At 32.7% G+C, this 59,508-nt stretch overlaps 2 protein-coding genes across 2 annotated transcripts; both read right to left on the bottom strand.

Moving 5' to 3' along the window:
- Nucleotides 1-205: 205 nt before the first annotated feature.
- LOC149491093 (uncharacterized) lies at nt 206-35,594 on the bottom strand. The gene is made up of 6 exons (XM_089706974.1): nt 34,816-35,594; nt 23,891-24,044; nt 16,373-16,524; nt 6,490-6,720; nt 6,158-6,292; nt 206-1,682 (listed from the first exon to the last, which is right to left on the bottom strand). The coding sequence occupies exons 1-6, from the start codon at nt 35,443-35,445 to the stop codon at nt 885-887; spliced, it is 2,100 nt and encodes a 699-aa protein (XP_089563100.1). The 5' UTR covers nt 35,446-35,594; the 3' UTR covers nt 206-884.
- A 14,037-nt stretch (nt 35,595-49,631) lies between these two features.
- LOC149491094 (uncharacterized) lies at nt 49,632-51,624 on the bottom strand. The gene has a single exon (XM_089698932.1). The coding sequence runs from the start codon at nt 51,303-51,305 to the stop codon at nt 50,559-50,561; it is 747 nt and encodes a 248-aa protein (XP_089555058.1). The 5' UTR covers nt 51,306-51,624; the 3' UTR covers nt 49,632-50,558.
- Nucleotides 51,625-59,508: the final 7,884 nt, after the last annotated feature.

Consider the following 59,508-nt stretch of genomic DNA (forward strand, 5'->3'; position numbering starts at 1 on the left):
GTTACAGTCATTTTTTTATCAGAATTCATAATGTGTCATAACTATTACTGTGTACATACGATCGATTAAAATAGTACTGGTATAATATTTAATATAGTACAATATAAAATAATACATTGATATATAATTTTTTTTACATATTATAATTATTAATTATTAACGTTACATCTATGACTAGAATAAATACAGTTTCTCTAAACATTTAGTTTGATTATAGTGTAAATATATATACATTTATATTATTTTACACTTTTTTAGGAATAAAACAAAAATTGCAAAGGGATATGGCAAAGATATGTAAGTAATTAAATAACGTGGTCGCTAGAACTACAAGATATCTGATATGTAAATAATTCTTCTAGTCCACTGAAATGTTAAATTTTGTGGCCTTTCCCAGAAGAAGCTTTTTTTATGTAGACCCGCCCGGTATAGAATGGAATAAGTTATAAACTTATAAACATTAAACAAGTAGATTTTTTCTCAATATGCATAAAAGGTCTTTCCGAAAGGACGGCTCACGGCTGGCATTTTTGGAGTGCTATAAAACAAACAAAAATTAAAATAAGGGTCTGATGTCATTTGCAGCAAAGTTCAATTTTCAAGATAGCGCCCGCAAGACAAGGTCACCCCCTACATATAAAACAATTACTCAGAAACGCAACCGTCAATGTAACATTTCTATGGACTACAGGTTATAAAATATAAACAATTTGGTATAATTTTGGCATCGTTAACAAAATGAACTAACATAACTTAAAATAAACAATATTGAAAGATTAAAACAATCTTCACAAACAATAATCAACAAATTATAAATTATTATTTTCTAAAAGGTACTGGACTCAAAGTTTTCTAGATTTTCAAATTTACAAGACAGTGAACGTTTACTTGGTTGTGTGTCTTGTCCTCTGCGAGCGCAGAGCTGCCATCAGATCGCTCCGATTCGGGACCTTTTCGCTGGTTGAGCGTGTGATCGGAGCTCCCGGAGCGAGTTGACTGGGGCCTGGAACGCTGAGAGTGGCTCCGGAGGGTCCGGCCTGTGGCTCAGCAACTTCAGCAGTGCTCTCAGAGGGGCTCACGGGCACTATCAAACGGACGCGGCCGTCTTGACCGGTTGCAGTCAAGGTCCCACTGTGGGATAGCGGCCTTATGAATGGCCCCGCAATTTCCGAGCTGCTTGAATCGGAAGATGAACTAGAAGAACTAGATGTGTCGCTGGAACTGGACAGCGAACTTTGCGAGTTCCCAAGGCTCATGGCTTGAGCCATGGCTTCTATTTCATCAGCTGTCTTGTTCTTCAGCAAGCTAGAAATATCAGAGTTGCTGAGATGACTTTTCAACGGTGGGATGTTCGGAAACGCGTTGGTGTTTTGATAGAAGAGCTGACCCTTAGCTTTAGTATCTTTATCGTTGCAAACCATAATATCTTTGAATTTCGATATCAAATAAGACTGTATTTGCTCGTTGGACATTGATCCAAAGTTGGGAGCCGAGCTGGGGCCGGCACGCTTCTCAGGCGAATCTATATTCAAGCAGTATTGATTCGGATCAAACTCATCGTCGTCTGAATCCTGGCTCACTTTAGCGCTCTTCGTAAAGAAGTCGATGAGGTCATCTTCATTCCTTGCTGAATTTCCATTACACGATCCTTCCGCTTTTGACCCTTTGTGGGCTCCAGAGGTCTTGGCCTAGAGATTTTGAAATAATTACAGGATATGTATGGGTACATTGTTCGTCTTAAAAATATGTGCTTATTCAGATTGAATTAAACCTTATTCAATCACTAAACAAACCATTAAAAATAACCTATAGAGTTATATCTTATAAATGTATGTCGAATGTTTTGGTTCAGTTTGGTTTATTTCAATACTGAATTACTATATAAATTATTACAACTAACATTGACAAGAACGACGTCATTCACAACTAAACTAAATACTCCAGTCAGTCAAGACAGTCAATTCATAATAATTCCAAAAGTTTTCAAACTTCGGTCAAGTGAATGGTACATTGGGACGACAATAAATCTTCTTTTGCAACCTTGTCCGCAGTCCGGAACATTATTAAAATTTCAATTAAACTAATTTTTGCTGTATGGTCGTGAAAAAAAAATCCAAAAGTTCTACAAACTTGGGGAAGTTTTCCATATAATATTTCATATCACGTATTAAATTTGCAACCAATCTCAGTGTACGGAACATTTTTTGTTATTGAATATTAATGTTCTTTTTATTAAACTGAATGAAAACGTTCCAAAAGTTGACACAGAGTTTTGGAATTTTTTTCACGACCATACAGCAAAAAGTAATTTAATTGCAATTTTAACAATGTTCCGGACTGCGGACAAGGTTGCAAAATGAGATTTATTGTCGTCCCAATGTACCATTCACTTGACCGAAGTTTGAAAACTTTTGGAATTATTGTTAAATTTTCGATTTCGAATGTCGATACTGACTGGAGTAAAAGCTGAGCAAACGTATTTTTAGTGAAATTAAGTAATTTCAAAACAATGACATTTGCTTTGCTTTTACATGTAATCAAAATAAAATAATAATAAACATTAGATGCAATTAAAATAACACACACAGCAAACAACAAATGGATTAACAAAATAATTAATGATAAGGTTATGGCAGAAAACAAAAAAAAAACAGGCACAAAATCATTGGAAATATAAATTGCATCATACGAAGTTTTATAAAAACGTTATTCGCATCATAAAATACTTTTTTTACACCGAATAACATTAGTTAACTGAAATAAAAAAAGGAAATTTTGAAACAGGCTAAAAAGCCTGAGAAAAATCTCCAAATCATCGTTTGTCGACACCTCAAAACGGTTTTTCGAAACCATTTTAACATGGTTTGCCCAAATAAAATGTTTGATTTTTTTCACGTATCCACGAGGACATTGTTGGCATTAAGTTGTTTTAAATATCAACGTCTTAAATATCAACAATATCAACGTGTAGATTGCAGGATAGTAAAAAAAAACATTCTTTAAATAAAATAATAGTGACGAAATACAAAAGGATTTAAAGAAAATCCTCAAATAAAATAGTTACGAAATATAAAATAGTCTACTTGATAAGTTGAAAATGGCGTAAATTAGAGATAAGGCTCTTAAAAATACGTGCGATAGCTCATTTGATTCGGAATGACGTCTAGAAAAATGTATCGGAAATGTTTATTAGCACACAAAAAATTGCAAAAGTTATAGGCAAATTAAGTTTCAAAAAAATAGGTATTTCGTTTATTGTTAATAACTCCGAAATTATTAACATTTCAGAAATTTTGAAAAAAGATTCTTAAAGAGGAGGAAATTTCCAACGAAAATCTTCCGACTCCCGGAATTCTATCTCCATTATTTATAATTTTAATTTAACGCTGAAAATAGCCCTCCGCGCGGCATTTTTAGTTAGCGCGCGCGGCTTCAAAACCGAGCACGTCACACTAATTATTTTTTTTAAGGTATTAAATATTAATTTAAAAAATTAAAAAAATTATGGTGTATTCCGAACACTTCAAAGAATTTGCTCCCGTTGGAAATTTTACTTAAAGTTAATTTTTCAACAAATTAGACAAATGTTAACTAACGAAATTTTTTCGAACTTCCGTCCTTATTGCACATTAAAAAAAATGTTTAAATCATTGTCGGTAAAATTTTTCACTTCGTGGAGCCCTTCATATAAATATACTTAACAAGATCGCGCCATAAAAGTTTAAAAAATTTTATTACTTTGTTTATAATAATTTTTTCAAGTTAAGTAAATTGATCAAAAAACTAGAAATTTCTAGTTTTTTGTTAACTTGAAAAAATTATTATAAACAAAGTATTAACATTTTTTAAACTTTTATGGCGCGATCTTGTTAAGTATATTTATATGAAGGGCTCCACGAAGTGAAAAATTTTACCGACAATGATTTAAACATTTTTTTTAATGTGCAATAAGGACGGAAGTTCGAAAAAATTTCGTTAGTTAACATTTGTCTAATTTGTTGAAAAATTAACTTTAAGTAAAATTTCCAACGGGAGCAAATTCTTTGAAGTGTTCGGAATACACCATAATTTTTTTAATTTTTTAAATTAATTTAATTTAAAATAATTAGTGTGACGTGCTCGGTTTTGAAGCCGCGCGCGCTATCTAAAAATGCCGCGCGGAGGCCTATTTTCAGCGTTAAATTAAAATTATAAATAATGGAGATAGAATTCCGCGAGTCGGAAGATTTTCGTTGGAAATTTCCTCCTCTTTAAGAATCTTTTTTCAAAATTTCTGAAATGTTAATAATTTCGGAGTTATTAACAATAAACGAAATACCTATTTTTTTGAAACTTAATTTGCCTATAACTTTTGCAATTTTTTGTGTGCTAATAAACATTTCCGATACATTTTTCTAGACGTCATTCCGAATCAAATGAGCTATCGCACCTATTTTTAAGAGCCTTATCTCTAGTTTACGCCATTTTCAACTTATCAAGTAGACTAAAAAGAAGCACATGCAAATGAATTACATGAAATTTTATTAAATATCTGTCTGACCAGAAACATTTTATTATAATTTTCAATTTGAATTATGTTTCAGTAACTTTGAAATGTGGCAATTACGTTTGTTTTTTCAGTGAAACTTCTTTAGGCGCGTTGAGAGTAAAATTTCAGGTCGCGTCATGGCAATAACGTCACGTCATGGCAATACCACCTCGTTATGGCAATACCGTCACGTCATCAAGGCGATGATTTAGATATCTTTGAATCTTGCCAAAGAAGTTACACTTCTGACACGAATGCTTGGCACACACGTTCTTTTTTTAAATATCTGGTCAGGCTTTGACTTTATGTAAAGTCCACAGTCGTGATAATAAAATGTATCCACTGTAATTTTGTAGTTTAAACACGATTCACTCTTATTATTATTTTTTCAGATTTAACACACGACTGAGACCTTTCTCTATAAGCATAAGCGTAAATTAGTTAATTTTTAAACGGAATTGTTTATAAATTCAATCCTATTCATGACATTCGTGAAAGTGGTCGTAAAATAAATAAAAGACAAATTATATTTGCAACCGTATGTAAAAATGATAAACATGTTATTATTACATTACTATAAACAACAAAAATTTTCCTTGTAAAAATTGAACCTTTTATAAGGCAAACTTGACAACCCTATGTGAAGAAACTTTAACACATTTAACAACCACTTTCACTTTATTTTATATCAAAGAAAGAGATTATAAATAGGCACATCCAACCAAGCTTAAATCGATTGCTGAGGTGGGATTGTAGATGACATCTAATGTAAGCCCACTCCGACTAGTACGCTGCCGTCGTACGAGAGAAGGGCACATCTAGCATTTTGGTGAAACTGAGATAATTGGGTTTAAAGTTTTTACCATATTTTGCTTCATAGCGTAGAAACCCATTGCTTAATAGAAAATAAAATTGATGAAATATATGCGTGAAGTATTATATATTTTACTTTTTAGTTTTAATATATAATTAATTATTTAATAAATTTAAATTTTCCCTTTCAAATTAAAAAAAAATATTTATAAAATATCACTTACTACAAAGAAAAGGCATAATTGACTGTAGGCACAACTGGCGCGTTTCGACCGAACCCCCCTCCTTTCCTCACCCCTAATCGCAAATAGTTAAAAGAAAAGGCACAACTCGTTATTTGTGCCTTTTATACGTTAATTAATTGAAACATGCAAGGATCTTTTATTAAGTAGACAGGGCACATCTGGCATTTGAGCCTTTTCTTTGTGTTATGTTGTAGATGTGCCTTTTGAAAGTAGTTTTTAGTAAAAATCTGTATGAAGTAAAGTCACATCTACGTATGAAGATGCCTTTCATTGTAATGGTAAGTAAATGTGCCTTTTAAATTACATACAACGAAAATATTTGTGTCATTTGTGCCTTTTTATAAATTTTTATCTCTGGATTCCTCGGAGATAAAATTCTACAAAAAATTGAGCAGATGCGCCTTTTTTTTTCTGATTCCAAATATATAACTCAATTTTGCAAAAAATGTTAGTTGTGCCCTTTTTTCTTGCGACGGCAGTACGGTCAACCGGAAAGGTTTACTATACGCGGACGCGAATAAATCCCACCTCATGATCGAACTTATGTACTTTAAAATGTTTCAATAAATACCTGTGGCAGAAGTGTGAGCTGCTCTGCGTTGATTGGTCGAGGCGATCCCTTCTCGCTCTCCTGTAAATGATCAAGTAAGCCCGCAATGTGGTCCAAGAGCTCCCTGTTGTGGACTATCAGTTGATGGGTGCGGGTCTAGAATAAATAAATAAATATTACAGGACAATTTTGGATTGGATTTGGATGTGGATTATGGCATAAGACCTCATTTATATAAATAAAAATGAGAATGATATTTTTTTTTTTACTTTTTTGGTAAGGCACAAGGAAGGTTCTTCTGGAGACAAAATATTAATATTATTTTTGAGTTTGAGTTTATATGATAATCGTACCTGAGCCTCACACCGAGCCGCCTGTTCTGCAGCAAGCTGATCACGCAACAGCATGAGTTGCGCGACAGCTGCCTGTGTCTGCTGCGACTGCTGCTCCAGCCTCTCCTTCAGCAGCTTCAGTTGGTGCTGGGCGCTGAGCGGGGTGGTAGCGTCATCTGGCAATGGCGGCAGCTCTTTGACCTTTGTGATGCACTCTGGCAGGTCGGGCAAAGTCGGGCTTTGCGGGGGCAGCTGTGGATGTAAAGGTGATTCAGTAGTTTAGGAATACGAACAATTTTTGCGACAGTCAATTAAATCTTAATTAAATAAACGACCAAATGACCAAATTTACCCCGGCAATTGTCGGAAAATGAAAATAAATTCCGACTTTGTGGACCACCATTTTTGTACGGCATCTGTGTCATACTATTTCAATACTGCTTTTAAACCATTATTCCGCAACGTCGTACAAAAATCATGGAAACAAGGAGAATAAATCTCTACCTACACTTTCGAATTCTCATTTGCACTCAGTTGGACAGCTTACAAGTGAGGGCATAGTGCTGAATCTTATTATTTTATGCTCTTATATCATTCTAAATAGGTCACCTGGTGGTTCAAACTTCAAATGACCCATATTTTTTTCAACATGGGCCTGTAGTCCATTACTAAAAAAGTCGTCGTGTTTTGTCCTTTTCCATTGCAAGTATTATTCATCTTCACACGTTTTTACTCAGAATAAAGCTAATCAATCAGCACAACTACGTATTTAGTTACAATAAATAACGGAATGAAAATCAGACCGTTACAATTAACTCGGAGTAAACAACAGAAAACCGTAACAAGAAACTCAAAAGATCGTTAACTAAGTTATAATTGAGTCAGTCAAAATTTTATCAGAAAACTTGTTGTTTTCTTTAGTTACGGAGGGGTAATACCTTGTAATGTATATTGTTACAGACCAAGAATTTTGTAAAAAGAAGGTTACTGGCCTTTTTAGACTAATAAAAATATATGGAACGTTACGATTACGATTACGATTACTTACGATTTTGTCTGATTTTATCGATATAGTTATTTAACATAGTTTTGCATATTAATTACACGGTTGATAAAATGTATAAATTTTTTTGTATTTAACAGTATCTATCACATTATCCCATACAGTCCTTGCTAATATTGTAAACAGAAAAGATATTGTTTATTGTCTATATTTCTAATGGATAAAACCAAAATACGAAACAAAGAATATTTTGAACATCTTTAATCATTTTTAGGTATTAAACTATCCTATGACCCTTTCCCTTCTTTCACAGATTTTAAAATTATGTCCTCAATTTAGAAATAATTGTAAGTACTTAATGCTTTTATATTGTATACTTGCTATTTAACCTGAACCTAAACATTAATTAACCCTCTGTCCACAAAAGACAAACTTGTCTAGATATATTAAGCGAGCGATTACCCCTAATGGAACGGTTAGACCGACATCGATTCGATCAGCCATTGACATTGATTAACGTTGACAAGATCCGTTTACCACAAAACGTAGATTGGAACGCATTCATCAGGTAAATGGCCGACAAACAGTTTGTGAAGGCAACTGTTAAGGTATTTGAAACAGTGGTAAAATATAAATACATATAGAGACACATCGCGACCGATATTCGACAAAAGATAGATATGCGTGAATTTAATTTTAAATTGAAAGTTCCGTAGCATAAGGTTTATTTTACAAGCAGTTAATTATAATAGCAAGAGCCCAAGAAAGACAAGAGCCAAAGATTAGACCTTCGTTATTTTATAAAAGCTGGAAGTTTATCTATGTGTATGTCTCCAACATAGGTAAGAATTATAATATGATGTAATCAGAGGTAATTTTAACAATGATATACTCAGGAACGTTTGGCAAGTTATACTGGAACCATGAACGTCTTATGGCTGGCGTCCACTAGGCGGATCGGGCCGGGCCGCATCGCAACGCAAAAATACGCCGGCCTATGTTTTGTATGAAACATCGTCCATTAGCGACGGATCGGGTCGGGGCGGGCCGCAACGCATTGGCGGATATCGCTTCGCAGGCGGATTTCTGCCGGCGGTGCGCTGCGGCCCGGCCCGCCCCGACCCGTCTAGTGGACGCAGGCAGGCGGATGTGAGCGGCGAGCGTCTGTTAAATAAAATCCGCCTAGGCGGTCCGCCGCGCCCCGCTACAGGTGGACGCAGGAGCAAACAGCGCGTCCATTAGAGACGGCCCGTTGCGATGCGGCCCGGCCCGATCCGCCTCTAATGGACGCCTAGCATTAAATGTATTTCAACGGGGAAATAGCTTAACAATTAATAGCAATGTCGAATGATATAGCAATTTCTCGGTGTAATATCTGAAAGGGGATAATGCTGTGATGTATCCTCTATTACCTGACCTAGTGAAACGTGTACTACAAAGGACCAAATATCTTAAGAGGGAATATAGCTATTCATATTAGATTTATGAACAAGGAAATGGATTTTGTAACCAATTTTACTATAATATAGAAAGGTATATCGAAGCGCTTTCAATTTAAAATAGCGGTGTACTTTATAAACAAACTGCTAGGGTATAATAGATTTTTTAATACTTTGAGCTGTTACTTCTTACAGCGCAAGATATTGCACTATACTATAATAGAGTCTCTGAGTTTTGATGTTATTATACTTAATTGAAGTTCTATATCGAAGCGAAACTCTATCAAAAAAAAGTGTGTGCGTGTAACCTTTACGCGCGATTGAAGTAAAACTTCTTTGGCGTTGACGACATATATCACTGAAATGATTAAATATTAACTTAAATAAATAAATATTATATTATAATTTAATTATATTTATTATTCATGTGCTTTACAAAGATTATTTAAATGTTATATTAATATTATTCATTCGAAACAGGTAATTGAATGTCATCATAATTTCTTACGTACGAAATTATAGGTTTGTGGTAACTATAATGTGAAACATAAATTTTACTCTCTAAATTTGCTACTTTTCTTGAAAATACAGCATCTATCGTTGTACCGAAACGCGTTGTTGAATGAAGTCGAGAAGTATTCATAGATAAATCAAATTTTTCTTCTAAAAAATCAATTAACGGCTGAGATTCCTGAGAGCGAAAATTAACATTAAAATCTCCAGTTAGAATCATCGGTAATTCATGATAATTACTATTTAAAAGTCGAGAACCTTCAATTGTGAAATGAAGTAATTGCTGATGAATAAATTTTATGATATTTGTCAGGCTAGTATTTGTAGAAATATAAATAACAACGATAATCACAGGTTGGTCATTCGTATTAACACATCGAACCAAGGCGATGTCACCAATTTGTGAAACCTCATCGGAAATTTGTGATAATATAGTTGGTGAAATATTTTGAATTGGTGTTACATTGTTCAGTGTATCTGTAGATGAATGATATACAGCTACTCCACCAGCAGTTGAGTTGGGTCGTTTGTATTGGGTAACGCAATAAAAATTTTCAATAAGAATTTGTTCGTCATTTTTCATCCAAGTTTCGGAAAATAACAGCAATGTGGACCTTTTTAATACTTTATCATTCAGATCAGAAACATGAGCACGTAAACTTTGGCAGTTGAAGGAAAATAGTGTAATGTTACTCTCATTTACAAGGTTATATAATTCTTCCTGTTGTGTTATTAGGCGAGAATTTGAAAGTCTTTCAAATTCACACTGTAAATCAACTATTCCCCCTGGACGCTTTCTTCCATGATAAAATTTGTTGTCATCGGTGTTTGAGACAATGAACAATCCATTTATATCAGTTACTCGTGATAATGCTACTTAAAACAGCTGCTGACTGTGACTTTTATTGTATTCATAAACGATTTGATCAAAAGTACCACCTTGAGACTTATGTATTGTAAGCGCACAAGCAGATACTAATGGAAAGTGATTTCTCTTTGCAAATATTTCTTTTCAGATTTGTCTTATTTCTATTCATTGGTACAGATGACGATCTTCGTAAAATTGGGACTGCTGTTCTACTAATGTTTAGAGTTTGAATATGATGGGCAGCTTTTTTCCTAATTTTCTCTCCTATCTTACCAGGAAACTCAAGCCATAAGCGTATGATGTTATCACTGTCATCACGTTCAATATACACTAACTTTCCAACACAACCGTTGGCTAAGCCATCAGATACATCAATATTGGTTGTAATAATGTAAAATTTGTTAAGAACTAATATGATTTCATAAGGCGATCCTCCTGTATCAATAACTGACATTTTATGAAATTGTTGGCGTACATATGCTTCTTGTTCAACTGAATGACAACCTATATACATATCTGTTGCTATGGATACTACTTTGTCTTCAGCAATATTTAAAATAGATTGATTATAATCCGCAACATGTTTATTTTTATTTTTAATTTACTTATTTTAAAAGTAATAAATAAACAAGTAAGTATATTTAGAGATTTTCAAAAAATTTTGCAATTTAAAATAATGTTTTTAAAACTGTTGAATTTTTCATTCACTTTGCTATTCACAATTGATCCGTTTGAAAATTTGAAAATAAATAATCCTAATTGATTATGATATTTGCCACTAGCTGACGTATAAGTCAAGAAGCGTGTAGTATATATGACATATACTTACAACCAATCAGAATTATTATTTTTAAATGGCGGAAACTACGCAGACTATAGTAAGCGTTACTTCCGTCAGAAAATAAATCTGAGTTACTCCCTAGTCGCGCCTAAAGAAGTTTTACTTCAATAACGTTGGTTCTAAGAAAACATTATCCAGAAACCCTCAATAATATTATCGTCCCATTTCTACATGGGGAGTGTTACATAATAAAAATATCGAGTTTCTGGCAGGTATATTCGTGCCAAAAATATTTGTTTTATTTACCTGACATACAATATTTGCATAGCAAAGCGGATCGGACCCTATACATTCTTTGTGTGAGCTGAAACTTTGGTCTTTGCATAATGACAAACCGTCGAATGCTTGTGATTTGCATCTAGCGTCTTTTCAAATGCAAATAGTTTCTGAAAGGGTTCGTAAAATTTTAGCATAATTTGGCGGAATTGAAGGAATTTATTTTTCAATCTGTGCAACCTCCCTTTATTCCTAAAAGTTTAAAGGTTGGTACCGCAATAGGTTCTGTCTATAGTGTGAGGCTTTCTCTGATGCTTACATATTACATCCATAAAATATAAAAGTTTTATTGATACTGACTTCAACGCAAGGAAAAAAATATAGCTAATAATAATCCTACCCAATCTTTATAATATCTAGTACACCCAAAAAAATTATAAGAAGACTTGTACCCATTTTTCACAAAACACACGGAATCAGGAACTATGCGGGTTTTCCTTTGACTATACGTAAGCGGAACCGCGAGCGAATATCTCTAGTATAAAGTGCATCACACACGGTGAAGATACTATAATATATTTTTATGTTAAGATTCTCTAATATAAAATATTACAGTATCTTAAGGTCCGTCCGTAAGGTCTATCCGGTATCAGCGTTCTGACCATCATTTATCTTTTTGTCATTGCGTACTAAGACCCCTTTTTTTTTTTTTTTTTTAGTGGGGAAATCTTGCATAGATACCCACCGCCCACGGCCTCCGGGGAAGAGGCCGTGGGTTATGTCGGATTCCTACCGACCAAAACCCGTCTGTGTTCCGTCAAGCCGCATCAACAACGGGGCCACGGGTATGTGTAGAATTCATCCGTGACGTGTAGAACCGCCATCCTGTTACAAATGACCCGAAATTTTGTGTCAGTATCTCCCGCCCTATAGATGTCTTATCGCTTGGTATTTTAAGATATTGAAGGTTAAATATATATTATCTTCGTCGTGTGTTATGGCTCATAGGATTTGTATGGCGAGCGATAATCGGAAATATGCTCTATGATAATATATACAGTGAAACCTGGTTAAGTGAGACATCAAGGGACCTGCAATGTCGTTTCACTTATAGAGGTATTCCACTTACCCAGTGTCTCAGATATACAGGTATAAATAAATATCTGTCTCATTTACAGAGGGGTGATAACGATTGTAGGTTTCGTTTTGACATTTTTCAAATAAACATCTGTATGATAGTAAAGCGAAACTAAAACTGAAGGTAATTGAAGCTCAAAATTTGTACTTACGTACTTGGAATTACGTGTGGAATTTGTGGGTTGAATAAGAATGAGTAAACAAACAATGTTATCTCAGTTACAGAGGTTTATGCATATAAAATTTACTTGCTGTCTCAGTTATAGAGGTAACTATGATGATAAATCGAAAGAACAAATCCCAGATATAGAGGTTTACCTCGTCCCACTAACAGAGGTAATTCAGTGCCAAAGTGTTGGGACCTCAGCATGAGTTCCAGTTATGGAGGTTTCTCACTTATCCAGGTCCCACTTAACCAAGTTTCACTGTATTTTACATTATCTTCACCGTGTGTAATGCGCTTTAGATATACTGGTTGCACTCTTTCCTATTATATTTATTTTAAATACAACTTCAAAGAATATCCTAATCGAAGGTAGTATTTAGAAGTTGTTTATAAACAATTTATCAATTACCAAGCACTGGTTTTTATCGCTCTTGTCAATTCAATCACATTCAATTTTAAATGCGTAATTCATCGAATTAGATTATTATGAAACTATCTGATTTAACAGAGTTGGACTGTTAAAATAATTATATGTAATAATCTTATTTATAACATCAAAAAAATCGAAAATCGTATAGTATGTGTATAATTTAACATTGCTTGTAGTTAAAAGTTACAAAGAAAAATAATAAATTAAATTCATACAATTAAATATAGGTAGTTATAAATTTAAGCTGCACTTTAAAACTTTTTTGTATGATCGCCAAGATACATTATAAATAAATTAAAGGTGTTCTAGGATTGCAGCAATCCCTGTTTAATTATTATTTCAGTTACCTGTATCTTTCGGTATTTCAGCAGGAATTATAATTTATTTATGATCTTAAGGTTGGTTACATAATTTATATTTTATTGACGAATATTTTTATTTTTTAAGTCCTACCCTGTCTGTTTACTGATTAGTTCAAATCCCACTTCCTAGAGAGTGTTACGTCAAGATTGGTTGAGCCAAAAGTTCTTACTCCCAATGATATTATTATAGATTTGATTTATTATTATACTTCTCTAGATTCGATGTGGGAGAGCGTTATTATGAGTATATTCTATTTTCAGTTTTGATATTGTTTCTATTTTTATTAAGTGGAAATTGTATAAATGCCACGATCGAATATATTGTATATGATACCATCTCAATTTATTATGACGTGTGAGGTAAGACTGTATTTTTCTTTAATCAAGAAAAGAAAAATAATCTTAATAACTTTTGAAATGTAAAAATATCGATTACTCAGGTTTTAACTTCTAGAATTTAATGGACAAAAGAAGTTAGGTAATCACGTAAATACAGTGTGTCCGGACATGACATACCGATATTTGAAGGGGCTATTCTCCAGGTATTTTTATCGACAATTCAACCCCTCTACAGTCCCCTACCTCACCCCCCTCAAAATGGCTTTCGAATTTTTTAAAGTATGTTTCATCACTCTTATCAATTAAATTTGTTTAGTGGTCCCTAGAATAACTTGTTATTGTTCAAATAAAACCAAATTTAGTATTTTGTGACACTCACTTTCGAAGTTATTACAATTTTCATAAATTCACTATCCGAATTGATAGGTTTGCCATTTTGAGGGGGGTGAGGTAGGGGACTGTAGAGGGGTTGAATTGTCGATAAAAATACCTGGAGAATAGCCCCTTCAAATATCGGTATGTCATGTCCGGACACACTGTATAGTAAAATCTCCAATTGTAAGATGAATGGCAAGCATAGAATAATTATTATATATCGAAACTGTTTAATTTATTTCTCGTCAATTCTATGAACAAGTCTTTGATTTATACTGAAAAGAATATCATGGGCTTCTTTTTAATAATTAATGTCCCTTCAGTGGAGCGACAAAGTGATTTTTACGACGGCTATTAATATTCCACAATGACGTAAATTCTGTGGCTTCAATAATCCTCTTTACCGTTTATTAATTGATTTCATTTTTCAATTTTTCCAGAGGGGAAAATGATTATTCTTCACTTCCAAAAACACATAAATTACTTTAATATTCGTTTATTTTTGCGGCATCTTATTATTAGGTTTATTATTGGCGCCTCGTATTAATCTTTTTCGTGGAAGCTATATTGGGTTAAATTTATTGTACAATGGAATTATATATATCACTAGCGACCCGCCCCGGCTTCGCACGGGTGCAATGGCGGCCGGCCGGTACCGCTGCAAACGCTACGTCCCGCAATTTTTAAATCTGTAATATCTTCGAAAATATTCACTTAAATCATACGGTGTAAAGGGCCATATAGATCTATTATTAAATGAACAATGTATTCAAGGTATTTAATTGGTTAAGGATTAATGCTGTATTGGTTAAAATCGCTTCGAAAATTAACCATTATTTGTCGTAAAAAGTAAATGACAAAAAAAAATTATTGTGGGTTATCCATAAGAGATAGACATATACCATCGCGGACTTTTCTATAGACCTTTTCAATGTGTACAATACTTAGTACATTATTTTGATAAAATTCGTAGGGTTCAGCCTGCGTTTGCAATGCAAGCGGAAAAAATGTAATTATTTACGACATCACATTAGAAACCTCAAAAATAACAGTACTTCTCCACTATTTTATGGATGTTTTTATACATATAAACCTTCCTCTTGAATCACTCTATCTATTAAAAAAAACCGCATCAAAATCCGTTGCGTAGTTTCAAAGATTTAAGCGTACAAAGGGACATAGGGAAATAGGGACAGAGAAAGCGACTTTGTTTTATACTATGTAGTGATGATGATGATTATCGTACTATTCTTTATGAAAAATAATCTATATCCAACTAAGATTTACACTAACTATTGTGTCATATTTATATGCAGGATCATAATATACCTATTGTAGTACCTACATACATCAAAAACTTAGAAAAATAGCTGATATATTATGTCGAAATTTGTAAAAGGTCTTAATCACTTAGTCGGATTCAACTGAATACATATGTGTGGAAAAATATTCATAGACAAATAGTTTGTTCTAAACAAACAAACTAAAAACTGTGCCTGGTATAAGCGGCTTTTATTTTCTGACTGAAACTGAGGTTGTTTTTCATTTTAATTGCACCCAATGCGTATCACAAAGGCTTTGAAAACTGTCGTGTTTGAATAGAAGCGGATCAACCATGCTTGGTTTTAGTTTCGATAACATTTTTGAAAGCTTTTAAAATACTCTTTGTTCCCTTTTAAATGGGAGTAATGGATCAAATGTAAGCAAAAATGTAAAAGGGGAAATAGCATGTAAGTTAATAGTTTAAAAATTGATATCACATACGATAGAGCGCTTCGTTTGAACATTTTTAAATTGAATACTAGACAATATTCAATGCAAGAATACCTATCCGGTATTTCAATTTGGTCTAACCCAGCCGGGAAATAAGTTATTGCGAGAGCTTGCCAAAAATTAAGAGCAATGTTTCCACAGAATCTACGATAACTCACGACTGGTTTACGTACGGTGGACGGGCTTACGTCCAATTTGAAACACTGATCTATGACATGAATTATGAAATGTCTAAAAAATATGAATAAAATAAATAAGAAGGGTCCTTCCTGAGTTCGATTCCCGATGGAGACGAAGAAAAAAAATGTCTCCGTCTGACAGGACACAGAAGGCTGATCACCTACGTCTTGTCCCTAAAGAAAATCGATCGGTGAACCACACTAAGGGACACGGGAATTCACTTTACCAACTTATTTGCTTCCATAATACTAGTTTTACTTACGGGGGGCAATTTCCTGTATTCCCTCTTTGGCGGCGGCGGTGGTGGCTTGTGCAGGTACAGCGTCCGCGGTCGCTGTTGGACCTGGGCTCGCTCCTGGCGGTTCAGCCCTGACGTGGACGCTTCGCACTCTGACGCAACATCTGATGTACCAGCTAAAAAGTCTAGTGTAAGTACGGAGTCGAATGCATAATATAGCAAAACGGCGGAAATAAGTTGTCATTGTACGCCTACACCATTATACGCAATATACAGTGATGATAAAAAGGACAAAATAATGTTTGAAGAACGATGGTGACATCAGTTGAAAGTAAACTAGTTTTGATAAAGAACAACGCATTATATTTAGCTAAGTTTATGAGAAAAGTTTTGCGTCGAACAAGAAATAGTCGAGAGCTTTAAGCATGTATAGTTTAAAGTGGAAAAACGTTTTAAAAAGTTTTATCAATTATCAATTTATACTCAATATGTTACTAAATTAAATTTGATTTAATAATCCCATTTCATTATTAAGTCTAAATGATATTTAATAAATTCACAGCTTAAAATATGTAACGTTTTTCACATCATATTTTAAAATCAAAGTAAATATCAAAAATTTATTCATCGAAACGGATTTATTAAAAAGCGCAGCTATTAAAATCGTATGTGGATATGAAAAATTCATACGCATCATAGACAATCAAAGAGATTTCAGCTCTTTGAACGAACATGACACGGATAGACACGAAGTGGGTGTATTGTATTTCGAAACACGTTTGTTGCATTTTGCTTCTACATTCGCAAATACATTTCATACGTGTTTAGGATTTTACATCGAGTGAACTTCATTTGTATTGTAATATCCGCTTTTCAGTGGTTGAAAAGCTTCATGTAAATAATACACGTCCCGTATTAGCGCATATTGTATGCCAATAAACGTAGCAATGAGACCCATTGTTAGCTTGGTTTTAAAGTTTGTATCTGGAATACGGGATTTGATGTAAAACAGTACCTAGTTGATTAAGTATGTATATATGCTCGGATATGAATTACATAAAAGCTCGCAGAGATGTATCAGGGAAATCTTAGGATTTTTGTTGAAGTGAAACTTCTTTATGCGTGTTGAGTGTAAAAATTCAAGGTCGCGTCATGGCAATACCGTCAAGTCTTTAAGTAAGGCGACGATTTTGGTATCTTTGAATCTTGCCAAAGTAGTTTCACTTCTGACAAGTATGCTCGGCACACACGCTGTGTTGTTTACTTCTTTTTTTACAGCCTACATTGTAAAAGTTTCTGTTAACGCATTGCGGATAACTACCCTTCGGGATACATCAAAGTTAAGGCGATCATAAAGTTAGTTTCAACCTCCCAGTTTCGATACCATCGAAGCTACTAAATGTCCTTGTAAAAGATTAAATTACTGTGCACTAGAGTCTCTGGGCCTAGGAAACTTTGTATGCTAGGTTTATACATATTAGCTGTCTCCTATTGATAATATTTTTTAATGTTTGGTTTATTATAAATGTAAAATAAAAAATGTAATATTAGTCCAGCGCAATGCGACAAAGTTTACATATTATTTTTTTACTTGACTTTGCAGTTTTCTTGCTTACTTTGTTTTTGCAGTTAATATCATAACGTGATCGAAATTTGTATAACAAAGATACTTCTACTTGTATCCGTATATTATAATTGAAAAGACCATAAAATAATGTACATAAACCAATCGGGAATAAATTCATTATAAAATTTATTCTTAATTTTGAAATGTATCACGATGTTAAGATCCTACAGATAGAGAACCTACAGATATAAGAATACATCATGATGTGTATTATTATCTAAAGAACATATAGATATTACTATATCAGTCCTTTAGATGATTGAACACCTTATCATTTAGTAATAATAAAAAAAAAGTGGTAGTTGGTACGTATTAAGCAGACAGCCTGGCGATATTCTCTCATTCCACCGGAGTTGGAACAATTTCGTACAATTAGTCTCAATTGAATATCTTCATTCATTCAATGCTGTATTGGCGAAGTCTGCATTCGAAATAGTATGTAGTGTGTTAAATTGACTTTCAAGATCGGTAGAAGAACATGTTATTTTGTGAAAATCCTGCTTTCTAGATCTTATAGACGGCATAATACTGAGTCGTTATTTAAGTTTTAAATATTTCTTCGGTAGCAGACTGAACGATAATCAAAATTGGATTTTTAAATGCACGAAGCTTAGAAACAAAGATGAAAAGTTCAAACAAATATTGCTTACGACTAAATGACTACAATATACATTTAAAATTCTTGATTAAAGGATTTCAAGTGGGAAGTAATCAGCGCCAAATTAAGCTAAACCTATTTGAATGAATCAAATCAAATCGTTAGTTAATCCATTTAAAATGTGGTTTGTACTTTGACATTCAACTATTGACCATGACATGCGGTTAAAGTCGCATGACAGTAACTAAATGGAGTGCATTTAAATGAAGCTGCAACTATGGGGTACTAATGAATAAAGTTATTCAAACCGTGTAATAAAGCTCTTTTACTGCTGCTGGATTAAATGTTCATATTTTATAACGCAATTTGTAATTATATGGTTCTGTTTAACATGTACATTGTACAGGACTTTCTATCGAACAAACACGTACGATAAATTAAGAATAAGATTTTTTGTTATACGTTTTTCATGACATAGGAAATGCGTATTATTATAAAAAATACGATTAATAAGCGAATATAATTTTGATTTTGAAGTCGAAATAGCAGAATATATGTATTTTTATTAAGAGTCACATGTGAAAATGAAATATGTTAACGTGTCTGGGAGAAAACCCACGGGACACAAGCAATACTGTATGTGGGTATTAATATCTGGTTAAACGTGAAAAATTTGAAAAATTTATATAAAACAGTATTTTTATTTAATTTTTTTTAATTAAATAACTTTTTATAAACTACTTTTTTGTTAAACTTAAAAATTAAAATGTTTGTTTAGCAGGATGGATGAATGTAAAATGAAGAATGTTAAGATTTTTTTTTTAGTTGCCAGTTACACAATGGATTTGAGAAGGATATTAAACAGTAGGCTGAAAGATATTTAAGAATTCCAATGACAATAGCTTCGTGAAAAATCATATAAAAATACATAGAATCTCTGAATACTCTGAGTAGAATGAATACCAAGGTAATTTGTAATTTTATTACATAGAATATGCACAGATTACGTCAACTAATAACGTCACTTCACCTGATTTAGACTCAAGTTAGTTGAAAGATCGTTAATTTAAATCATATACGACATGTTTATTAAATTCTGAATGTATGGCAAAGTTTCATATAAAAACACAAGTTCGAAGCTGAAATGAAAATATTATGACGTCAATTTAACTACATAAGCTTTGATCGTGACTACGTGCTCTTGTATATTCTCAGTGAATATATAATGAATATCTTCAATATTTATTATTAAGAGAGGTCACTGCTAGAAAATATGAAAATATTATTAAGTATAGTGTGTACCAGTGTACACATATTATGTTTACTACCATTTCTGTGATCTGTGTTTACTACATACACTCGTAAACACGTGTAGTTTATACGACTCGTATGTATGAACCATTTTTTACTCGCTGATGTTTGAATTTGAGGTCTTATATTTATATGCAGTATATTAAGAATAGACTGATTAAATAACAATCTTTTGGAAACACAGAAAAAGTGGGGCAGAGAAATTTAGTCAGCAGTAATTGAAAAATCTTTAATTTATCCTAGCTACAATACACAGGTGTCTGTCTCGTATGTCTTTCTGTAACTCTTAACAGAAGAAAGATTGGCTTTATACAATTCACACTTTAAAATTTAATATTTTAGTTATTGCAAAGAGTAAATGCGAGGAATTGCAACATTGAAAGTTTCTGTGCAAAAATCCTGAAAATCGACCCTCCATATTGACTCTAAACTCTCCTACTATGTCCAACGTAATATATGATAATCCGTCCAAAACCCAAACGATCGTCATCGGGAGTCCGTCATTCTTGTCACGGATTGACTGGGCAACTCTTCCAGTAGTTTCGTTGGGCGGAACACAAATTAAATACAGTACTCACGTCAAAAACCTTGGTATTTTCATTGACCAAACTCTTTCGTGGGATCTCCATCTCAAGGAAGTGAGCAGGAGGATGTATGCTTCTGCTGGCTCACTTCGGCGCCTGCGCAACTTGCTACCTATCCCAACAAAAATAATGCTAGCTCACTCCCTTCTCCTGTCCCATCTTGATTACGCTGACACTTCCTTTCTTGACCTTTCGGAAGTCCAGTTGAATAGACTTGAGCGCTTGCAAAATTTTTGCATTCGTTTCATTTTTGGCTTGCGCAAGTTTGACCATGTGTCTGACTACCGCAAGAAACTCAACTGGCTTCCCATCCGCTTCCGACGTCATTCCCACATCCTTCATCTTCTTTTCTCCATCCTCTTCGATCCTAAAGCTCCTCCCTATCTCAAGGATAATTTCGCTTTCTCTGTTTCTCCGTTCCCTCGCTCATCCAAATCTCTGCTTCTACGTGTCCCAGTCGCAAACAGCAAATTCTACAGCAATTCTTTTGCAGTTCGCGCTGTTAAGCTTTGGAATGAGCTCCCTCTAGCTGTTCGACAAGCTCAAACCTTAGGCAGTTTCAAAAACCTCCTCAAGGCACACTATCTATCACTTTCTTAATCCTCACTCCATTTCATTGCTGTTGTCCTTTTCTTTTCTCCTCTACGCTATATCAGGTTATTCGTATAATTATTTATTTTTGGTATATAATATGTATTATCTGATTTATTATATTGTTACTTTATATAATTTATGCTATGTAATAATGTTTTTTTTTTCCAACGCAATAATTTTTGCTCACCCACCTCCTTTAAATGTGTTTTCCCTGTTCAAATTAATGGTAGCCTGGAAGAGATCGCTGCCTAGCGATAAGGCCGCCATTTGTACATACTTGTATCTGTTTGTTATTTTTCTGTGTTTTATGTAAATCTTGTGTGTGTGCAATAAAGTATTATCTATCTATCTATCTATGACTTTACATCCCCAATATTTCTAAAGGCTAATTATAATCCGCCCACGTTGAAAAGGTGATAATTAAGTTAGTTACGTTTTACATCATCGCATTGTGATGGGTTAGATTTATATGCCTCGACCTGGAATTATGCTGTTCGTCGTTACTGAGAATTAACGGGTTTTTATGATATGGTATAGAATGAGTATTCTTATCATTTATAACCTAATGTTATATTAGTTTTAACTATAGAATCTATTTTCATGTCATTAAGTAGGAAGGTAATGAATTTTTTCAAGAAAATATAATTTGCTAGATATAATCAACCGTTTTAGAAATATTGACTGCGAGAACAGTGATAATATGTTAAGAACTATAAACTTCATTTATTTGAAAAAAAAATTTCCACCTACCTTAGTTAGAGTCAATACAAAAAAATAATCTTTACAATAGTGTAAAAATTTATCGTTACAAACATTAAAATTGGAATCAGTTGTACTCTTCTAACACCCCAAATATATTTAGCGGAAGAGAATAAAAAATAAGTAGGACACAATAACTCGATTCAAGATATTATGGTTTTAATAACAATGCTGAAGAGTATCCCGATCGTTTCAAATTATTTCTCATTTATTCCGACGCTTTGTTATCTTTATTTTTCCTCGTAATAAAGGGAAATTTATTAAGAAACAAGAGTAGACTCTGAACGACTGACGGACTGAATGTTATTTAACAGCCAATAAACCTTGCTGTATAAGGGTTCCTACGAGCCTTATTAGACGCAGAGGAATTATGTTACTGTTACGGTTTTCTTTGCAATTAAACTGTATTTATGGATACTCGTGGAGAATAAAATAACACTGATTGGTGAGTTGAGCTGCTGTTGAGCTTTGGCAGGCAGACGATGACGTTTTGTTTGTTTTATTTTTAACGGAAATGAGGGTGAAGGAAAATTTTAATTGGATGTAAAGAGGAATAAACTTTATAAGAGTTTATAATCTTATCTTAATCTTAATATAATATATAAATCTCGTGTCACAATGTTTGTCCTCAATGGACTCCTAAACCACTTAACCGATTATAATAAAATTCGCACACCATGTGCAGTTCGATCCAACTTGAGAGATAGGATAGTTTAAACATGTAGGTACCACGGGCGAAGCCGGGGCGGACCGCTAGTTTTTATATGTAAAAAGATAATTTGAATTTGCTTACGTTTGTAATGTAACTGAAATGCTGTACATAGAGTTACTTATAAATTTAATATTTCATTTAGTACCTATATTAAAATTTTCATACTATACAGCTTTTAAACATGTTGTTACGAATTATTAATACATATTCATTACTCGAGAATATTGGGATCGTTTCATTGAAATATCACACATCGTCATGTCGTAACTGCAACGCCAACAAATATAATTTTCACGCATTTTCACGCTAATAATTTCATCAAACGTCAAAAAATGTCTCTTGAAGGCAATAAAGTACATGCGCAGTAAAACTTTAACTGCCGTCTCGTTGGATGATGTCCCTCAATAATTATGATTCAAATACTTGGCACATTTCAGTTATAGATTTACGATTGTACGCTCAATGACCTGGACGACTTCGGCGTAAAATAAAATGGAAACAAAGCCACGTTATGGCTTTATTTCTGAATCTGGATCGCCAAATGACGTGGATACTTAGATATAAGGGTTATAAAAACACATCAGGTGTGCTATTTAGGCTTTTTAGAAGGGCTGTTTTTATGGTGTAGTCCAATTTTTGAATTTATTTTATCGTTTTGTATAGAGCCAAGAATTTACCTTAGAAATTTTGGTATATAATAATAAAAGTGTCATGTAGATTTTTAGGACAAAAGGTAGTCGCACTTATCCTCGCCACTAAGAATTTAGGGTCAATGCTGATTATATCATTTGCAATTTCCAGGAGTTAGTTCCACATTATACGATTATTTTACGCTATTGTATTTAAAGCAATAATTCGACGACAACGTTTTCAGCACCTGCCTGTTTGAGAAATGCAAAGATAAATAAAAACTTGCAAATTACATGCGTTTCCATGTACAACAATACATCTGTCACCATCGTTCTGTTTAAAATGTAACATTCGCTTAATTTTTAACGTTCGCCGTGCCAAAAAGCGAGCAACATAGTGACAAATTATAAGCAATTTTTATCTTTCGCCGTGCGAAACAGTAAACGCCAGCAATACATAATACTGAGAAATGAAACTACGTGGGCGGGAAATGAACAGGATGTCAACTGCAGTTAGGGGAAACGGTTGGCATAAAGATGGAGTAAATAAACAATTGCGTGGAGCCGTGGAGCGTATACGGAATCGCAGGAGCGCAGGGGACTGGCTACTGTGCCCAGAAAAAAAATGCAACTACTAAATAATGACTGCGGTTCCGCATACGCTCTTTATGCGCACAAATATCTTGACAAGTCGTCCAGAGTACTAATTGTACTTAACAGTTAAATACCTTTGGATGTGCTGGGCTCGCTTGGGTTGTAGAAGACTGGCGCATCTACTGCCGACGACGTCGATGGCGTCTCGTTCTCTGGGCTATTTATCTGCATCTTATAGCACACCTCGAATGCCTGCCCCACTGTGCGCACGATGTCCATTGCTTGGCCCTGGGAACAAATACCGGCCGGCATGTCTGAGTTTGTGATCTTTGGTATGGTGCTTTTTGGGGTTAGCAAGAAAAATGTTAGGAAGTCTCAGGTCAACACAGAGTTAATCAGCTAGTTTGTTAAAATATTGTTAGAGTACATTCATTAATGTTTTAGTTTACAAACATTATCTATTGATAGAATGCGAATAACAGCATATTGTTAGTATCGAACTAATTATGCATTAGTAATAAAATATTATATAATACGAGCTAACTAGTTAATAAGAGTCAAGTTCGTCAGGAAGAGTGCTCATTCAACTGAATAATATGATAAAAAAGTAAGTAATTAATAGATATTAATCGAATTATGTTTAACTCCGGGGCCCATACCCCGGGATCTGGAAAAGTTAGTGCATAATATTATGTTTTAGTATTGTTAACTTATAAATACCAACGACATTCAAACATGCCAATTTGTGAATTCGCAAATATGCTATCACTCGAAGTGAACAGATTCTGAAGTAAAGCCATGTTTATTAACGAGTATACAAGTGAACGATTGACTTTAATCTGGTAATTAACAGCTTCGCTTATCTCGTATCAAACACGTAGTAAATTTAACAAATTGGATTGCTGTTAACACAGCTACCGCGGCATATGACGACGGCGAAAAGGACATTATCATGTCCTTTTAAATTCTGAACATACAACCAGGTTTATTATTATTAGTTTGATTATTAGGAATAAAATGAAATCTCATTTTATTCCTATGTAACTTCATTATAAATGTATGTGTATGTTCCATTGAAATAGATAATCAATAGCAAATAGGACAATGTGTCTATATTCCAATATAATTAGTTACAAACGCAGTAAACAATTGTTTAGGATTGCAGGCTATAATTTTAGATGCATTTAATAATTATTATCAGTAACACAGTTATTATACTCCACACAATACCACTTTGATATAGATCCCAATACAAATTGCAAATTAATTCATACTTAATATTATAAATGCGAAAGTAACTCTGTCTGTCTGTCTGTTACTCAATCACGCCTTAACTACTGAACCAATTTGCATGAAATTTGGTATAGAGATATTTTGATATCCGAGAAAGGACATAGGCTACTTTTTATCCCGGGAAATAGGATAGGTTTTATCCCGGAAATCCCACGGGAACGGGAACTATGCGGGTTTTTCTTTGACTGCGCGGGCGAAGCTGCGGGTGGAAAGCTAGTATCTAATAAATCTGCCGTAAAATAGCTCGATTAGCGACAAATAATTAATGATCATCACACAATTTACAGTAAAGTACTAATCACATCGTTCAACGTAAGTTACGACACATCAAATAATTGTATCTATATAAAATAACGATTTTAGTGCAATCGTATAATCCATCCAGAAATAATACACAGCCATCAATAGCTTGTTATAATTAGTTTTGGCACTTTTGGCATAATTCAAAACGTAGGCGGATATCCCAGTAGATAGCAGGATATATAAATCTTTGCAAAAACATGACAAAATATACATTAACTATCTTTACAGATCTTATTTGGAAATGATTTATGGCATATCATAATATATTACATTTGATGTCGATGATTAATTTTTGTGTTATTACTTGTTAGATAACGATCTTGCGAAAGCTTTTTTAATATTTTGCTTGTATTTGATTTGTTTTATTATTCTAGGCGTTACTTTGGTAACAAATGTGTCTGAACTCTTACTGAACTTTTGAATTTTGTAACAATTTTTTTTTAAACTTTTCGATGCAGTATGAAATACGATAATTTAATGAAGCAGTTAAATAAATAAAAAGTGTTACTTTCGATTTGTCGATTAAATATCGGCTATCTTGATCAGGCGTTACAGTTTCGTCTCTGCGATCTACGCGCTTACAAAAGATGTCTATCGCTGGTTAATCACAATATAGTAAGAAAAATCTCTGTTTTTTTTTAACGACCTACATACCACGCGGCATTATTTCCCGCAGAAAAAAATGTATCAAAAATATAAGAATAGACTTAATTATTCAATAATTTTGTGTCAATATCTACACGCTTTCGCTATTTTTCCGACGAGTTCGACTAACGCCCACGCGACTAAGCCGCCGATACCAGCGTTCACACCATCATTTTTCTTTTTGTCATTGCGTACTAAGACCCCTGTAGAACCGCCATCCTGTTACAAATGACTCGAAATTTTGTGTCAACATCTCCCGGTCTTAATTACTCATAATTAAGTCTTAATATTATGTTTCTCTCAGTAAAATTCAGGTGTTACCAGCCGTTTTCTTCAATGTTTATAACCGAAGACTAAATAATGTATGCGCAAAGGGTCTTAGAATTATCGGGAGTATCCATCAGTGTAATAGATATTGGGCGTAAAAGTAATTATTTACAATTGCAATGTGGTTATGAATTCGTACGGTTAAGATAAATCGTTTTATAAAAGCCTATTTTTAAATAGATAAACAGTCATGAGTAGAAAATATGAAATTGAGATTACTGAATAATTAGTGAATAGTGTTATTAAATTGTCATGTTTAATATTTTAACATTAAAAACCAATACAACGATTCTATAATATAAGAGTTGATTAAACAAAATTGAGTTTGTAATTAATATGAAGGGTATTTTTTTTTTGATAAGTAAATAAATAAATAAAATCTTTATTTGAATTCATACATTAATATGTTACAATAGATTGGGGTTCAGGCCCCCTTACTAGGTATAACCTGTATTAAGGGGACCTGTTCCTTCCCTAGGATTGATCCCTTGCATAATAGTAAATCCACGTTTTAAGCAATGTATACAGACATTTAATTTTGCAATGAATAATGAATGAATAAATAATAGAAGTAGTATAATTATGTTGTTGAAGTTCAATATCAAATGAAAATAACTTTGTTGACATTGGCCGTTGACCGCGAAATCCATTTTCAAAATAAGGAAAATAATTAAATAAACATTCGTTCTGAAACGACATACGAATGTAAACAATTGAATAATGATTTTTATTGTATAATTTATCTGGCAGTTCTTTATTATGCTAGGTATTAAACTATTTAAATTTTAATGCATGTAGATATTCATATTTTTTAATATAGATAATTATCAACGCCTTTTGGTATGTCTAATACCTATTTAAACAAAAATGTTAATTATTGTAATTCTTAACTAAAATGTTTTTATCAATAGCTTCACCATTATAGGTTTAGCCATTAGTGCATTCATATTATGTAGTTATGTACTTAAATTACATACCCGCATAGGTTTTATTACTTAATAGTTTGTGTGTAGGTTGAATTCGTGCTGATCTTTCGATAAAAGAAAGGACATCATATTGTATTGAGTTATGCCAATATGCCCTATACCTTCGACTATAAATTGTCTTTAGATGCATTAACAAGAAGGTCTCTACAATATGCAGTCCCTATGTTATTTTATATACCTACTTCGTAATGAGTATTCCTCAAGATAACACAACATTCGAATTAAAATAATGTTTAGGACGGCCTGGAGAAAGGGAAAAAATTTCAAATCGGACATGATGAATTGGAGTTTTAAAAACTTGGAGTTATCCGACTTTGAACACTGTTTTATGGAGATACTGATGATACTTTTCATAATTATTACAAATGTAGTTACTGACAATATTTTATTCGCCTGCAAGATGAATGAGACGTTACAACTTATAGTCCACCTTCATGAACGTGTAATAGTAGCAGACACTATAGGCTTAAACGGTGGTCATAACTCAAATTAAATGAAAACCTTTAGCATGAATTGTGACTCTAGTAGGACCCCTTTATAAAACTAATTCATTTGGTTAAAATTAAAAAATACGATAATACGAAGAAGACGAGGCAAACAAATGACAGGAGAAATAGAATAAATAGATTCTGTGGTAAGTACTTCTTCAAACAACAACACTCATTATTGTCAATAGTAATGGAATACGTGTCCAATCAAATAAAACGTGAATTCATTTAACACTAGAGCGAATTGAAGCGAACAAATCCAGAAGGTCAAGGACGAGCATAATTGGAGTTCAATTCGGAATCTCAACACGTGTTTATTGACCTGCAATTAATATTGATACGGAACTTATCAAAGTTATGTGTGCCTTTCTATCTCCCGTGATACACGTACAGGTCCCTACAGTGCGAAAAGCGTATGGATAACAAAATGACGTCACGCGCGATTTCCTCGGCCAAGATTTTCGTGGCGCGGCTAGTGACTAGTCGCTTAAAAAATCACCTCATCAAGCCGCATCGCTAGCCTATTTACCCAGGTGACTAAAATTGCATGCGGCTCGATCATTTCCTTCGAAAATGTTGAGAAGAATAGGTGTTCGTGCCGGTGCATTCTGAGCCGCTTCACGCAGCAATTGCTTCGCGAGGCTGCTCGCTCTGTGTGTCCGTCTTATAAAGTATGAGCTAAACAACAAAACATTGCACAAAGTATAGACAGCGTCAAAATTATTGAAGAGCAATCGTTGGCTGTTATCCAATAATCGTTGGAAAAAATCGTTTTTAACTCTATATTTGTTGAGTAAATGGGATTGTTGATATTTCAGCGTACTTCGACTGTATGAATATAAACGCATCTCTTGGGATTCGTGCGTGAGGTAAACAATCTAGTATTCGACGGTGAATATTTTATGTTCGTAAACGTATGCCCTTAATGTGAGTATTTATTGTTAAATTATACAGCCAAATGGTTTAATAAACATTGGATAATTTATAATTTTCCAAAAAAAACTACAGTATTTAACATTTAAAAAAAATTTAAAATGCCAGGATTCTTCTGTTACTTTCAATAATTTCTGTGGATTTTTTTATTCAACAGCAATAGTTCTATCTGGCCTGCCAGATGACTGATGTATGTCTGTTAGAAATACTTCTTCAAAGGAATACACTATATTATGTCAATATACGTTTTAAAATGAATATAAGTAAAGCTTACACATTCAAAATTGTCTACCCAATTGATCTTTATATCATACAAATTATATTCCCCTAGCAACCAAACCGATCCATCCATCATCTTCAACTTAACGCGCTTACCGAACATGTTCGTAAACACATCATAATATTACGAAACATTAACACTTTGTTTACTCACAAATTTATAAATTATCAACGGTTTTCTCTCGCGGGAAATGCAGTAATATGTTTTATAGTTGTTTATTGCTTTTAATATTTAACATGTAATATTTAAAAATATAATGTATACCTGACAAAGGTAAAATATTTAAAAACATGTTGAAAATGTCTGGACGAATAATCTTATATATAAAAATGAATCGCAAAATGTGTTGGTAAGCGCATAACTCGAGAACGGCTGAACCGATTTCGATAATTCTTTTTTTATTATATTCCTTGAAGTACGAGGATGGTTCTTATGTAGAGAAAACGTAAACATGTACCACGGGCGAAGCCGGGGCGGACCGCTAGTTTTAAATAATTAGGTACATCTGTTCATGTTTATGAATTCACGTATAATATTATATTATTTGTAGTTAAAAATGTTTCCGTTAAGATAATATTCATTGATAAAATACTGTAAGTGTACTTATGGAATATTTTCTTAAGAAACTTTTATAAAATTGTAGAAAGCTTACAATAAAATAACAATTGTCTATAAATACCACTAATGGTGTGAAATAGGTGGTATTTAGTTTTTGTGTTTGATCTTGAAGATTAGCTCTCTTGGCTCGTACTCCACACCTACTTCAGATGTGTGCTTTGCTTTTAAGGTGAAGAAAATTGAACTCCTATTTGCTGATAGAAATAGAGGTTATGTAAAGGTATTTTCTTAAACGTAATCCGTTATTGGAGTGTGGGGATTTGGAAAATTTTATGAGGTGTGACTCTTTTTTGAAGGTGGGCACTTCTTACGGGATAAGTAGCCTTTTATGTTCCGATCGGCCCCGTAATATTATAGCTTATAGCTACGTATTAAGAAAAATGAAAATATTCGTCTTCATCCACCAGGTGATCCAATCCATGATTTTTGTAGTAAGACGCATGCACAAGTACTTAACGGGCCAGGAAATGATATTCCTAAATATAAAAAATCTCAGTTTATTATTAATATTTATAATACTTTTTAATCCTTTGGTAGGTGTAGATTTTAGTCTTCAAATACTCGTGTGTATTTTTTTTTCCGTACGACCTAGTGTACTAATAACATTAGTTATAAATTTTTTATTGGTACCAAAAATAGTTTCTGTTTATTGGTTCACTAATGTCATTGCATTCGTAGGACATAAATCGTCAACTTGATGTACCTATTCACACTTATAGCATTTCCATTCGAAGCGTGTAAGAAACTAGATTAGGGAGACGGTTCCAGGGTGGAATACGAATGAATTGATTTTTCTTCGCATTGACAAGGGTATCTGTCAGATAGGTGTTTCTTTGTTTTGTAGGAATTCTCTCCGTATAATTATAGTGAAAAAAAGTTATAATCTTATATATAAAAATGAATCGCAAAATGTGTTGGTAAGCGCATAACTCGAGAACGGCTGAACCGATTTCGATACTTCTTTTTTTATTATATTCCTTGAAGTACGAGGATGGTTCTTATGTAGAGAAAACGTAAACATGTACCACGGGCGAAGCCGGGGCGGACCGCTAGTTTATAATATAATTGACGGGATTGATACCAAATATTTGGGACGAAGTATTTTTGTGCTTTTCATATGACTACAATATGAGATGAGAATAAAGGAAAAAGAAAATGTCTATTAGATTTAGAAAATTGTTCATATGACTAGCACAAAATGTTGAGACTTTTGTATTAACATTTCTTCTGTAAATTTAACGTGCGCTGTATGAAAACGTGTCTAGATATGAAAGACATCTGAGTTATTTCAGACTAAGCTCTGAGTAAAAAATTTCGATTCATATTTTTATTATTCAACCTAGACCTATTTTTAATCGGAAGACGCGCTCATCTATTAAAATATCAGGTGATTAAAATTAAGAATTTTTACTGCAGTATAGTTTATCTCATGTAGATAATTACATTTTGAAACTACCAATTCTAGCTTGTAAAAGTAAAACTTCTTTCTATAAGCGCGTTGATAGTAAAATTTTAAGGTCGCGTCATGGCTATACTGCACGCCATGGAGTAAGGCGACGATTTTGGTATCTTTGAATCTTGCTACAGAAGTTTCACTTCTGACAAGTGTGCTCAGCACACATGCTCTTTTTTTAAATACTTAATTTTCACACTAACAGCGCTTCAAAAGTGCAAATTTTTCCACCACAATCACCTGCACCTTTGAGAAAAGTCTCCCACTAAAATACTTCCCAGAACGTAAATTTGTCTTTCCATTACCCATGTTTACATCGCAAACGATAAAATAAAATGCTTTGTAGTTACTTCGCCTACGCTTGCGTTAGCAGTAAATGTAGGTACCTCAGAATACGAAGGATTATTATCAGTCACAGAATGAAAGGATTTTTAATTGCTGAGAATTATTCCGTTTGGTTATCCACCAGTGTAAAAGACTGGATGCGACAGATACGGCTACGGCTATGCTGAACTTTAAAGATAGTCTGCTTTTTATTGGCTCACCGTAAGATATTTTAACAATCCGAATAAAACAAAAGTTTATAAAAGTATTATTATAACCTTTGCATTAACGTTATTTTTTTTCTATTCTAGTCTATGTCTATTACCATTATGCGTTGCAGGCATTATTTAAACATCCTTAAATAATCCCATTTCAATTTGATATAGAAATCGGACCTATACTATAAGTTGAAGTTTTATTTTACAGTTAAAATTGAGATATTCGTAACCGCCAATTAAGTTTAAATGCTCCGAAATACTCAATAATCTCGACCGTGAAACAGCCTGAAACCCAATTTATTTGCAATATCCGATCCGAGTAACACTAACATTTTATTATTTTGTTATTAACTGCCTATTGATTGATGTTTGTACTTTAATACAAATAAAATACGAATCAATTTCAAACTGAATTCGAAAAACTTTACAACAATATGTTTCTTTTTTATCTTTAGAGCTAAAAAACCAAGAATGTTCCGTTATTCATTACTTCATTAGTTATAAAAAGTTTTAGAAAATTGTTTCAGTACCATCAAGCAGTTTAACTATCTGCCAATCAATCAATTTTTCTAAATAATGATTATTAGTGTTTCTTTTTCCAAGAATAATAAAGTTTTTGCCAAGATGTCGCATTGTCAATAGGCTATTACAGAGTCGAAATGTCGAAACTTTGAGACAAGGCAATTGTCAAAGAAGTCTACGCAATAAATTAACATTCCAATTGGCCTGAAGTTGGAAACTTTATAACATGAAAGCCGATGAGTTCCGAAATAAGGGACCGATATTGTTTCTTACTTTCAATTTAACATTGTCTTGGGTTTGTTCAATATTCATATCAACGTGTGAAACTGAATAACTAATTGAAATGTTAACTCGAATTCAAACAGTATAAGTTATAAGCCTTTAAGTTTCGAAAGTTTGTAAATGATGTTTCGTTTGTTTAGGAGTATCTTGACCTTGATTGCGGAAAGGACTCGAGTTTGTGTAACTGTATGTTTTGCTCATTGTGAATGGGTATTCATAGTATTTTGAAACTTGTAACATCAACATGATTGTAAAATGTAGATCTTTAAGTGCAATAGCGGATGATTTTATATTAAATTGTACGTAAATCGTAATATCGTAAGGAAATTTACCAAGCAATCTCGAAATATATAGGCTGATAAGAAAAGGAGTGATTAGAAAATTCTTAACAAGACAAAAAACTACAATATAGTGCAAGTTGAAAAGCCGAAGAAATTCGTTCTACAAACCGCAGACAATACTATATTTAAGTGGAACTATAAACGCGATTCTACTTCACGTCTGTCCATTAGCACTTACGATACAGAACGTAAATTCAAACGAATTAACGATAGCTAACCTCAAATTCAACAAGAGTGCGTATTTCGCACGTTTGTTCAAAAATATCCCGAAAACACATTGAGCTTGGTTTTCTAAATAATAAATGAATGCGACGACGGAAGTATGAGCCTTGACGCAAGTGTCTTGGGACCTTTTTAAAGTACCGTAATGCGGGTACATCAATGTTGACTAACGAGATATCTATAAAAATACACAGACTAAATATAGATGAACTGAAACGGCGGTTTCTTTTATAACAAAGTAATTGACAACGGATGTACGTGATTCTTTCATTATCGTGTAAAGCTGTAAACTATGTAATGGTTTAGGCTTTTGATCGTGAAATATTGGGAGTTCAGTATTATTATTACTTTTGTGTTCTTTATTAACAACGCTTTATATTTATAAGAAGTGTTTAATACAGGAAAGTGTAAAAATTATTTTTAAGAAAATACCTAGATACCTACTCGAAAATATTTAGCATGTTCAAGCCTCAAATTAACATACAAAAGCCGGTTAGTAATTTCATCTTTCCGTTCATTAATTTTTGCAGAGGCTTAATTTATTTTAATTGTATGCCAGTACTACCGCTAATGAAGGATCTAATAAACTTCGGAACGTTGCTCCACGACCAGATCACTAAGGAAAGTTATGAAAATATTTACGTAATTAATCTCGTGTAATGCATTGTTTAGCACTATATCAAATATCTATTTTTGTTATACAGGTAATTTTGGCCGGTACCGAAAACTTCCGTGAATACGTCAGATAACGCACAATCAAAATAAATATAGGACAATATTGAAACCGCTCTCATCATGTCTGCTCGATGCTATGATTTATTGAAGTCTATCAATAACTGTTCCGCTAGTTCTGCAGGCATTTGTATATTATGCGATTATTTTTCGTGTCATATTTTTCTTTAAAGTATAAAAAGTATCACAAGAAAATATGAACTGTAGTTTAAATAATTAGTTTAATTAATTTTTATGCATTTGTACGCATGGAAATTTAGTATTAAATAATGTGGAAGATTACAAAAATCACTTCTAAAATAAATTGACTTAAAACATCAATGTCAAAAAACAATGTCGGTACGTAACTGTCGAATATAAAATTTTAGAATCAATGAACGAAACACATAAACGTTTTAAAATTAAACCCGTGGGTGGATACTTTGGGAGTTTTGTCGACATAATTACTTCGATTTATTAGTACCATTTCTTGAAATCAATCTCAATTTAATAGTCCTCCAATGCGAAGCCAGTAAACATAAACGGCCAATCAAAGCAAAACAAATTAATAAACTTTGATCTCGGTAAACTGTTATTGTGGAGCCGGCCATTCTTCGTTTGACTGTATTCTTAGACGCGTCTAGGATAAATTTATGATATAGTTTCAATGACTTTTTCAAATCCGTCCCATTAATCAGTTTATTTTCGATCAATGTCGTTGTTGGGTAATATTTACAGAGGTATTTCCGATTTTGTCTCTTTTGCATCAGAAATACGTAAGGCCCCACACACGGATAATTATAACCTATTTGTGAATACTAGAAACCAGAGTGTCTAGTATTGAGAGCTATATATTCTAAATAAGACACTAATGCACTCGCGCTCTACTTGCATCGGTATAAAATATTTGACAGCGGCCACAAATGTTTCACACCTGAATAACGATTGCAAAATTACCTGCTTTACACACCTGTAACGCAGTTTCAAAATACACGAAACGCCTATAAAAATACCGGGCAGTGTTGCCAAAACAATAACTTTGTAATAATACATTAAACTGAAAAATTGGAGGAATCGCCAAAAAATGCACATAAATTTGTTGACTTCCCTTACCTCTAAATCAGAATCCATGCCTTCTAAACTAGGGTTGGGGTCATTTCGTATGGACGCCCTATTTCTTCGTGTGAGACTATTAACGCCCATAAGTTTACTCGAACGTCCTAGAGTAGCACTACCACTAGTTACAATTTCAGGTTCACGAAAGGAAAGTTTCTTTCTTGGTCTTTCATTTACATCTTGCATATGATTATCCTGGAACCTATCTATCACTGGAAGCACTAGTCGCGGCTGCACGTATACTTCGTCAGATGATTCAAACCTTCGGTGTAAAGGAGATGATTCCTTTGGAAGCGTATTACTATTATATTCCATGGCATCTTCATATCGCTTTGTTGCCCCAACTGACATGGGTCTCGGCCTTACCCCTAAATAATCTCTAGGCGCTTCATCGATACGACTTCTGTGTTTCACCTTTCGCATTTCACTGAACTCCGGTTCCGACCTGCTGCTTTTGAGCCTTTCATTCTTCTTATTTTTCGTTTCTTGTTTTTTCTGGCGGTCTTTGGATTTCAGAGCTCCAAGCGAGACGAGAGTGCTCCTCGCTTTCAGGAGCACCTCGGAGGGGAGGCTCTTCAAGAGGTGTTCGTTTCGGCGATGCTTTTCATGATCCTTGTGGTTGGACATTTCGCTGTTATTCCTATAGAGCACATGTGATTTATTATCTGTCGGCACGTTCCGTGTATTTAGCGTGTTCGCTTTGTGTGAAACGCGCTCTTCCGCACTGCTTCCCACGAAACAACTGACTCGCTGGCGGCATGGTCGGCGCGTGCGTCGCGTCTCTACCACCACAAATAAACACACGCTAGTATTCCCACCTCGGAAATTACGCTCACACTGAACATGACATAGACATTGCCAACACGAATATCTCAGTCGAGTGAGTACCGAATACAAGAGTCATTAATCAGCGGTTCCTATGCTGTTTATGTAATACTTGTCACGGATATTTTGGAATCTGTCGGTATATTTTATAGTACCTACATACATAATATATTTTATTATGCGTGTTTTCTAGCTTCCCGGTTTAAATTGGATTAACAGAATTCACTCGAAAAATTATAACCGTCTGATAAAACTATTTTTACATTGCAATTAGCACTTGAGTATTCGTAGGTAAACATGAATACAAATTTTTGTTGTCACTCATAAACTTTTGTTTGTTATGTTTAAATTCGTAAAACTTTGTAATATAATAAAATATACACCGCTCGTATTCCAATTACTTAGATAAAAAGTACTCAATCTCCGGTCTATCCTCAAGAGGAACTTTGAAGCCTAATTAAAGAGCGGGCTATATTTTGGTATTCGACACCCATTAACAAAATTAAAATTAAACTTTTCATTCATTTATTTGTGAATACAAAGGCGAGCAGCTAGTTAATTTTATATTTGACACTGACCTATTTACATTTGAATACGTAGGTAAAAGCACTAGCTTTTCAAACAACTATAGTAGTACAAGCTAAAGCTCTCCATATTAGTTCGTTTAAAACTGTCCCAAAATAACTATTACATTCAGCAATATACATGTAAAAAAATTTTTTTGTATGAAAAATATGTGACATGATATCAAACAAAAAAAGTAAATGCTATAACGTCAGCTTCAGATTAAGTACATTGTTAACAGTAACATTAAAAGCTCTTTTGATAAACGCTTATTAGATTATTGGACAAAGGCTGCATCAAATGAACTATTCATAGTATAATCATCGCTGTTATACTATGAATCTTTCTAGCTCAAAGAGCTTGTGCTCTTTTACATACGAAGCCAAGCATTATTGAATCCATAAATATAGGTACTGAATTTTATAAGAGACATTAATATTCTTACAATTAAGGCTTTTAAAGCAGAATTGAGGCGTAAGTTTCATCCATTGCCTTTATTAAATATTAAGGTATACAAAGGGCAAAATAATATTTAATTTATAACTACTAGTTTTGACTATAGTTTAAATTATATTAAAAACAACCCGCATAGTTCTCGTTCCCTTGGGATTTCCGTGATAAAACCTACCCTGTGTTAATATGGTGTTAATCCAAGTTACCCTCTATATGTGTGCTCAATTTCATTGTAATCGGTTCAATAGTATTTGCGTGAAAGAGTAACAAACACACATACACACACACACATCCTCACAAACTTTCTCATTTATAATATTAGTAGGATTTTTTATCGCTTTATTCGATTTCTTAGAGCTATTTTCTGTTGTTGTTTTTTGGTACTAGCGTTTGAGTCGGACTTATAGTTATGTGAACGTTTTTACTTAGTACTTAATTTTGGATGATATATTGTGAGCCAATATAAATAAACTAACATCGAATGTGGATAAATGAAACAAACGTTCGTCCTGTATTACCAAAATTAGCCGTGCGTAAAATATGAGTCCGATCATATAACATGAATAGAGGAACTTTGTCTATTAATCTAACAGATAGCTCAACTACTGCGTTAACATTTACTGCGCTATAACAAAAATCCAAACAAAAATATACAGCAATAGAATTCGAAAAAATTTATTAGTGTATCGATTCGATCGGTGATTATAAGAGATCGTTACCAATATCTTAAATGCTCTAAGACCAATATACGTCAAATGTAACCCATAAATTCCGAATTGCACTAAATTAGATAATTCTTTTTTTTAATGTCAGACAATGTTTGTACAAACTTTTAAAATAAACCGAAAACTTTAGTATACCTACGCAAAGCCTATGGCTTGTATGAAAAAAAAATAAAATTTAATAAATACCTAATTATTCTTAACATTACTTACTACTGCTTATTATATCGTAAGAAAACCCTAATAGGGAATAGGGAGCCATAAATAATTCCATAGCAGTCATCGTTATTTATGTTTCGACGGGTTATTATTTTAAAATACCCTCGTAAATATAGTTCACTTTACACATATTGATTTACATGATAGTAAAGTCTGTGTCTGAGTGAGATTAACGGGTATATAAGGATCTGGAACTGTTGAGATCCAAAACTATTGAATGATTGGAAGCAAATTTAAATAAACACAGCTCTGAGCGCAAGGGCGCCGTCAGGTAGACAAATAAATAGTTTGAAATACAACGAAATAATAGAAATAGAATTGGGCAAAATATATTTATGGACATAGATGCGGTTTCAGGTAATATACGATATTTTGAATCCGATTTAGAGCATATAAAACACGCGAAGCTTCAAATACAATGCAAAGAAAATTATAAATGTTAGTTATTTGCCAGTGGAAAATCCCATCAAAATCCATCCAGCTGTTTCATAAGTTAGTAACAAAGTCAGGGAAAATATTCTTTCGTCTTCATTCATCTGTCATTTAACGTGAATGATTAGGTACTTTCCATTAATTCGCACAAACTTTTCTGCTTACAACTTCGCACAAATAAGCCCTGAACATAGCATACCCATAAAGTTCATTAATTCACTATGTATCCACTATCGATTCCATAATACCAACATTCAGAAAGTATCACCGGGCGTGTCCATGCATTTTTACCTAGATAATGTGTGTACTTTTGCCTTCCCATAAAACGTCAAAATGCGAGCAAAGCTACCATAGAGCCGGTGTGACGTCACATTCTTCGAACGATTTGCATTTGCTGGACGGTGTTTACTTTACGATATGGGCAAAGACTGTAATGTTTTTTATGAGTTATTGTTCCATTCGTATAATTTTCTTTACAATGTATGTATGTTATTTAAGAAAGGGGTTTTTAAAAGTCTAGAAATATAACGCCTTGATTGTCAAGTAAACACCCAACACCTCATTTGCACTTCGAGGCAAATAAATAATTAATGTAAGTATAATTTTTCATATCTAGAAATATATATCACTCCAGTGTTCTAGTACACAGTACTATAGATTTCAAAGCGAATGCATTTTACGCTTGTGTGTAATGTGGTAAGATTGCTTCTAAACAGACAAATTTTTGGCAACGTGTCTAATTGTTTCGGCGAACTTCTGAGAAAGTTTCCCGGCTTTACAACTCAGTAACGTTAAGTACCACAAAACAATGTAAAGAAGGCCTAGCGTATGTTCCCTTTGATCGAATAAAGACTCTCTTCATTGTAATATTGTATTACAAGCCTTAAAGGACAGTAGTTGAATTTCACAAGGACATTAGAATAGGGCGTCAATGTTTATACGGTTCACTTGGAATTAACAAAGCCTATTTAGCTTGTACTTATTATAAATAGTTGACTTGCCAGACTGAGAGCGAGGTGGAATCAAGAAGATTCATCTCTCTAAATTGGACCGCCTCCTTGGTACAGTGGTTGTCGCGTGAGCGTAGAACCGAGGGGGTTTGATTCCCGGTAGAGACGAAGAAAAAAAATTGTCTCGGTCTGGTAGGACACAGAAGGCTGATCACCTACTTGTCCCTAAAGAAAATCAATCAGTGAAATAGATGTATGCATAATGCATCTGCCCATTACCAAACTACAGGGACACGGGACTTCACTTTTTATTATAAATTGGGCGAATTACGTTTGTATCACGTAAGTGGATATTCTTACATTTCCACTGATCTGACAAATGATATTTTACACAGCTGAAATTGAATAAAAATATCTCAATAACTTTCGAGAATATTTCACAAGTTTTTCCCTTCACTCTTCATTATTTTATTAAACACCATTATGAGTTATTTAAAAATTGTATCGAAATGAATTCAGAATTAATTATAATAATTTAGAACCAGAAAGTAACAGTTTATTAGTCTGAGTCAAAGTCAACCAACATTTAGGTCGATAAAAAAATTGAAACGTTATGTTACCTGAGGAGAGAAAAAGTCAGTGCCGTTAAAATAAAAGACATCCGTATTTGTTTATCATTACAAGTAAGGAAGTATTTCCATCACGAGCTTCGATAGAACCAAGCTATAAACGAAAACTTCTAAAAGCTGTTGGATTATTTATATGCAGATCATTATAATATAAATTAGTGATAATAATTTATCACAAGGGTTGGGTGTCTTTTCAAATTAGTGTTTTTCCTATAAATAGATAGAATGCTTCATTATTCGTATGGAACAAGTAATCAAATATAACACTTAAAAACACAATCTATGATAAAAGGGAATGTTGATTCAGTAGATAGATATGGCAACCTTATAAATATTTTCATAAATAAATTTTCATGAAAGAATAACAGGATCTCGAATCTGAAATCGCAAGCTAAGATAATCATATTACAAATTATGCTTTTTATTGGTTGCAAAAAATACATATATATTACTGACGATTATACTAATTATACGACGTTCTTTTTGGGCTCAACATTGTTAAATAGTATTGTATTTGATACGTAGCTAACGTTAATACGTATAACATTCATCGGATTCCTGATGGACTGAATTTGTTACGGACTCAACCTGCACATAAGCATATTTGCTGTTTCGCTCCGAGATGCAACGCAGGCAAGCACTCACAAAGTGTTTTTCCACAACGTCACATGGGTCTTTGATCTTGATTTGCGTTCAAATAAATATATACGGAGCGTCACAGTCGCGATTTTCGTGGACGTGGTATTACAAAAACCGTCTATTTTTATTCAGCCGAGAATAAATGATATGTCCCGTGTCTCTGACGTGCTACCTGGAACAGCGGATGGGTATTTCGGAGATTTATATGATCCTATAAGCGAGTCTTTGTAGCCTGCAAGGATTTGTTTTTAAGGGATCAAAGATTATCCTTCAGTTTAATATGAGAGGAAATAGCGTTCGGCTGCAGTGAGATATGACTTCTTAAGTTCTCGAAAGTAAGTATATGTAGTTTTGGTCCTGTGATATTAAGCTGAAAATTTAAATATCTTGTGGAAAATATGCAATAGAATATCCGTCAGAGTTGTTGGTATATTTTGATTTGATACGTGCATTATATTTTTTATTAATCATTAATGTAGTGCTATAGGATATTATGTCATAATAATTCACAGGTTCTTTGAAAATATTCACAGCAGTATACAAAATATAGACTAAAATCAAAATGTTACATATTATACAAATAATATTCTCATTAAAACTCAATGTTTTTATTACAAATCGCTATAGAGAACAGGGAAGAATGAAACCACCAATTAAATATAAAATGAAGGAGAAAAAATCAAAATTTATTCTAACTTCAAATTAATATAAATGTATTGTGGTCTGTGGTTATGTTTATGTTAACGCTGAAAGTGGTATAAAAGGTTCTTATACTGTAAGAATTATAAATAAACATAATACTTAGAAGGTATTGTTTTCATGTAATTTTGCATAAGTAATATAAATTGTTTCATATTATAAAAATCAAATTAAATAATATAGGTGATTTTTAGTGCTTATTTTGTGATCTGGAAAAGCCATATTTTCACAATAAAATACTAAAAAGAGGAATACATTTATTATTTTATTAAAATAAACAATTAAGAAATGAATCACCTATCTGGGAATAATTCCATGGTCTGCCTAATTCACAATTTACACATAATATACTTCCATAAATGAAAATTTTGCACCAAGTTACTCGGAAGTATTAACCGACATCCCTGGAGTGCTTTTTAACGACCTTCCGTATAGGCAAAGCTAGATGTTAAAATATGTTCAAGAAAAATAGACTCTATTACCTATATGTAAAGTGCAAATTGCAGAATTAACGGATGCCATAGAGTGGCATATTATTTGTGGAGATGTATTTGAAAAAATATACTCTATTACCTGCATGTAAAGTGCAAAATGTAGAATTAATAAATGCCATAGAGTACCATAATATTTTATAGTTATGTATTTAAATCGATCGATCTTTTTATGATCATTTTATTGTTGCTTCTTATTAAGAATCAATGGGATTCTCTACTGATACTCAATTATTTAATAGTCTTTTTATTCAATGTATGGATGTAATTATAATTTATGAGAGTTTTAATTTTACGAGTTAATTTAATAAATAAAAATCTATATACTTACCATTCATTTATGGACAGCCTGTATGAAATAAACATCTTTGATATTATTGTATGTACAATGTTGTTTTTAGCATTCTTGGTTAATTTCAAATGTTATGAAACTGGATGATATTTAAAATAATATTGTTTTTTATTTCTTTTAATTATTATCTATCGTCATAAGGATTATTTTAATAAATAGTCGCTCGTGTAATATGAAATATTATTTTCGAAATGAAAAGGAAAACTTATAACTGATTAATTCGTAACAGAAATGATTAAATTTCAACATTAAGAACGTATGAAAAGAAAATTCTTATGATTTATTTATACGTATTCAATTACTTCTTTTGCGAGAAATTAAATATCGATTTCTTTTCATTTACTTTAATTAAATAGCATTTTCCTCGTAATTTATAAGCAATCTATATAGTATGATTCTAAATGTAGTTCCACACTAAATGTTTCTACAATAAAACAATATTCCACCAAGAACAATCGTAACCCACAGCGTTTGAACTTTGAAAAGTGATATTTCATAAAATTTAAAATTCTAAAGGTCTCGTGTGCTACAAAAAAGGGTTAAACCCGTGTTAAATCAGAACTTTAAGCTCTTTTGGTAACAGTTGGTCGTCATTTATAAGCTGTTATTTGGCTCATGACGCGTGGATGTGTAGAATATGACTTTTATGTCCAACCTATGTTACTGACAATTTACATGCGGTTTATTTTAATTATTTAATTCTTTATTTCCTAATATTGTGAACGAAATTCGCAACGTGTTGGTTATTTCTAAATATACATATTACCATAATATGCACATTGAAAAAATGTATGTACAAGTACTCCAAAATTAATAATGCGCATGCAGATCTTCGCTAATTATCGTATTTCCAGAAACACCCGAATCACCCCGAATCATTGAATCGTAAGTGCCTTAAACAATGCACTTGCATCTTGCACCTTGTTCGAAAGAAATAGGAGTCAATTCAGAGTCATACATAATCGAAAACAATTCAGGCGACAGGTGACGGTAGCCTGTCAGTCAAAAAATTCAAAAATCCGTCAGTCGTCTTTATACATATATTGGTGGTGACCGCACGTATTATCTCTGTATGGAATTATATAGAGCTGCTGTTACATACCCTTCTTAGTTTTGTTTCAAAGTTGAATTTTCCGGTAAAATGATTATTTACACAGATAGCAGATAGCAGCGGGGAAAGTGAAAATTAATAAGAGCATAATGAAAGTTCTGATCATTCTACGATATCTGCAGAAACAGAGATAATCCCTGATTGTGTAAATCTTTTGGACTGAGATTTTAATGATTAGATTTCACAATTTAATCCAGTGTTTGAAAATGAAAAGGGGTAAGCCAATGTTTGAAAATCATTTTTTTAAATATAAACTTTGTCTTATTTTAACCTTCCATACATTCATCATTACGCCAGCATCAGTAAGACGCTTTAATAGTTCTAAGTATAGAATTTTCCAAATAAATCAATACAACAAATAGATACATATTCGCAATCGTGTGGCTTATCCTCGCTATTAACTTACATTGAATTATCGAAACAAATTTCGTTACTTATCTCTTTTACCATAAAACTCATAATTCTAATAAACTATGCATGTAGAAAATACATTTAACCACTCTATATACATATCGTCTTCGGAGGCTCGGAGAATATGACAGTTGCCGAACAGTCACGAATTTTTCTATGCGCATTATCAGTTTGGGAGTAGGTACTTATGCAATAAAAATTTAAAATATAAAGAATATTATCATACAAAATAAGAACAATGGTAAACCGTAAAATAGAGCATTTAAACTACATATAAACTATTATGACATATAAACATAAATTACAATTAAGTAAACTACTAGAAAAATTCCTACCGACGAACCTCTCAATCACTTCCAAATATCCCTCATCAATCACAAAAAGGATCATGATGAACAAAACCGAGGCTATCGTTTTACTTATACAGTTAAAGAATAGAACGATTTCGATTCTGCCCTTTTAACGAAATAATAGACATGCTTTATATTTATTCTAGTCACGATGTTATCGAGTTTAATTATTTTATACGAAGATATCGATGATTTTATTAGATTTTGCACTTATTATCTTCATTATACTGAACTTTAAAGCATGATAAGTTGATTAATGTTTCGAATTAAAACTATATATTTGGAAGTTCCAGAAGATTCTACAGATAAACTAAAACATGGAACTGATAACAAATATAGGAATTCATTCTTTGCAATTATGCCAATTCAGCCCATACCTACACTACGGTTGAAGCAATGCAAGTTAAAACTGAGCAGAGAGAGAGTTCCAAATAACTTGCCTGAAACTTGTTCCAACTAGATTCACTAAATAATTGTTATAATTTGGTTTCCAGGTTTGAGAATTTGATTATTTGCGTCTATCCCCATTTAATAATGTTGCATTCATTTGGAAATTAAATATTTTAACGAATTTAAAACGCGATTTATTCATAATATTATTTTCCCGACTTTTCGCAGACTTTGCAGCAAGCGTGGTCACATATAAATCGCGTTTAACTACTCGCGTTAAATCAAACACTACAAAATACAATGTTGGATTCAGTTTGGTATGATATCATGAATTGTATGATGGCTGAGTTAGTAAACTTTTTATTTTAGTTTTATATGAAACTAGCGGTTCGCCCCGGCTTCGCCCGTGGTACATATTTACGTTTTCTCTACATAAAAACCATCCTCGTACTTCAAGGAATATAATAAAAAAAGAATTATCGAAATCGGTTCAGCCGTTCTCGAGTTATGCGCTTACCAACACATTTTGCGATTCATTTTTATATATAAAGAAGATATGGGATTGATTGAACTTTGCAACATGCAAATTTACTGGAAGCTTAATTATAAACTTCATACCTTGCGAACTTTATTTCTTGCTAGAGACAATTTTGCGTCGTAGGTGGTACCTCCGTGCTCAAGTTTATTTTATTTTAAAATTCTTAATTATACAACTAACTTTTTTTCTCGTGAATATTTTATGCATGAATTTTAATATGTTTAAGTATTTATTCTACTCTCCGTAGCTCAGGAAAAGCTTTTGGGTGTAATTAATCCGAATTTCTACATATTGTAACGTTATTTTAAAGAGCATTTTGTTATATTTATAAAATATAACCAAAACCTAACATGTTGTAGCAATCATGTTTTTAAATACACTCATGAATTATCCGCAGCCAAAAGCAGATTCCAACTTTCATAGTTCTACATTATCCCAATTCTCCATGGCACAAAAACGATCTATGTAACAGGCATTATTATTGACTCCGAACTTTTCCCGTCCCGGCCAGAAAGTTGGCCAACAAGAGATTTCAGAAATATAGTCCTAAATCCTTTAACAACTAACTTGTAGCCCAGTAACTCTAAATTTCCCCTGGGAGACATTAAAATACCATTAGTGACAAGGAGAGAAAGGTTAGAGGGTATTTTTAAAAACAAAATGGCGGAAAATGCAGTTTGGTTAAGAAGTTTTGCACTTTCGTTGTAGAAGTGCGACAACCTTATTAAAAAAAGACTATACGGGTATTTTTATAATAATGTATACCTACATTATATTATGCTTATTTGTTACACCACGTTAGACTTATGTAAAATATTTTTCATAAAATTAAACATGAATTTGATCTTACTGAAACAAGGCTGAAGGCTAAATATATTAGTCTCTATAATCTAAGAAATATCACACCCCGGACACTCCATACAAAATTATCGTTTTGACAGTCACACTGTAGAGACTGCAAATGTGTGTGTCTTTATGGTTGGCACATTTGTGACTAGCGTAAAAAAAGTTCGCGTTTTTCTGATGAAATACATCCGTAAACAGCACAATATCTAACCATTTTCTACGAAAAACGATAATCACAAATCCAAAATAATAAAATTACTTTAAGTCAATTTGATTAATGTTGTCAATCTTCGTTGCGTATCGTCCTTGCAGAAAAATGTGGCCCATTTTAATCATGATCGTGCGGGGTGAGGTAAATGTTTAAATTTGGCGGGAGGCGGAGAGTGTCCGTTCTGTAGCGTTTAGCTACTATTATGTATTCTGTGGAAATATGCTACAATCACAAAACTCGTTTTGACGCTTCTTAGAAATCGTATTTTCAATTCATAATTATTTTGAACTGTCTTGTGTTGAAACGACAATAATTCTCCCAAAAATAATTTGACAAAGACGCTAACATAATCACGAAACATTGAGACAAAAGGTAAATATAAATCAGTTTTATTGCCGGAATAAAATGCTTTACGGACAGAGAAAGTAATTTATGAGTAACAAAAAATAAGATTAAATCTGAAAATGGAATCAAAATATCTTAATGTTGAAAATTTGAAATATAAACTGTTTCATGAAGAATTATTAAAAAATAACTGAAATATTTTAATGCAATGACAATTTAATCGTTCCTTCACAGTAATTCATTTAAATAGCTCTGGGGTCAATCTAAAAATATGCAGAATTTTACCTTCGATAATAACTATAAAGAAAAGCTATGCTTTAGTTTCTCATGTGTGTTTTTATTACGATTCTCGATAAAATGTGTGTTTTTATTTTACTGTTCCATTAGTACTCAAATATCATAAAACTAAAGGCAATAATTCATTTTAGAAGTATGATTTATAAGAAGTTAGCATCAAAATTACAATTTAATTAATCGGCATGTTTGACTTGTCGTGCTTATATAAAGCTTAAGCCTACATACTCACGCCGAAACGATATAACTCACTTCCTCACTAACCTCTCTGTTGCTCTTGAAGACACTGCACTTGAAGGCGTTTGTTCGGCAGTCTCTCGCTATGTACGAGAAAATCTTCAAGTCGCTGGTGTCGTGCGACACATAGAAGATCCGATATATCGGATGGTTCAATATCTCAACATTCTCCTTCTTCTTCTTCTTTTTGCTTTTGTTTTTGCGTGAAAACAAAAATCTCGGGCTCTGTAACAAATGTGAGTCGTAAATACTTTTTACAGCACCGGCTAATGGCGAGTCGGATGTCGTTCGTTTGAACTTGTAAAAGCATTTCAAAGGGTTTAGACTTTAGAGAGCACTGAGAGTTATGTACTCGTGTTTGTAAAGAAGTATAATTTAGTAGTATTTGATAGCATTGCGTTATACAACATGGCCTGCGCAATGTGAACGGCAAATTTGTTTGGTAATATAATTAATAATGTCGGTCCATGGTGTTATATTTAGATACGTACATGCTTAAAAACAAAACAATAGTAAGAATTAAATTGGTGAAAATGTCCAGACTTTATTTATATTTATGGGTCGACAACATTATAATGAAACAGAGTTTTTACAATTGGTATTTTCGGAAGTAAAATCGGATTTGCTTTTCTGCGTATTCGGGTGTCAAATAATGGCAGGCGCGTGTTGCGGGCCCGAATGAGACGCGCTCTGAATTACTTATGTGCGCCTGGTACATGTTTGGTACGAACATGTCCTTTACGAATATTTTATTATTTAAACGCTGTAAAATTTGTTCCCGAAAACAAAAAACAGATAAAACATCGTTTTACAGGTTTTCTGTAGATTATTTGGCTGATTTATTTTTATAAACAAATAATAATTTTACATGTAATAAAGAGGAATACGAAACTTCAATGTATGCTGCCAGTATTTTGAAAACGAATTTGCCATTTTTATTATTAAAAGATGTTCGGGGTAGTGCTGTTGGATTTTTCGAGGTTCATGATCGTTATTATATAATAAATAAATAAAATAAAAAAGCCTTTTATTCAGATCCACATTACAATTATTATAATATGATTCTAATACAAATAAAACTTAAAATCTAATGTAAACGTTAATCTAGTCTCTTATTTGAATTTTGCTTATTTTTTGTAGATCTGTTTGCCAGTCGACAAAGGCCTCCTCCAACCGTTTCCACTCATGTCTTTCTTGGGCCACTCTGTTCCATGTGACGCCAGCCACTTTTCTTATTTCTTCATCCCACCTTTTTTGCGGTCTACCTCTTTTCCTCTTACCTTCTCTAGGATACCATTGTGTTACAGTTTTGCTCCATTTATCTTTTCCTCTTACCGTGTGTCCTGCCCATCGCCATTTCATCCTTCTAATTTTGCATGTAATGTCTATGACCTTTGTTTTGCTTCTTATGGCTCGATTTCTCAGTCGGTCTGATTTTTTCACATTTAGCATGCTCCTCTCCATTGCGTATTGGCATGATGAGAGTTTGCTAGTCGCGTTTTGTGATAAGGACCAGGTTTGGCTGCCGTACATGAGAACTGGTAGTATACAAGTATTAAATATTTTACTTTTAATATTCACGTGAAGATTTTTATCTTTCATAATCTCTTTCAAACTCCAGTACCTCTTCCAGGCATTAGTTATTCTTCTTTCGACTTCTTTGCTCATCTGATTCTCGTCTGTTATTAGCTGTCCCAGGTAAATATATTCGTCTGTGTAATCAATTTGGTTGGTTCCCAAGTTTATGGTTATTCTCTCTCCATTTGTCATTACTCTTGTTTTTTCTGGGTTCAGTTTTAATCCTACTTTCATGCTTACCGTTGCCAATTCCTTTATCATTTTTGTTATATCTTCCGAAGATTTTGCAAATAGCACAATAAAAAATAACCAATTTAGACGTCTGAATATTGATTCTAGTACCGCCGAGAATATTTTCGGTGACAGGGGATCTCCTTGTCGTACGCCTTTGCCTACTCTGAAAGGTTCACCCGTCTGTTCTAATTGAATTCTCGCAGTACTCTGGCTGTAAACATTTTTAATTAAGCGGATGTATTTATGTTCGATTCCTTGTTCTTTTAATGACTCCCATATATTTTCGTGAAATAAAGAATCGAATGCTTTGCTGTAATCGATAAATGCGATGTAGTAGGTGCATTGGTATTCTTTATACTTCTCTATAACTTGGCGTACAACGTGAATGTGGTCGATCGTTGAATAGTGTTTACGGAAGCCCGCTTGTTCGATGGGTTGGTGTTCATCTAATTTTCTTTCAATCCGATTGAGTATGATCTTGGCAAATACCTTATATATGTTGGACATGAGGCTAATAGGGCGGTAGTTTCCAATTTCATATTTGTCGCCTTTTTTATATAGTAGAACAATATTTGATTCTGTCCATTGCCGTGGGATGGTTTCCGTATTTAATATCTCGTTAAACATGTCGGTGAGGATTGGTGTTATAAAATTTTTACATTCTTTTAGGATTTCGTTGTTTATACCGTCGGGTCCTGGTGCTTTGTCTCTCTTCTGACTATCTATAGCTTTTATTACCTCAGTCTGGAGGATATTAGGTACATTTGAGGTTTCCTTTAGTTCACTTATATCCCGAGCTTCGGTGTATTCATATATTTGTTTGTAGTAAGATGTGGCGATTCCTAATATATTTGTTCTGTGGTGGTTCCATTGTCCTTTTTCGTTTTTAATTTTTGCTATCCAATCTTTGGAATTTGTTAATTCTCTATGAGCTTTTTTAACACCTCCCGTTTTGACTATATGTTTTTCGATAATTTCCATTCTACTATTTTTCCTGTCCGTTCTTATACTTTCTTTGATATCTTTACTTATTTTAGCTAAATGCTTTCTTCTGTCTTTTACTTCTTTTGCGTTTATTAACTGGTTTCTTTGTTCTAGTAATTTCAAGGTATTGGTTGTTAACCATTTCTTCGGTTCAGATCTGATCTTAGCTATGTGATGTAATTGGTCTTTAATAGTGTTCTCTATCCAGTTGTATTTCTGCTGAGTTCCCAAGGTCTCTGTGTTGTCTTTGAAGTCTGTGAATTTATCTCGTAAAATGACTACTAATTGCTCTATTTGATGTTTGCTAAGCTTACCAATTGTTAGTTCTTGTCTCGGTCTAGGTTTCCTTGGTTGTAATGATTTTATTTCAGCTCTGATCAGTTTATGGTTGGTATTGTAATTTAATCTGTTAATTACGTCAAAATTTGTTACGCAGTTCTTTTTATTTGTCATTATAAAATCGATCTCATTCTTTGTTTTCCCATCTGGTGAAATCCACGTCCACATTTTCTTTGTATTTTTTTTGTATATTGAGTTTAAAATAGTTAAGTGATTTTCCAGAGCGAAGTTTATTAGTTTTTCTCCGTTTCGACTTCTATTTTTATTGCTGTAGGTAAATGGTCCTAGTACTGTATCTTCTTCTGGGCGCTTAGCTCCAATTTGGGCATTAAAGTCTCCCATGACAATTAGGTTTTTGTTGGCATGTTCTTGGATTGTGTTATTTAAGTCAAGGTAAAATTTCTCAATTGTATCCAGGTCGGATTGTTCTGTTGGTGAATATATTTGTAGAATAGACCATGAATCTTTATATCCAGGTAACTTTATATTCATCATTGCTATGCGCTCCGAGATTCCAATAAATTCTTCTATGGATTTTTCAAGGTATTTTTTTACTATGAAGCCCACTCCATGGTGGCCTGGCGTCGTTCCGATATGGTACAGTAAGAAGTCTGGTTGAGAAATAATTCTTTCTCCCATTCGTCTAACTTCACTGACACCGACAATGTCCCATTTAATTTGTTTTAATGCATTTGTTAGTTCGATTAGATTCTCTTCATTTTTCAGTGTGAGAACGTTAAGGGCGGCGACGTAATATTTTGTCTCTGTGTTTTTCTGTATTGTTGGAGGGTTGCGGTCTTTATCCCCCACGAGGACCAGTCGGCTTGGGGGAAAATTTATTTTTTCTGTTTGTTTGTTGTCATAGTTAGTTTGAGTTTTCCGTTTTCCGATGAATTGCTATTGTTGATTGGGTGTAGGTTTATTGGTGCAAGAACTCGATCTGGGTCTCATTGCATCAAAGGCATTTTTCCTGTTAACTTTGGCAGAAAACAGAACTTGATGTTTTTTAGGTTGAGTTTTGGAAGGTGATGGTGAGGTCGTTGGTTCTCTTTTTCTTTTATCTGTGTTAGACTCTTTGACTACTAGTTTGTCGTAGATCAAGAAAGCTGTATTCCCCTTTTCTCGTTCTTCCTTTAACTTCGGTAGCAATGCCTTTCTTTTCTCCAAAACTTCCTTCGAGTAATCTTCTGATACATAAATGTTCTTAAATTTCTTTTTATTCTTCATAATTTCATCTTTTCTCCATGAATTTAAAAAAGAACACAGCACCGGCCTTGGTTTATTCTGAACTATATTTTTTCCTAAGCGAAATAATTTGTTTACTTCGGATTGCTCTAAACTTATGTTTAGGTCTTCTTTGAAGGCCGTCTTTATATTTTTAAATAACTCAGATGTCGAGTTTTCTCCCTCTTTTAGTCCGAAAATAATTATGTTGTTACTTTTATTTTCTCTCTTCAAGTTTTCCATTTCTTTTTCTAAATTACTCACTTTTTGTTTTAATTGTTCATTTTCTTCGATAATGGGAGTAAGTTTTTCATCCATCCTATCCAATAAGTTTTTAGTAAGTGATTCAGTTAGTTCAGCTGTTTGTCTCTGCATTTCCGCCTTCATATTGTCAAAAAGTAATTGGAATTGTTCCTCCATATTTTATGCAAAGTATGTGGAATGAAACGTAATAATGACAATATTTTTTTGTGTAATAGCAACACTGGAGTTGTTACCAACATAAGACGACAACAACGTCAGTTACGTTTGACGTTATGTTTTCAATTTGTCAGATTATGAATTTGAATGATCTAACCTCAGATGTTGTGAATTTTCTTCTGCACTTTACTGGATAAATCCTGATAATATCCCGAAGCTTTATTTCTTCTGCGTCCACCAAAGTACTAATTATGTTGTTTATAATAGTGTTGACGGCGTAACAAACTTATAAGTATTTTTTTTTAAAACGATTTGTTTCGAATGGAATCACAGTGATGATCGTTATTAGATTATTTAAATAAGCATTATACATTTTTTTTGTTACTTTTATATTGTAGCTTAAAAACGTCATAGTCGTTTTCGCCCGAGATTTTATTCATGTGAATTCCATGATGGATATGATGAAAATAAAATATCCCGTATTCTCGACTTAAAACTATAGTTATTCCCATTCATATATTTTGAAAAATTAAAATATTATATAATTATTATTGTAATAATACTGAAACATTTTTTTAATGTAAGTAACTAATTTATTTTATTAAAAATTTAATACAATTATATTGTTCAGATATAACTTTAGTAGGTAGGTACTTTATGTAACAAAATAATTTTTACAATATTATAAAAAATTTACATAAAAAGAATTTATTTTAAAATAAAAATTTATATAGCCTACGTCACTAACACCACTACTATAATAATACAGATGATTGCAATGTCACCTGATACGATGACCGATCAAAATCGGTCCAGCGGTTTATACTGCAGGACGTGCCAAAGAAATATTATACATACATACACTCGAAAACCATAACCCTCTTTTTTCCGTAGTCGGGGAAAAATTTGGGAAAATTTTCAAAATCTGGTAATATAACACGCACACAGAAGCACCGTATACGTACAGTGCAGCGGCGAAATGACAGCACACATAGCTTTATGGAAATGACGATAAATCATTCGGTTTAGTTCGGCAACGCTCCATCTGTCTTTTATTTTGTAATCTAAGTCTAATTCTATTGCCCGTATTTGACAGTTTACGTGACATTTTAATATTATCGTGTGTGATACTTTATTGGCCTTAAAATAAAAAATCGGCCCTAAAATAAATTATTTATTTAATAAATAAAAATAATGTTCTTGATTTATTTTTTGTTTTTATAAAAAAATAATTTTATTTATTCATACGATGTACATTTTAACAGAACGATCTATCTAATTAATATTTTTGGCAAAACAAAAATAAATATGAGGCCGAAAAATTACACTTAAAAATATATGTAAAAATTATATTTTCATAAATAAAATACTTGGCAGGATTAATGTAGCTGTTGGTTTAATTTAAAATGTTCGCAATTCGAGTAATGTTTACAGAAATGTTTTTCATGCATTAGTTAATAAAGAAAATTTCTTAAAATTTTAATGTAAACATGTTTCAATATTAAACGCGAGTTAATTTACATGAAAGAGCTTAAAAGCTGCGATTAAGTTAAAAACAAAACTTTACCTTAAATACCTATATGAGAAGTATTTTAATACGAAATGCCATGTTAAAATTAAAATAGCTATAAAACAAAAGTTCGTAAAGCACTACTTGAGAGTTGTGGAGTTTAGAAACCACGGAATGTAGTCTATTGCAATTCGTTAAAACTGCTAGTTGGGGCGCGAAACCGAGTCTCAGAGGATTACTTTATGCAATGCAAAGATATTTCTTTTTTATAAGATAAATGATTGAAAATATCCTTGAATATTTTGGACGTTTATTTTCATATTTCAATTTATTTTTCTATTACGTTTGGTTTTAATTATAACTAACCCGACAATGATAATTTATTATGCGAAAGTATTGTTGTAGATATTTATGTTATAGTATATTTTAACTACTGTATTACCGAAAGAACCAATACTGGATGAAATCGGTATCTACAATCTAAGAGGGTAAATAAGAATCAAGTCAATCGTGAAGAAAGGCTCAGTAAATAATTGTATTATTTCTATTATCTATGACTGGATCATTGTTTGTGTTAGATACAAAACAGTTTTCAAAAGAATTCAGGGTTTTTTCGGCAGTAATAATTACCGAACATAGAGATTTGATCGTATAAATGAAAGAGAATGCTTTTATTATTTTTGAGTTACGATTAGAAAACGTTATAAAGAAATATAGATGCAGTATTGTATTACTATTAAAATCTGTAAATTATGTGTGTATTGCAGAAGATATTAAAAGTATGTAACCATTAAAAGTAGGTAATCTAATATAATTATCCTAGTAACGTATGTAGATATTATTTTGTAAACTAAACACGGTTGACTTCAAATATTCACTTAATGCGCTTTATATTTATTTTAGCAAACTAAATAAATATGTTTAGGGCAAGTGAATCAAATTTACTGAATTTATGGTAGTGTTTTGTTGAGTATGTTCGGACATTAGACATGGCTCTTGGGACGTGACGTACATTACAAGGTAAATAAAGTAATAATCTTGTGCCTGAAAATCCTTTTCCACAACAAATATTCTTACTTCATTCCCTTATTTCTAGTCAGCACTCACATATATTTTTAAGTATCACGATGTGTTCGAAATGTACCTATTAATCTTCTTGGAATATTTATTTATGTTTCTTGTATTGTAAATATTTTAACCATTTAAACCAGGGCTTAAACAGTGAAATTATTTTGATTGGTGGAAGTTATTAAGAAGACAAACATAGCACTTAAATTTAAAAGAACTAATGATAAAATTCATACCGTCGCTTGACTATTGCACGCCTCATAAGCGAAGCGTTGAGGTGGGTACTACTGTCACTTCGCGCAAAACATCTGATTTTTCAAACTTAAAATGTCTTTATGTATCATACATTGCACTTGTAAGATAATACATACACACACATATTAAGAAAAAACACTATTTTTAACGTTCATGATATTTTTGATGTCATTTTTGTTATTTAAACTAGTTAAAAAACAGTTTAAAAAAGTTCTGTCTTGGACGTCCGTGTGTCTGTATGTGCGGATCCTTTTTCTTGTTAACACGATAGCGACCGAAATACTTTACTAATCGAGTCTTTTTTTTTCTCTTACGCTTGAGTATGCTCAGGAATAGAACCCTTTCATTTTTCAGGGTCTGATTCGATGTGGTTTAATTGTTATTAAATAAACAAAAATAATAATTAATAAATATTTATAAAAAAAAATTATGAGGCGTGCACTTTTGGATTTTCCAAATTATTTTTCTATGGTGGGGACGCTGCGTTCAATACTATAAAATGTTATATTTAATTCTGTTATAAAAATATATATAACTACCCTGTGCCGTCAGCCCATTATAGTTTACGTATTAGGTCATGCATCATGTAACATTAATATGTATTGTCACTAAATGTACTTCAGTTGGTAATTGGCTGCAATATAAAGAGGTTGTCAATTTGTTGTTTCATTTAGCTATCCAAAATATATTAAGCCGCTACAACCAAAAATACTTTTAAATATAATTTTATATGATACATATGTTAGATAAATAATAATAGGCATTATGTACATTGTACATGTTTGTATGCGTATGAACGAATGAATAAAAACGCTATATAGCCATTACAAATAGGAAAAAGACATATACATACATATACAAAAGGGAGACATGCACAAATGGCTGCCTTATGGCTTTAGTTGCCATCTCTTCCAGGCAACCACAAGTTAGGTAAAAACTAAAAACATAATATGTAAATGTAAATAAAAAACAACATTTATAATAACATGTAAAGGTTGTAGCACTTACAAGTAGCCGAATCACGAGCGCCTTTGTATGATGGAAAAAAAATTATTATTGTTAGAAAACATATTTAAGTTGTCCTCCTATACATATATCATATAGATCGCCTCCTTGATACAGTGGTTGAAGCGTGAGCGTAGCACCGAGGAGGTTCGATTCCCGGTGGAGAAAAAAAATTGGTTGTTTGTAAAGTAGGTTTACGATCGAGATATTTACGTGATAACGTCTTATTGGTGGCAGCGCTCGAGATGAGACGGGAGATCGGTCCGTCTCTCTCTCGTTATACCTGCGATCGCGCTCGTGAGGTTTTGGTGTGACACAAGTTTCTGAACATGTCACCCGACTAAAACGATTTTAAAAACGTTACCACGTTAAAAAATGTCTCGGTCTGGCAGGACACAGAAGGCTGATCCCCTACTTGTCCCTAAAGAAAATCGATCAGTGAAACAGATGTATAATGCATCTGCCCCTTACCCAACTAGGGGACATTGAACTTCACACATATATCATAACATTTTTCTGGTACACTTAATTGAGAAACTATGACACTTTTAAGTATGAGCTTTGTCAAAGGTTTGACATAACTTTAGGATTAATGAATAAATTATGCAAATCACTAAAAAAGGAAAGTTAAAAATATCTATTATTCGACTCCATACATGCAATGATCCAGTGTAGATCCAGGCAGTTTAGTTTTCATGCTTTGTATATATAGCAAATTCATATGAATTAAAATTGAATTTACCTACCTACTTTACTTACAAAATTCAATGATTTCGGTTCATAGTTTTGTACCTTCAAGTAATGCTATTCAGCTTAACTTTGATTAATGGATTATTTCTTTCTAGGACAGTTTTAATTTAATTTAATTATGGTATGTTGTATCTAGTTGTTATTTATGAAGTTTATTAATAGTTAAAATACATACCTTCCTCTTTATGCGTGTGGTAACCTTCACACCTTTTGTGGAGACGTCGACTGTGACTTTTCTCTTCTTTATACCACGTGCTTTGAATTCGTACTGAAAAACATATTAAATTAATACTTTACAGAGAAAAATAATGTGTAAGTACTAACTATACTACGTATACTAGAAAACAATTAAAAATAATTAGGCAAATCATACAATATGTTAGAATGTTATTGATTCAATTTGCTATGGGAATGCTTTGTAAAATCAGCACTAATGCCTATGATTGAAACATCACTCCGTAAAGAAAAATAATTAATTTATACACAAATTCACAATAATTTGTAAATAAAACTTGGGAAATAAAATTAAATTTCAAACTTTCGACTCGACATAATACTAATTCTTTGACCAGCGGTTTTGTATGTATAGGTCGAATAGAATACAAAAGTTAGAATGGTTTTTTATAGGACACTTGGGATTTTTGTAAAACCCTTTAGAAATTGTTCTGAATGTGTTGGGAAATTCCTACGTAATGTGGCTATTTGAGATAGTCTGACTGTTTCTAACTGCACAAAGCATAGTTTAAAGTTTCTTAGGAGCAATTTAGACGCTGACTTCGTTATCTATTACTTCTTATGTCTATTATACTTCAAATTATACTGAATATTCCTTATATTAATTAAATTAAATCACTTTTGTTATAATAACAAATACTGTATATAAGAAGCTGCCCATAGTAAATCAAGTAAGTTAATTTAGGTATATCATGAACTGGAACAAATTAAATATTTTACGACAGCATCTGGAGTATAATATATTATTAAGCTAGTACAAATCGCAATGGACTTTTCATATTATTATGATTCTAATATAGTTAGTTACTACTAACTATTGCATTTATACGACTTCTTAATTTGGCAAAAAAGAAGCTAATTCGAAAAAATAACTTCCATAGTTTTCCAGATATCTCTTTACAACTTTATCACACTGGTATACATTTTCGCCCTATATATATATTAAAGACCATATATCATATTGACCCACAAGACATCGTAACCATTTGTCACAAATTTCATAGCATATATTTTCAGGAATATGGGAAAGAAAATCAACGCGACTGCCGTTTCCTAGAGTTGTTATTTACGTGAATAGAAAACAAATGCATTTTCTTTTAACATTTGAAGTAGTAAATGTTACTAAATAATTATTATATACACTGATAAAGTATATTTATGATTTATTTATAAAAATATGTACTAAACACTCTACATCTCAATTATTAAATAGTACATATAGATATACAATACAAATTCATAAAAAATGGAAATTAAAATCGCAATGGAATCATTTTTTATTTATTTTGTTTGATAACCCTTGTTGAAATGTGACAATATATGTTTCTTCCCTATTTGTTTTATAGCACCTGTTATTACATTTTTATAGTTGTCCGCTATAATATAAAATAAATTGGTTTCATTTTATTATCAGCCATGACAACGGAATGTAATAAACTTCGACAGTCACTGTGTTAATTGTTTCTTATTTACTATCAAAATCATTGGATAATATTCTTATCAAGGATGAGAAAAAGCCGAACTTTCCCAATTTATAGGCATGATATTTTGATATCACTTACTTTTTTAGTTAAATTCTCTTTTCTTTCAAACAAAATATGAAAACTAATTTGAAGAAGTGATTTGAAGAAGTGATTGAAGTGTATCAATAACATTAAAATATCATAAGCTTCTATTTCAGACATAACGATTGATTTTTTATATTAGGTACATAAAATATATATTTTTTATTGTATTATACAAATATGCTTTTTATTATTACTAAGTAATTCACAAATGCAGACGAAATAAACGAAGGTATATTCTTGATTCCTTTGAGTAATAATATCCTAATATTAAAGCGTTTGTGTATTACCCCCCTAATAAATAAATTTCTTTTGAAACATATAGGTAAACACTAATTAGTAGCACACTACTAAAACACACACTAGTAGCACACTAGTAACACATTATTAAAATTATAATTATTAAAATAATAATCTCTATATATAAAAATGAATCTCTATTTCACTTCGTCACGGCATCACGCATGAACGGGTGGACCGATTTCGATAATTATTTTTTTAATAATATATTCCTTGTAGTACGAGGATAGTTCTTATGGAAAGAAGTACCACGGGTGAAGCCGGGGTGGACCGCTAGTTAAGAATAAAAAGTAAAACTTACACGAACTCTGCGCATTGCAGATACGATCTCGACTCTGCTTGTGGGGCGCGGAATGACCATGGTCCCAATGTACTGGAACAAAAAAATTTTTTGTTAAATAAGTACCTTATAATTAATAAATGGGATTAAAAGTAATAACCGATTTCATATAAGTATATACTTAGTTCGAAAATTAACGGATAATTTATTTAGATTTTAAGGAAAAGATATAAAATTTTACTTAAAAAATACCATTTCTTCAAGCTACAAACTACAGTTTCCTACATCATCGATTACTTTACGTATAAAAATTCGACTTCAATCTCAATTACTTTATTGTAAATCATATTTCCAGTAAAAGTGTAATAAATTAAAACTGCAATCCATAAGGTATAGGAAAAGGTATTCATAAAAATCAAAGTACCTAATAAAATGGAATGAAAAGAAATCTATCAACTTAACGAAGGCAAAGAGACAGTTTAGTATTAATTTTTATTAAAACCAACTTCTTGGGAAATCACAGGCTTTCTTCTATTTAATTAACTTCTAGAGAGTCGATCATGAAATAAATTCTATTTTCTTACAGGGTTCAATAAATTCGAGGAAGGAATGTTTCACATTAAAATTTAATACAACAAAATACTTCATGATCCAAGTTTCTCTGAAATATCAATTTATTTGTGAAAGCTTTTTAATTTTATTATAGCTGATTTTCCGATTTCCTAGTAAAAATTACAAGAACATTTCATTACTATATAAAACAAAAGAAGGGATTTAATAATGGAATATTCATTTTCTAGAAATCGCTACATGCCTTAACAATTAATTAAAGGATTGCTAATATAAGCTTATCTACTATATAAAAATAAGTCGGGTTTTCCTTCCTGACGCTATAACTCCAGACCGCACGAACCGATTTCCACGGTTTTGCATTCGTTGGAAAGGTCTCGGGCTCGGTGAGGTTTATAGCAAAGAAAAGGTGTCTCTGGTGGCGAAACGGAGTTCGCCCGGTTTGCTAGTTACTTTATAAATCATATAATTAATTAATTATTCATATTATCTAGTCCATATAATATATAAATTTATAAAGAATAGAAAAAATTCGATCACGAGGCGGGACTCGAACCCGCATCCTTTCGCGCCATTCCGGGGCGGATGCCTGACCAATTCAGCCACTCGTGACCCGCCAGAGCAATCGAATTTATTCTATTCTTTCAGTTTTTTTATGTGTCTGAG

The sequence above is a fragment of the Colias philodice genome, chromosome 1 (assembly GCF_061535455.1).
Source record: "Colias philodice isolate Cphi_HAF_F1 chromosome 1, ilColPhil1 Martin Lab GWU primary, whole genome shotgun sequence".
Lineage (NCBI taxonomy): Eukaryota > Metazoa > Arthropoda > Insecta > Lepidoptera > Pieridae > Colias > Colias philodice.

What these genes read in the sequence shown, in the direction of transcription:
- LOC149491094 (XM_089698932.1), bottom strand. Translation starts at nt 51,305, where the DNA reads ATGGAGGAACAATTCCAATTACTTTTTGACAATATGAAGGCGGAAATG.
- LOC149491093 (XM_089706974.1), bottom strand. Translation starts at nt 35,445, where the DNA reads ATGTCCAACCACAAGGATCATGAAAAGCATCGCCGAAACGAACACCTC. An exon ending in CGAGCCCAGCACATCCAAAG is followed by an intron (nt 16,525 to 23,890) that starts GTATTTAACTGT and finishes TAGACTTTTTAG; the next exon opens with CTGGTACATCAGATGTTGCG. An exon ending in AGCTCACACTTCTGCCACAG is followed by an intron (nt 1,683 to 6,157) that starts GTATTTATTGAA and finishes CTCTAGGCCAAG; the next exon opens with ACCTCTGGAGCCCACAAAGG.